This window comes from Apium graveolens, chromosome 11 (genome assembly GCF_009905375.1).
Source record: "Apium graveolens cultivar Ventura chromosome 11, ASM990537v1, whole genome shotgun sequence".
Taxonomy (NCBI): Eukaryota; Viridiplantae; Streptophyta; class Magnoliopsida; order Apiales; family Apiaceae; genus Apium; species Apium graveolens.
In genome coordinates, this window is record NC_133657.1 from 148,326,897 (window position 1) to 148,398,985 (window position 72,089).

Sequence of the window (72,089 nt, forward strand, 5' to 3'; positions counted from 1 at the left end):
GTAATCGCCTAAACATAGTCGTCGTAATGCCCAATTTCATACAACTCCTTGTTCTTAGTGTTCGGGACAGAGAGCTAACTATTGAATCTGTTACTTTACCATGCTTAGTTAGATTATGTCGTAAGCTTCGTTTTGATATGTGGTCCGCTTGAATCCGATGTACGGTTTAGGAGAAACGACCGTTTTAAGTAACGGCATTTCGCGAACGAACCATTACCCCTCGCCTTAATTTGAAACCTTGGTTAAGGCCCTTAAATGACTAATTAGAGTATGACACAATTATGTAAAGTGGATTAGGCAGTTGGTAGAGTACTCGCGAAAGAATCGCCTTAAAATTCTTAATGGTTAATTTATTAAAAATGGTGGAGCCAAGGGTACTCGAACGACTTATGTGATTCATTAAGCGTAGAAGTGATCATAAGCGAACGTTAGGGTTCAATTGGTTAAAGTCTAGTTTCTTAAGCGACCGGGGTTTAATTCCGACTTATGTTGTTGTTCATAGGTTATCGGACTCACTCTAAGCTTAAGTCTATCCTGGAGCACTCAGGATAGTTTATTACCCGTTATACTGTTGTTGTGATGTAAATATATGTATATGCATTATCTTGTGATAAGTGCATGATTGTTATTAGCAAATTTTGCGATATATTGGAGCATGCTTATATGGTATATATGCATGTCTGTTTCGTAATCTTGATATCTAATTATTTATTCAAATGCTTATAAGTTGCATAATACCTATGCTAGAGATAAGCAGTAGTTGCGTATACCCTTAGTATAGGGGACCCAAAGGTGAACATATTCTCTAAACCGGGAGACGATGTTCCCGAGTATATTATATATCTATATATATATATATTTAAATAGTTTTCAAAACTATTATTCGAATAAGGTTTATTCGATAACTTTATTTTACTTAATGAATATTATTTTGAATATTCATTCGAGGACATATGACTCCGCTTATTTTACTTAAGGAATATTATTTTGAATATTCATTCGAGGACTTATGACTCCGCTTATTTTATTTAATGAATATTTTTTTGAATATTCATTCGAGGACTTATGACTCCGCTTATTTTATTAAATAATATTCTTTATTTTATTAAAGAATAATGTTTCGATAATCAAACTTATTTTTGATTATTCAAATAAAGATCGTACTTTCGAATAAGTATATCTTTGGTTATTTATTATTCATTTCAAGTATGAGTTTTAAAAATTCTACTTCAATTATTTTTATAAAGATTATTATTTATGGGAATATTATTTAAATAATAATATTCAGATATTTTCTAATATATTGGGACTGATTTATTTTATTAAATCAGCATTACTCCAAATATTCTTAAAAATGTTTTCGAGTCTTCAAAATGATTTTTATAGGTTAGGGCGGATCTCAAAACTCATTTTTTTATATTTAAGATCTTCCTTTCGAAGGGGATTTAAATACTCGCTCAAAACCTGAGGGATCCGGCTCTGTGGTGTATTTTATATTCGCAACAAGGTTGCTGTTTTGATAAAAGAGTTTTTGATTACTTACCCAACACTCGGGAAGTAAATTCTTGGAACAAGTTAATCCATTAACAGGCACCACCTGGGAAATATCGGTGAGTTTTCCTTTCCAACTAGATACGACTTATTGGTGGAGCCGTATCAACAAGTTTCTACATGGGGAAAGGGGGGACGAGCTTTACGTTTCAGAGTCATGGATTTCATCTGAACTAGGAGTGGCGTAAGTGGTCGAGTAGCGCCGGCCCAGCCTTATTATTTTGGCCCAAATGGCCTGGAAGTTCCGCTAAGACGGTCCATTCCTTAGGAGTCCAGGGTTCGGTTGACAAGTAAATCCGACTGTTCTCCTCTACATGTAGAAAATGGAGGGGTTGCACTACTGCGACTGATTGTTTCGACCGGCATTTTATGTAATATTATCTGTGGATTTTGATTGATATTAAAGCCGTAAGTGAATATATTTAATGGTTGTACCTTGTGTGAATGAAAATTTTCTGCATTTTAAATTTGCTTTATGTAGTATATGATTTTTCAAAGCAAGAGTTTATTTATTTCCTTTATTTTTGATTTATAAGGAATATTCTAAACCTTGGAGAAATTTTCTTTTAAAAGTTATTTTGTTCACAAATTTCAAAAGTGATTTTATAAAATTTCTAAAAATCCAAGTTATTTTATGGTATAAATTTTATAATTTTTGAACTTGTATTTTATTTTATAAAAATAAATCTTTACAAATTTTATTTGTTATAATTATCAAATTACATAAGAGACCTTGCATGCAAATCACCCTTCTATTCTCTCAAAGAGCAAATAAGACTTTTCCAACCCCACTAACTCATTGATTATTACCAAATTACTACATTAGCCTTGCATGCAAAATGGCCTAACTTTAGCTAAAGGACATTTTTGTAAGTTCTCACTTCCACTCATTATTTATCAACCAAAAAGCATAAAACAAAAATCAAAGTGGGAGAAGTCATTCCACTCATTCCACACTCCAACACACCACAAATTTTCTCTCCTCCCCTCCCACCATTGCTCTCGGCCGAAGGCCTATTTCCCCACCCCCCCTTCCATTTTTCAATTCATTCTTCATCTTCCCAAGTGTAAATCTTCTACCTACATTCATCTTATATACTTTCCAAGAGTTTTGTGACTTGGAAGTTGAAGTTCCATGGATGCATGTGTAGTTCTTATGTGATCTCCAAAGAAAAACTCTTGATTCTTGTGAATTCAAGAGCTCTCTATGAGATATATTATATATATGTGCTAACTAAGTGTTTTATGGAGATATCATGCCCTAAAAATCCTTTGCATGCTACTGAAATTTCATTATATATTTATGTTTAGCCATGCATGCTAGTTTTAAGACATTAAAATGATGATCAACCATGTTTTGCATGCTACTCTTTTCGAAATCATGTTGTTATGTTTAAAAATCTATAAATTCGAAATATGTGTGCTTAAAATAGATTGTTTCCATGATAAATTTCTTATTAATAGTTAAAAGAAGTTATATTTCATGATTATTAAGGATGAGTAATTGGTACAAGTCGATTTTGCAAGCATTTAAAACTTTTGCCTAGCCGAAATCTTGTTATGTGTTTTCCATGAGTTGCATGTCATATTTTTTTAGTTGCATGTTGTTAATTTTTGGGCATGGATAATCTCCCCTTCTGTTGAGGCACTATTTTAGGACATTAAGACACTAGGTTTACTTTGGAAAGAGTTGGGTGCTAGGTTATTAAGTGGGAGTTAAGGTGGAAAGGGATTAGTTGGTGTTTTCATTTTTCCAGATTTGATGCACTAGTTTATGGGGAAGTTTTGAATGAGCATTTGTTGTGCACTTTGAGACCCAAACCACCAGAAGCTAGCACTAGGAGTATATAAAAGGTTTTAGGTATTTGTTTGAGGTTTTTAAGTCGTTTGGTTAGGTGCACAAGTGAAATCACAAAATCTGTCCAGCAGGGGATAGTTTTGTTGTAACTTAGAAATAGGAAGTTTTGACCATGTCATGGGTAGGCCCTCATTAGGTCCTGTTGGGCCTTAGTTAGAGGGAGTCCAGAGGAGTTTTTCCAGCCATAGTTCATAGGGTTTTAGTTAGGATATATGAGATCACCTTGCAACCATATTTTTATACAGTTATCAACTGGAACTCCATGTATATTATGCATGGAAGAGGACTTCCAAGATTTTGAAAAGTATATATACATATATACTGAATATTTTGCGACTTGGTCGCGATAAGATATCAAACTTGGTTCATTTTTTTACTTGACCAAGACTTTCATGAGTACTATGAGAATGCTCATATATTGTTAATCATTATACATATTATTTCGGTGAGCTTGTTGTTCACCCTTGCTTTCTTCTTTCATCACACAACATCAGGTAGACAAGATGAACAGGACCAAGCTCCCAATTCGTGAGCGGATAGGAAACGTTCCGCAGTTTCCTATAGGCGTTGATGTCGCTGTAGCTGAGGTAGGAACTACCAATAGACTAGGCTTTCAACTTTTGATGTACCAGACTTATGTATCTTTATCAATTGTAATAATGGCAAAGAAATGTAAATTTATTCAGAAACCCTTTTAAGGTGTAATGGCATATAATTGTGGAATAAAATGACTCATGTTATTTTTGGATATTCATCTCTGGGACTATAACTTGTGGTGTGTGTGTTTATTGTGGGGTCACAGTACAGAGTAGTTGATTGTTTATTTAGATTGGGTGTTATTAAGGGAAATGGAACTCGTGACAACCCGAATCCCCGACCCCGGATTTGGGGGTGTTACAGTGCATGGAATTAAACATATTGATTATATCAGTGTCAAAGTGTGGTGAAGTCACATTGTTATCAGGAATTTTGAAACATGTTTTTATCACATTACTATTGATACAGAATTCTTTACCTTTAATGGTTAGAGTAATGGTCTTATCTGTAGAGTTGTAGGTAGCAGTGGTCCACATCTCTTCAACAACTTCACAGAAGATTGTGGGTGATTCCAGCATGGCATAGTTGAGCTTGCAACTCTTCACAAAGTCCATCATCTTGTGATAGTCTCCAGATTGCTGAATACCCTTGTTCACTAGTGCGGTGAAATTGTTCTTCTCATAAATGAACCCAGTTTGAGACATAATCTTTACAACAGGCGTTATTTTTAGAGAATAAAAGCTTGAAGAGAAAGAGAGTAAGTGCTTTGAGAGAGAATGAAATAAGAGCAGTTGAATTGAGAATGATAAAAGAAAAACAATTGCAATGAAATAAGCTTTTATGCTATCTCAAAAATAACTAATAAAAATAATAAAGTAAAATAAAGTAACCAATAGAAATTGCCTAAAATAGCCATTTAAAAATAATCTGTAAAAATTCCACCCATTATCCGTCGTGTTATGCTTACAAACTGTAAGTATACTCGATGGATAATGTACAGGGAATTAACGGCTGAGATTAAGACAATTCGACGGATGAGGATACACTGTTATCCGTTGAGACATAAAATAATCCAGAAACATAATTGATTTTTATTAGCAAATAGTATATCAACGGATGATCAAACTCGATGGATAAAGATCATCCGTCGAGATGTAAATTTTGACTTAGCCAAAATTTCATTCAAGACTGAAAAATCAATTAAGTTTCTGGCTATATTTCAACTTGAAAATTAACTCAGATAGATTTAAGAGTAATTAATCATACCTAACTCACTTACCAACCTTGAAAAGGTGGATTCATCTAGTGGCTTGGTAAAGATATATGCAAGCTGCTTCTCACTTGGAACAAAATGAAGTTCCACAGTACCATTCATTACATGTTCCCTTATAAAATGGTACTTGATATCTATGTGCTTTGTCCTTGAATGTTGTACTGGATTTTCAGTGATGGCAATTGCACTTGTGTTATCACTATAAAATAGGAATCCTATCAACTTGCAAACCATAGTCTAGCAATTGATTTTTCATCCACAATATCTGTGCACAGCAATTGCCAGCAGCAATATATTCAGCTTCAGCTGTAGAAGTAGAAACTGAATTTTGCTATTTACTGAACCAGGACACAAGCTTGTTTCCTAGAAATTGACAGGTTCCTGTTGTACTTTTTATATCAATTCTACAACCTGCATAATCTGCATCTGAATAACCAGTTAGATCAAAACCAGAATCTCTAGGGTACCAAATGCCAAGATTTGGTGTACCCTTAAGATATCTGAAAATTCTCTTAATAGCTATTAAGTGAGATTCTCTAGGATCAGCCTGAAATCTAGCACATAAACATGTAGCAAATATTATATCTGGCCTACTAGCTGTTAAGTACAGAAGTGAGCCAACCATGCCTCTATAACTTGAAATATCCACAGACATTTCAGTAGTGTTTAATTCAAGCTTAGTTGCAGTGGCCATGGGAGTTTTTACAGATGTGCAATCCATTAGATCAAACTTCTTTAGAAGATTAAAAATATATTTAGTTTAACTAATGAATATTCCACCACTAACTTGCTTAACTTGTAAGCCAAGAAAGTAAGTTATTTCTCCCATCATCCTCATTTCATACTTACTTTGCATCAATTTGGCAAACTTTTTGCAAAGTTTCTCATCTGTAGAGCCAAAAATAATATCATCTACATAAATTTGAACAAGTATACTAGAGTCATTAACATTTCTGAAAAATAAAGTTTTATCTACAGTACCTCTTGTGAAGTGATTTTCCAAAAGGAAGTTTGATAAAGTGTCATACCAGGCTCTAGGTGCTTGCTTCAGTCCATAAAGTGCTTTCAAAAGATAATAGACATGTTCTGAAAAATTTGGATCTTCAAAGCCAGGAGGTTGACTGACATAGACTTCTTCCTCCAAATCTCCATTTAGAAAGGCACTTTTGACATCCATTTGATAGACCTTGAAATTGGCATGGGCTGCATAGGCTAAGAAGACTCTGATGGCTTCAAGTCTTGCAACAGAAGTAAATGTTTCATCAAAATCTATTCCTTTTGGCTGACAATAGCCCTTAGCAACCAATCTAGCTTTGTTCCTGACTACTATACCATTTTCATCCATCTTGTTTCTGAATACCCATTTAGTATCTATTGGATTCTTTCCTTTAGGCTTGGGCACCAGCTTCCATACATTATTCCTTTCAAATTGGTTTAGCTCCTCCTGCATAGCCAAAATCCAATCAGGATCCAACAAAGCTTCTTCTACCTTCTTTGGTTCTTCCTTGGAAAGAAAGCTGTTGTATAGACATTCTTCCTGAGTTGCTCTTCTTGTTTGAACTCTAGAAGACACATCACCAATGATAAGCTCAAAGGAGTGATCTTTTGTCCATTTCCTTTGTTGAGGTAGATTAGCTCTAGATGAAGAAACCTCATTGTTGTCTTCATGTGTGATTGAGTTTTGATTGTTAGAAACTCCCCCTGAGTTTGTGGATCTTTGATTTGAGAAAGGGGAACTTTCTATAGGTGATCTATCTTGACTTCCTGCTCCTTTTGATAATCCGACAGATGGTGAATTTTGAGTATCAACGGATGAAGCTGGTTGTCTCCCGACGGATAACGCAGATTGCCTTCCGACGGATGAAGCATTATGCAACTCGACAGATGTTGAGTTTTGTGCTTCATTGGTAGTAGATTTATCCGTATTATCCTAAGATACTATTTCTTGATCACTCTCATCATCACTGTCATCACTAACCATCTCCACATTGTCGAATTTGAGGCTCTCATGGTAATCTCCATCTTTCAATCCTTCAATATTTTTATCATCAAACACAACATGTATTGATTCCACAACAATGTTGGTTCTTAGATTGTAGACTCTATATGCTTTACCAACAGCATATCCAACAAAAATTCATTCATCTACTTTAGCATCAAACTTTCCATTTTGATCAGTTTGATTTCTCATAATATAGCACTTGCAGCCAAAGACATGAAGAAAATTTAAAGTTGGCTTCTTGTTCTTGAACAATTGATAGGGAGTCATGCATCTTGCTTGATTGACTAGAGAAATATTCTGAGTGTAGCATGCAGTATTTACAGCTTCAGCCCAGAAATATGTTGGCAGTTTAGATTCTTCAAGCATTGTCCTTGCAGCTTCAATAAGTGATTTGTTCTTCCTTTCCACTACTCCATTCTATTGTGGAGTCCTTGCTGCTGAAAACTCATGCAGAATCCCATTTTCCTCACAAAATGCTCTCATGACAGAATTCTTGAACTCAGTTCCATTGTCACTCCTGATTCTTCTAACCTTGAAATCAGGATGATTATTGACTTGCCTTATGTGATTGATGATGATTTCACTAGCCTCATCTTTAGACTTTAGGAAATATGTCCAAGAGAACTTTGAGAAATCATCTACAATTACTAGGCAAAATCTTTTCCTTGAGATGGACAATACATTGACTGGTCCAAACAAATCCATGTGAAGCAGTTGCAAAGGCTCTTCAATTGTTGAATCAAGTTTCTTCCTGAATGATGCTTTAATCTGCTTCCCTTTTTGGCAGGCATCACACAGTCCATCCTTAGAAAACTCCACTAGAGGAATGCCTCTAACCAGTTCTTTCTTCACTAGCTCATTCATGGTCTTGAAGTTTAAATGGGATAGCTTCTTGTGCCATAGCCAACTTTCATCCTGACTTGCTTTACTGAGAAGACAAGTTACAGATTCTGCATTAGATGAGTTGAAATCAGCTAGGTACACGTTTCCTTTTCTCACACCAGTGAGAACCACTTTGTTGCTTCTTTTATTAGTCACAACACAGGCTTCTGAATTAAAGGTTACTGAGTTGCCTTTATCACAAAGCTGGTTAATACTCAACAAGTTGTGTTTGAGACCATCCACTAAGGCAACCTCCTCAATGATGATATTGTCCTTTGAAATTAAGCCATATCCTACAGTATAACCCTTGCTGTCATCTCCAAAAGTAATACTTGGGCCAGCTCTCTCCTTAAATTCTGTGAGCGGGGTAGAATCACCAGTCATGTGTCTTGAACAACCACTATCCAAGTACCAAAGATTCTTTCTGTTTCCCTGCACACATCAAAATCAAATCAAGTTGATTTTGGTACCCAAGTTTCCTTGGGTCCTGCCTTGTTAGCTTTCTTTTTCTGTTTCTTAGGCTTTATCTCATTTGACTTAGGAATTTCAGATTCATCCTTAGTCATTTGAGTTGTGCCTTTGAAACCATTCATTGCAACAGAATTGTCATGCATATTATGACTAACAGGAAATGGCATGCTATGTGTAAACATATTGTTCCAGTAAGGCATGCTAAATAGAATTTGTGGCATAATGTATGCAGCATAATAAGGATTAGGTACAAATGGCATATTAGCAAACTGTGCATTCATGTTCTGTGTAGACATAGCATTAACAGGCATGAGAGGCATGGCATTCATGTTAGGAAATTTAGGTTGCACAAACATGGAAGTAGGCATGGCAGATTTGCAATTAACAGACAAATGATTTACACTACCACACTTAATACAGATTTTTCTAGGAGCATATTTATCAGGTGTGTAGTTATTGTGTTTGTTAATCCCTACTTTACCAATCCTATTATTTTTCTTTTTAGTCTCTGTTTTTACCTCAATCTTTTCAAGTCTGTCACTTAACTGTTTGACAGTCATGTGACCAACATTATCCTTTTTCCCTTTCTTAACTTGACTTGATTCTCCTGAAACAAAGTTCTTGGAAACAGACCCATACTTCTCATTTAGCTTAACAAGTTTGGCTTTACTGATAGGCTTTCTCACAGCCGACGGATGAGGATTTTCATCATTCGATGGATAACACTTTTTGTTATCCGACGGATGATCCTCATCATCCGACGAGTCTACATCTGTAAGCACTCCATCTACCAAATTAGGTTCTAGTTTCTCTTTTTTTTTTCCAGGCTTCATCACAGAAAGACTCAATTCCTTGAACTTTGGTGATTTGAGCATGGACATCCCTGGACGTTTTCCAAGCTTTAATCACCTCTTGTTCACGCTCGAGCTGCTTCTTTAAAATTTCCTCTTTCTTCAAGGACTCAGTTAATTCCTCCTTGGCAATTTTACACTCAATTCTTAATTTTTCAAAATCAATAAACTGAGACTCAAGCACATTATTTCTCTCACTCAAAACAAATTGTTTTCTTTGATTTTAGCATTTTCTATAGTGAGAGACTTAAGTGTAACACGCAAATGATATAACCCTGTAGACATGTCATTTATGGCATCATTACACTCAGCTTTAGATAAATGTGCAAGGTTTGTAGTAATTACTTGATTACTTGAAGAGCTTGTTTCTGTCTCATCAGACTTGGCCATTAGGGCTAGATTGACATAGCTGACATCTTCATCTTCATCCAGACCATCTGATGCCCAGTCATTTTCTTGTGTTATGAAAGCCCTTTCCTTTTGTTTGAGCAGCTCAAAGTATTTTTGCTTATAATCCACTGGCTCAAACTTTTTCTTACTGGAATCTGACTTCCTACACTCACTGGCAAAGTGCCCTGCCAAGCCACATTTGAAACATTTGAATTTTGATTTATCCACCATGTTTCTATTTGGCTTGGCTGCTCCAAAGTTCTTCTTGAACTTGAGCTTGGAAAATCTCCTGGAAAGAAATGCTAGGTGTTCATCAAAGTCTTCCATGTCATCTTGACTCAAAGAATCTTCACTTTCTACTGCAAGCCCCTTGCCCTTGTTCTCACAGACCCTTGAAGTTGATTCAACAGCTTCCATCTTCACTTTCTTCTCCTTTTCCAACTCAGCAACTAGTGCAATGGATCCTCCTTTCCTCTTTCCTCTCTCCATCCTTTCATCCTGCTCTATTTCAAGCTCATAGGTTTTCAGGATGCCATACAGTCTATCCAAAGTAAACTCCTTATAATCCTGTGAGTTTCTTAATGAGACTGTCATTGGTTTCCATTCCTTTGGAAGAGATCTAAGGAATTTCAGATTGGAGTCTTTTGTCTGATAAACCCTTCCATGCAACTTTAGAGCATTTAGTAGTTTTTGAAACCTAGTAAAGATGTCAGTGTGAGACTCACGTTCTTCATTATGAAAATGCTCATATTGCTGAATCAAGAGCTGCATCTTGTTTTCTCTAACTTGCTCAGTGCCATCACAGATTATCTGTATTGTATCCCAAACATCCTTGACAGTTTTGCAGTTGATAATGTTCTCAAACATATCTCCATCAACTCCATTAAACAGGATGTTCATGGCCTTTTTATCCTTCCTAACTTGTTCAATGTCAGCATTAGACCATTCATGCCTTGGCTTGGGGACTGATGGCTCGTTTCCTGTTGCTGCTCTCATTGGAACATGAGGGCCTCTTTCTATACATTCAACATAGGCCTCATCTTGAGAAAGCAAATGAAGATGCATCTTTACCTTCCAATGATGGTAATTATCTTTATCCAGAAAAGGGATCTTGACTCCAACATCCTTCTTGTTCATCTTGCTGTATTGTTTTGATCTTTAAACTCTTTGTAAGTTAAAAGCTTGCTCTGATACCAATTGTTAGTCCCTTAACAATATGACAAGAATTACAGAAGGGAGGTTAAATGGAATTCTTGAAACTTTTTCTTGAAATAAAATGTTCTAACTCAAATATAAATGTAAGTGTATTGATTAGCGCAATGCGAAATAAAAACTTAAGTGAATCAAAACACAAGTAATTAAAAAACAAGAGTCTTTAAAAATTTTCTGGTGGATTTGAATGATTCCACCAGAGATATATATTATATATCGAGAGAACCTTGTGTGCAGAAATGCTCACAGCTGCTTACAACAATTGAACTTCTAAGACTACAGAAAAATGCTAAGAATCCTGCTTACAAATGTTTCTCTATTTTCTTGCTTAGATCGATAGTGTCTTAGTTGCTACTTCTTGGTTTATATATCACCAAGATTACAAAGTAATAAGACAAGATAATAAAACAAAAACTATCTAGTCTATTACAATGCTACTTCATTACTCTATTCCAGCACCTTTGAATATCTTCATAATAGCATGGAAATGGCAATGCTTCTTTGTTCTCGAAAACCCAGTTGAATAGGCTACCACATTCCATTTGCATCCACTCGACGCATGTGACTGTGTTGTCACTGTCAACAGATATTTGAATTCTTTATCCGTCGGGTTCATGATCATTCGTCGAGTTATTGATCATCAGTCTGGTTGTCAATTGGATCATCCGTCAACTACATTATAGGTTATCTGTCGGGTAGCAAACTGGCACTTGACTTCATTTCATTTATGCAAAATTACAAGACATCGTCTATGTACAATTAATCAACCTATTCTGCATATCTAGTTAAAGTCAACATGACTTGAATACTACTTACAGACTCTAAACAATGGTGAATGCAGAAATGTGCTACAGACTTATTGTTACATAAGCTACTCACTCAATGGATTATAAGTCATCATCCGTCGGGACTATAATGAGTCATCCGTCGGGACTATAAATCTTATTCGTCGAGTGCTACATTATTTCACTAAGTAAAATCTACTAAGGTGTTTTGTTCAAGAAATCATCAAGTACACAACATATACACACCATATTGCTTTCCTTTTCCTCCTTGAATATCTGTTGAAGTGACAAATCCTGATGACATCATCAAGTACTGATATAAGTACTGATGACTTCACTCTTTAGTAAATATTGATATAAGTCATGATAAGAACTTCTGATAGTTTTTGTCCAAATAATTTGATGCACAATTTTATATAACCGGGAATGATATACATTATTTTAAAATGAAGTAAAATTATGACATAAATATAAATAATTTAATCTTAAATTTAATTAAATTACTTAACTCGACGTTTTTTGTTAAACTTTTTAACTCTTCATTTTTTAAAAGTGAATTATAATTATTTCTAGACAAAGAAAATAATTTATTTAGAAATAAAGATATAAATTATTAACTTTTCTTTAAGACCGAAAACAAAGATTTAAAAATTAAAAATAGGATATTATTTATAAAGGGCAACTAATTATAATATAATCATGGTGGCCTTTACACATTTTGAGTTATATGTAAAATATGAGACCGTAACTATGAAAAAATATCTCATTTTAATTTTATTCCAATTTCAAAATTATATAGAAATAAATATAAGTAAAAAAATAATCTGATCTGATTTTCATAATATGTAATAAACAGAATGATGTACCATTAATTTAACATCTTTTTTCTATTCATACTTTGTATCAAAAATACATATTCTTTTACTTTAAATAAACATATTGATAAATAAATATATTTTTTATTTATCAATCTGTTAAAATAATTTTAAAGTTTTCTATAAGTAGAATAATTAATTTTATTATAATGCTCTATTTTTATTTATCAATATTTTAAAATAATTTTAAAGTTTTCTGTTAGCAGTTGAATTAACTTTTAATAGGGTATATATTTATATATATTTTATATGATTTTATTCCTCATATTTGTTATATTTTACATTGATTTGGTTTTTTTATTAATTATATTCTAATGTTTTGTTGTAGGAAGTAATGAAATCCTAAACTTGTATGGATTGGAGAATAAGAGTTTAATTTGGAGATTTATTAGAAGGAACTTCGGATTTGTTGGATCAATTCACTGTTTGGACCATATCTTGAGTTCTTGAAGTCAAAATTGGACGATTTAACAACCCACACGAAACTAACAGAATTATCTTTCATTGTACAAAGGTCTAAGTATCAAATTACAACTGGAGCGGCCCAGAGTTATTGAAGAAAAGTCGGCTACAAATTTTTCTTTAGAAACCCAATCAGTTTAGGAAACGTACTCGTATTCTCCTATAAGCATTAAAAAACTTTTATTATATATACATATATAAATATACAGAAGGGGATCATTCCTGTTCTTCTTGTAAAAGATTGAAGGTTTTTTTTATATATTCTCATTAATATCAATTATGTGTTCTTATTATATTATGTGTTTTGTTAATCTAATTATAAGTGAGTAGATTTTTGATCTAGAGTCAAGTTGAACCCTAGTTATGGTTGATGTATGATTTTTCCAATTCCCCCAATTTAGTTATATTAAATGCTCTTACTTATTGAGTTTTGTTTAATTAACAATTATAGTTCAGCCATGATTATGTGTATTGTTTGAACCCAAAATCTATTTATCAGCGAAAGTTGAATTTAGGTGGTTGTGATTTATCCAATAAGGACATAAATTTCACCATGAAAATAGGTAGAATGGATTGTTAGGAAGTTAGGATGCTATATTTAATGTCTCTAAATTGCATGATACCATTAAAATAGGCTTGATTGTATTTTAGAGAAGCCATTAATACTCGAGAGAGGTTATTGGTATTTTATAGGAAGCGTCTTTCCTCTTAAGTAGTATATGATTAATTTGGCTGGGAAATCATAATTGAATTGATTTATGCTAGTGTGGATACTTAACTCTGGATGTTTTTAGTTAGTTGATTAAGAGAACGCAATTGCTTTAATATAATTTTAGTTAAACAATCTCTCAATATTTATTGTGTAACTTACTTGGTTAAATCGAGTCAAGAATTGATAGTGATTGGTATCTTTATCTCCGTGGGATCGACTCTGATTTACCTTACTACATAGTTAGAAGGATTTGTTGGAAATTATTATTTGATAGGCACGCGACAGCCTTGTCAACTTTTATTTTAATGCTCTAATTTTGTATGTTGTGTTGATTGTATGTATTAAGGAATAATATTGTAATATCCTGTTTAACATATTTCAAAATAAGTTATGTTGAGTTTTTTTTTGTTTTTTTAATTTTCCAAAATTTAAACTGCGAGGTGTCGCCGTAAGGTGATGCTGAGTATTATTGAAGTAATTTTTTTTATTAAATTTATATATATTAATATCGTTAGAGGAATAATTGACAAAAATTGAATTCGAATTCATATGTTTAATGTATTAAATATATTTTTGCAATATATGTAAAAAATATAATCGTTTAAAACATATTTGTCAAATGAAAAAATGCGTAAACAATATTTATAAACTGAAAAAATCTCGAAAATAATATTTATCGACTGAGAAAATAAACGACACAAGATGAAAAAAAATAAAATATCAACGTCTCCCTTAATTGAATTAATTATATATTATTAACAAACAATTTAAGCATAATTGCATAATATAAAATATTTATAAAAAAATAAAATTTATTACGCGCAAAAATCTCTAATTTAGCTAAAATATGGTTTTGCACAAAGATACTCCCTCCGTCCCGGCCAATTGTTTACATTTGGTTTGGGCACGGAGGTTAAGAAATATATATAAAGTAGTGAAACAGAGAAAGAAAAGTGAGTGGAGTAGTGGGACCTATTGATTTTTAATGTATAAAATGGATACAGTGGAGTAAAAGTAAGTGGTGGAACCCATTTACTATTTTTGGTAAGTTTTGAAATGTAAAGAATTGGATGGGACATTCCGAAAAAAAAAGTGTAAAGAAATGGTTGTGACAGAGGGAGCAGGAATTAAACGAAAAGAGTATATAAATGGAAACGTACTTAACCATATATGTTCGTAATGAGCGAAGATATTTGTTTAGATTTCTGGACAAAATAAAATTACCCTAAAAAGAAAAAAATAAAATAAAAATTGTAAAAAATAAGTTACCTGACCCCACTAGGCGGTCTATTTAGTTTGTGAATTGCGTTTATATAAGCAAGTAAAATAGTGTAATGAAAAATATTAGAAATATAAAATTAAATTTTAAAATATTTACAAAATATCTCGTGCAAGACTTTAATTTAATAAAAATGTTTTAATAATAATAATTATATTATTGTATTAATTTACTAAATAAAGATAAATTCCTGCATTTATTTCAATAATATCAGTTAAATTATTTTATATTGCTAAATCGGTTACGTCACCTGATTTGATAATAATGTTTTTATAATTATTTTTTCTTCTAGCATTACTCTTAAATAAAAATAGAAGTGACCCGACCCGATTTGGTTAATTGAAGGGGGGGAAAATCAGAGGAAAAAGAAAGGGCCACGAGGGCAGATTCCCATGACAGTCTGTGTGTCTCTGTGTCTATCATACTCATCCCCTGGATATTAATAATACAAACACATATCACACAAACAAAACTCTCTCTCTCTCTCTCTCTCTCTCTCTCGCTCTCTCTGTGACATTGCTGAGTGCTAAATCTGCCGGCCGGAGATCTCGTCGGACGTTATGGATTCCGTAATCGAATCAGCCTGGAAGGTACTTCTATTTACACTAATTACTATCCTCCTTCGCATCCATTAGATTTATTTAATCAATGTGTATGTATGTATTGTATGTATCGACGATTGTAATCTTATGGAGAGAGAGAGAGAAAGAGAGAGAGAGAAGGTGTTTATAGATGCTGAATTCTACATTGTTTTCTCCGTTTACATTTATTTGCTAGATGTTGTATATCAATGTTACTGAGTTTTTTATAATTTTTTATTATTGATTTTTATTCTGATTCACTCATTTACTGTACATATGTTGGTTATCGGAGATTAATTCTTCTTTTCGTTATTTCGATTTGGTGATGTTTTGGACCTTACCTTATGTTATAATTTGTTGGATTAGGATTTGTCGGATTATGGGAATTGTTATTAGGTTTATGATTACATTATTTAGATTTAACTCTGAGTTTTTTCGAGGAAACTAATGCACCAATTCTAGTAACATGTACTAGTTGTATTTTCTTTTATTTATTGTGTGAAACAATTAGCTCTAAGATTTTATATGTATGTATAGTTAAATGTTTACAAGCCACTAGGAAATTATCACGACTGATTGCATCTGTTGATATTTTCGTATTTAAGGCCGAGTCTATGTTTTATGTTGACATTAGAATTATGCTTGTCAAAGAGAAAGATAACATTCTCTTTCTGTGTTGTATATGCACTAGAATGTTATGCAAGGACAATCTTGCACGTTATTGTTAGAATTTTTGTATCGTAGTATCGTGAGATTTATCATGAGATTTGTCGTGAGCTATATCAGTGGACTTGACTAAAAGTGTCCATTTGTTGGACTGGGCAGTAATTTGAAAGTGATTTGTTTGTTTTTGGCTTTAAATGAAGTGTCTATTGACAATATGTTTATTTGTCTAGTATAGTGTTGACATCTTTGCTGTTCTGACATGGAAGAGTAATTGCTACTTTTACTTATTTATTGCAGTACGACTCACAATCATTTTGTTTTTTACATATCGTTAATCTACTCGTTTCCTCCCTTTGTGATGCAGTATTTGATCACTCACTTCAGTGACTTTCAGCTGGCATGTATTGGAAGTTTCCTCCTCCATGAAAGTGTCTTTTTCTTGTCAGGGCTTCCTTTTATTTATCTCGAAAGGGCTGGTTGGCTAAGCAAGTACAAAATTCAGGTTTCCCTCTTCTTGAATTGTATTCTTTAATTAATATGTATAGAGACACTGAAACTAAAGATATTTATTATTAAATATTCCCCTGATGTATTAAATTTTTACTCGGCAATGGCCATTACATTAAGACCATCGACGTAATGAAAGTCAATTGATTTGTAGTTTTTTAAATATTTTAAACATGTCGGCCTTTTTTACATAAAATTTATTGTATTGAATTTCTTTCTGGTCATTGCAGGCGAAAAACAATACTTCTGAAGCTCAGGAAAAATGCATTAGTCGTCTCTTGCTATATCATTTCTGTGTCAACCTTCCAGTTATGCTTGTATCATATCCTGTGTTCAGTTTCATGGGAATGAGAAGCAGTCTCCCATTGCCGTCCTGGTATATTCAGGTTCTTTATATGCTATAGCTATATCTGAAATTATGTGCTATATGCAATCTCTGGCATATAAGGATAACTTGTGTTTTCCAAATCTGCTTTATAGTTTTAAACTTGTAGTGATTTGTAATATATTTGTGTATATATATTACTAATATTTTCAGCCTGTGTTTGTAGGAAAGTAGTGTCTACACAGATATTCTTTTACTTCATCATAGAGGACTTCATATTCTACTGGGGTCACAGGGTTCTGCATACAAAATGGTTGTACAAACATGTCCACAGTGTTCATCATGAGTAAGTGGAGAATACGAAGATGCTCAATAATTAAAAATGTTCTGTAATGTTTTCGGCATGTTTAACAAACTACACTTGATATTTAGGTACGCGACACCCTTTGGACTGACTTCAGAATATGCTCACCCTGCTGAAATACTGTTTCTTGGTTTTGCCACTATTGTTGGTCCTGCCATTACTGGACCCCATCTAATAACTCTATGGTTATGGATGGTTGTAAGAGTCCTGGAGACGGTGGAAGCACATTGTGGTTACCACTTTCCGTGGAGCATTTCAAATTTCTTGCCTCTATATGGCGGGTGAGCATTTAAGCTCTCTTTTTGCTTAATAGTATCTCCTCCCAAATGTTAAATTATCTATGTTGTGTATTGTGCCTGATAGATATGTTTTACAAATTTTCAGAGCTGATTTCCATGACTATCATCACCGGCTTCTCTATACCAAGTCTGGAAATTACTCATCCACTTTCGTTTACATGGACTGGTATGCATCATTCATGCATTTAGCTACATGAAAAGTTTTCTGCTTGATCTGATATGAATTTACTCAAGTTTCGGCCCTTTCTTGTATGCTCAATAATCTTAAAAGATGTCTTATTATAAAGATATATGTCCTAATTGTATTAGTAACACTTGCAGACTAACTTTAAATAATTAAGAAGGTAACTTTCCAACTTCAACAAAGTGATTGCAATCATTTGTGTCACCATGTACATGTTATGAATGTTCTAAAATTGTATAAACTGTTGTTTCTTAATTACTTTGGGTTCTTCTATACAGTGGTTGTAGATTAACTAGTTAAGCACGCATGCAGTACCCCAAATTTAAATCCAATCCTGATGATACGATTTTATTTTTTTAGTGAACTTTCATTGATCTTTGCGATTATTGTATGTGCCTAGTGGTTATATTATGGGACTATATATGATATATCTTAGTTTTAAGGAAATTTAGAAGTTTTAGATGCCTTAGTAACTAAAAGGTTGATGTAACAAATGGTACCAAAGTCGTAGGCTGGGGATAACTATTGTCAACACTGGCAGACCTACTTTCTTCAGCATGATGTCTGTTGACTTTAAGATCCTCACTAATGTGTTTCTCCAGAGCAGCATCTTTTAAGAATAATTAAGATGAATAAAGTGTTCTTGTCTTCTTTACAATGGGTGTTACCACTTCATAGATCGTTGTGTGAGAACAGAACAAAACTCCGTTCTCTTTTAAAACAAAGCATGTTTACAGTGGTTCACTAGGTATCTTTACATGGATGTCTAGTGATTTATAAGTACTTGTTTCCCTGTCTGTTTTATTATTCATATCTTTTTCTTTTCCTTCTCAGGATATTTGGTACTGATAAGGGTTACAGAAAGCTGAAGGCTGTTAAGAGCATTGAAGATGAGATCAATGCCAAGCAAATGTAGTTTGGTATATGGCTATCATCGATTAGAAACTAGAGCATCCTTGTAATGAGCATTGGTTCGTCCTCACATTGTTCGTTACTGCTTAACATATATGTTCTAGTTTCATTGTGTTTCCTTTGGAGTCGGATCAAAGCTTGTTTTAGATGATGTTCATCTTTGTATCCAATTTCCAGCGTGAATCAGTTCTCTTTAATCACCTTTTTCTGTGGTGTTCATGGAACTTTTAATACCAAATCCCAGTGCGAGCATTTACTACCTTTTGCTATGATTATGCTTTGTGTTATTTGTAGTGAAGAGTGCAGTTGCATTGTTGCTGTGGGGTAAATTTTATGCACTTACAGATTTAGTGATTACCTTTCGAGTGCTTCTGCTGCTGATATGTGTTCCTTCTTTAAGAGTTCAAGGTTCGTTTTAGGTCTTGTGCTACGAGTACTATATTGAACTACAATATAGTTGTCCCTTTTCTTTGTGAAGTGAAATGATCATAGTTTTAGTCCTCTCCAAGAATGTTACCTTCTATTACAGTTAGAGTACAAGTCTCATCCATCTCTTCCAACATACTTTAATATATCTAATGTTCTAGTCCCATCAATCTCTTCCAACATTCTTTAATATATTTTGTGTTCCACATACTCCGGCTTACTCCTGGGTGGTATAACTGTTAACTTTTAGCTTGAATCATTTCAAATGATGTATATTTCTTAGCCTAGCTAATTTCTTAGCCTAGCTAGCAGTTTAAATCTCTCTTCAAGTCAAAACACTAGACATGGTCTAGTCTCATCCATCTTTTCTGACAGTTTAAATTAAGTAGTGGTCTCATCCGTGGCTAGCAGTTTGAATCTCTCTTCAGAACTATATATACTGTTTAGTCTCATCCATCTCGGTTTAGTCTCATCCATCTCTTCTGGCGTACTTTGAAGTGTGTCGTGGTCTCATTGACATCTTTCGGCATACTTTAAGATGTACAGTGTTCTACTTATTGGACTTTACACTGACCAGGGAGGTATTATTGTAATTATTAGTTTGAAACCCTTCAAGTGAGAACTCTAAGTCTCGTCCATCATCTGACATGCTTTGTAATAACTAGCATTCTAAATACTCCACGAGTCTCTACTTTTGGACGCCGTATATTGTGTATATATGGTATATTGTGTATATATGGATTGTTTTATATGCCATGGTGTATTTGTTTGAGTAAATATTGGATAAAGGTTATTACATTATATAAATACTAGATTATATTTGTAAGTCACATGTTTTTACGTTTTCTCAAAAAATCATATATTGTGTGTGTTTTTTTATTGTATTTTTATGTTATTTTGGTTGAAAGTCATTTTTAAAGTAGCTCTTATCTTTTGCTTATCTTATTTGTACATATCGCATAAATTCAAGTATAATATTTTTGAAATTTTGATTTAATTAGGTAGAAACTTTTGGTGATAGTTAAATATAAAAACATGTTCTCATAATTTAAATATTATATTTTTAGTCTTAATATTAGTTCATTACAAATTTTATGATGGTAAATATGTTACATGTAATTACTATTGGGTTTCATTGGATTGAATATTTCAAGTTTATTAATTGCATCAATCCATGTAAGGGTTATTAGTTTTTAGGAGTGTACAAATAAGATTACCTATATATGAATTTTCTTTTGATAACATTTGTAGCTAATTAATATAGATGTAAGGTATCTAGTGGCCAAATGAGTGTGTTATCTCTTTTGTTGTTAGCAATTAAATTCAGTTGCTCGTATCATGTAATAAATGGTTTTTGGTATTGTTTATTATATGGTTTATTTTCAAATTTTATTTTTTGATTTTGGCGGTTCTCATTTTGAGTTATTGTTTAATATTTCGGGAGCGCTCAATTTTTTTTAAGATTTTTCACAAAAGATAGCTTATCACTTTTTACTAGGTACTTTCTCGTAAATATGACTGGCCTCACATGTATTAAAAATGAATTTAACTAGTAAGAACACGATGGTGTGATCTTTTTTTCTTTTATATTTGGAAATTATTTTAACACCCCTTACATTACTTTTTTTTGTTTAGTCGAGTTATACCTAGCACGTTAATAGGAAAGTATGCGTTTTTAATTGACCTCCCACGGTTTATAATTGTGTAAAACTAAGAATATTTATCATATTAAACATATTTATACAAAAATTCATACAATAATTTAGTAATTTAACCCTACTAAAATAATTACACTAATTTTCAATTTATTATTCTTCTTTGACTTTTAACTTGGATTTTGGCTACGCTTCTGCCTAATCACAAATAGAGGTGAGGATCTCTACGTAAAAAGGCTGTGTTCTCACGAAGGTAAATTTATTTTACTCTGACTATTTGAAGGAATTATACCAATACAATCGAAGAAAAAATACTACCCAAATGAAATCACAGAAAAATGACCCACATCGAATATAACAGTCGTGTGATAAGCATATGGTGAACTATTTTCTCGCATTTTATCGAAGAATGATGTTTCCTTATTTTTGGAGGGATGTTTCCTCTTGTAATGTTGCTTACAATTTAAAGTCAATTTTTTTGTTTGCTATTAATATGCTGCGAATTGACTGCAATTTCTCAGTTTAGAAGTGGATGTTAGGAGGTGGGTCAATATCATGTGGCATGACATGACCCGACTCTCTTATTAATATTTTATTACAATTGTTGGGATGAAATAAGATGCCAAATAAGTTGGGATGAGATGTAATTTAGGGTGTCAAAAGTTGACACCCCAACTTCATTTATAGTCCAATGATAAATAAATTATTCTGACAATTTTATTTATGATCTCGATAATGAATAAATTATTAAATTTTTAATTTATTTATATTACACATATTTTTTGTCATTTTATAGACGTTGCCTTATACAAGTGCAGTGATTAGAGTGTTGTGTGAAAATAAAATTACAAAATTAATGTGGAAGAGAGAGATAATTACAAAATATATTTTTGAACAAAATTGACCTCTATTCAAGGATGCCAACCATCGGACATTCTGTAAGGTGCAAGCTGCAAGGCTCATCTCTGTTGTCTGTACTTTAAAGGTTGAATATCCGGATTGAATTAGAGTTCACACAGCCCCACCTGAACAAATAGGAGGGATGGGGTCGCACGGAGAAGAACACCCAACATATTACAGATGCACACTTGTTCATATGAAATATTCATCTTCACTCTAGCACATGATTTTCTTCGCATAAAACTTGCCTACCTTTAAAGCTGTAATTTTGATTACACAAATGCAAGATGCACAGGCAGTATCGCAGGGGTATGGCCTTGACAATACACTTACCCACATGTTGCTTCACACACATACATAGACAAACGACATCAATTTTCAATTTAATGGGATTTAAAGACAACTGATTTGCAAATGTTATATCCGAAATTTGGCATTGAGTTGATTCGGGTTAAATACGGATTACATACGGTCAAACCCGATGCTGTGTTGTGGAAGGATAGGACGCGTCCTGACACATAGGACGCGCATATATTTAAGTTGGTGCTTTATATTCTGGTAATAGCGAAGCTTGGATATGGACGCGCCCACTTTTGGTTGACGCGTCAACATTAGGAAAATTACCTGGTAAACGTGATCTTGTGGCAATGAAAGAGGTAGGACGCGCTTGTCTCCACTAGGATGCGTCCTGTGATTTTGCATGCTATAAGGAACGATTGATGAGAAAACAGGGTTGGATTTATGAAGGTGAGGACGCGCCCAAAGGGTTAGGATGCGTCCTGTTTTTGGTCTATATACTTTTGATGAGTTTAGGACAGAGCTTGCATGGGGAGGAGCAATGGAAGTTATTTTTACTAATGTATTTGTTGCAGGTACTCTTTGAAGAATTCCCTCCTTGAGACGGTCAAGGAGGGGGATGTCCGTGAAAAGCTAGAAGACCTCCAGGGGTATGCCTAATGATTGAAGGCCTCCTCCTGTATTCAACGGGTGTCCTCGTTGGGGATGCGGGGTTAACTTTGGTGTGTGCTTTGGGAGCTCTGTTCTTGTATTCAACGGGTGTCCTCGTTGGAGAACTTTGGAGTCATCCTCTACTTTGCACCCAAGAGCTTGGGATCACCTGTCCTGCTATCTGGTGGGTTATCCTCATTCGGGGGACAGGGACGGGTCTGGCACTTGAGGTGAACCGTGGTTATACCTGCGTTCGTAAATCAAGGAAGATAGTTGTAGCGGAGTGTTATCCTTGCGCAGGGAGATGCACTATCCGTGAAGTCCTACGATTACGGACGAGCCTTGGGCCTTCGCGGTTGGGCCTCATAGTTGGACATTCCTAAAGCTAGCGGAAGACGGATATTGGATAGGCTTCTACTGGGCTTAGGAGTAAGGAGTCTAAACTCATCAGACTTCTTGTTCTACGAGAACTACGTCAGGCTTGATCCCTATATAAAGGGTACGTAGGCACATTGAGAGGGTAAGAAGTTGAGAGCTGATAAGAGAGCCACCACTTACTCTGATCAATCTCAGCCTAAAACAACCACAATCAACCACACACCGCTTAAGTTTCCGGGAAAGAACCACCGTCACAGATCTTAGTTCCAGGGAGAAACCTCAATTTTTGTTGTTACCAGATTCCTCCGTCAACAAATTGGCGCTAGAAGGAAGGGCTAATTAAGGTCGCAATCTTAGGAGGAAAAGATGTCTTACAATCGTGATGGAAGTTCTTATGATGGAAGTGACAGCAAGTCTGAAGGAGAAGGCGGGGGGCGCTATACTCGCCACGAACCTTACGTTCCCAGAAACATGGCGGATCCACCAAGAGCTCCGGATGTGGGGGGGACACCTCCAGTTCTCATCAGCAACGCTGATATCTTGGAGCAATTGTATCGCATGGGGGATACTCTTAACAGTTTTAACTCAAGACTGAACACGGTGGAGCGTCGAAGGACGATGAGAGGTCGTCGTTTCCCCCGTCACGGTCATGCCTTGGGAAAAGCCCCTGTAGTTGAAGGAGATACCCAGGGGAGCGGGAAAAACCCGCGAATCACTCCACGGCGCTTGGAGTACTCTGATGATGTAGAGCCTATTGTGGAGCTCGCGAATGAGGACACTGATGGCAGAGAAAGGCCGTCTCCTGGCAGCCACTTTTAGAGAAGGCGCTCAGCAGTGGTTCCAAAAACTTGGTCCAGGTGTGATTTCATCCTGGGAACAGATGAAAACTTTGTTTTTGACACAATTCCAAGCCGCGGTGAAGTATACACCACCTGTTACTACGCTGGCTAATGTGAAACAAAAGGAAGGAGAAAGTTTGACTTCGTACTTCAAGAGGTTTAATGCAGAATCTACTTTGGTGAGGGGTGCAACTGATGAAACATTGAAAATACTACTTATAGTTGGGTTGCGTGTGGGGACGGATTTCTGGAAGCACCTGCAAGGGAAGGACCCAGTGTCACTAGCTGATGTGCTTGCGCAGGCGGAGTCGTTCAAAGCAATCGAGCAGTCGCTGGCAGAAACAAAAAAGAATGACAATACCCATAACTCCAAGGGGCGATCCAAGAGGAGGGACAGATCCTTGAGCCCAGATTATCGGCAAAACGCCAGAAGCCCTAACAGGGTAAATGCTATGAGCTCGCGGAGAGAATGGAGCCCACCGTCGAACTACGAGAGAAGAGTCAGCAATTATACACCGATGGCAGCGTCCATTGATCATATCTTCGAGGTAAATAAGGATAGAGGAATCTTCAAGAAGCCCGACCGTCTAACTTCATGGCAGAGCAGAGACAAAAAGAAGTATTGTGACTACCATGAGTCTACTGGCCATGACACCCATGAGTGTCGTCACCTGCGGGATGAGATTGAGGAATTGATCAAGGCTGGATACCTGGGAGAATGTATTGACAAGGTGAAGCGACGCAGGGGACTTGATGACAAGGGTAAGGATGAAAGACAGGCCCCGCGGGCGGAGGATGTTGAGAAAACAGCAGAGGTCAAGTTTCAGAGGGCTGGCAGTATCAGGGCAATTTTTGGAGGACACCCTTTCGTTGGTGATAGTAATCGAGCACTGGAGAGAAACGCGAGAGAAGCTCGACATCCACCGCTCACCAACATCCACAGCTTGGAAGATAGCCCCCTGAAGGTCTTTAAGGGAGAGTCCGCTGATATTACGTTCAAGGAAAAAGAATCTAGGTGGGTGCATCATCCTCACAACGATGCGCTGGTGATTACCATGCTTATTGGGGCAATGAACGTACATCGAGTCTTCTTGGATAATGGGAGTTCTACAAACATCTTGTACTACAGCACCTACAAAAAGCTGGTTTCCCAGATAGCGACATGTATTTCGAAGATGCGCACGTCTATGGCTTTACTGGGGAAGCAGTGAGAGTTATGGGTTCGGTCAGGCTTCCCGTCACGCTCGGGGAAGGAGCTTTGTCGGTTATTCAAATGATAGATTTCAAGGTGCTAGATCAGGATTCCGCGCATAATGTGCTGGTCGGCAGACCTTGGTTGCGAGCGTTCAGGGTGATAACCTCGATACACCACTTGATGATAAAGTTTCCAACGCCAAACGGAGTTGGCAGTCTGAGAGGGTCACAGTATGAGTCACGCGACTGCTATCACAAGGCTGTTAAGGAATTCCGTAGAAGAAGGTATGAAGGGAAAGGTCTCCCATTTGAGGATGTAGAAGATATTCATACGAAACCAAGTGAAGAGGTCCATGCCCACTATTTCATTGAAGGCCCCGAAAAGGAAGAAACCTACGTCTCTGGGAACTCTTTTTTGATGCGGGGACGTGTTTCGAGGATCCGTAGCATGGAAGAAGTAGTGGTGAACCATACAGAGGCGATCATACAGAAAGAGGTTAACGGGGAAAAGTTGGAAGGAAGAAGTGAGATTTTGCAAGGTCTCGGGAATAACTTCAAGGTGGATGCTCCTCGAAAGAAGGACGCGCCCTTGAATGAAATTGAGGTTGATGCTCCTCCGAACGAGGACGCGCCCTCAGATGCAAAAGTGGAAGTCGAAGACCCCCGAGACTTTGATTTCGATTTGGATCCCAGGATCCATATGCCCGCCGAAAAGACCCGAAGACACAATATCTATTCCAGTTGATAAAAATGACCCGAGCAAGGTTTTGAAAGTGGGATCCCAGTTGGATGACGAGATGAGAGGAAGTCTTACCCGCTTTCTAATTGCAAATCTTGATGTCTTCGCATGGAGTCATTCAGATATGATAGGAATCAACCCGAAAGTAGTGTGTCACCGTTTGAATATCCTCCCGAATTGCAAGGGCATACGTCAGAAACGCCGTCCAGTAAGTGAAGGAAGGGCGATAGCATTAAAAGAAGAAGTAGAGTGGTTGTTGGAGGTGGGATTGATCAAAGAATCGTTCTACCCCAAATGGCTTGCAAATCCAGTACTGGTGAAGAAACCGAATGGGAAGTGGAGGACATGTGTGGATTTCACAGATCTCAATAAGGCCTGTCCAAAGGACAGCTTCCCGCTGCCAAGAATCGATCAGTTGGTTGACGCGACGGCGGGGCATGCGTTATTGAGTTTTATGGATGCATACTCCGGTTACAATCAAATTCCGATGTATGGCCCCGATCAAGAACATACATCTTTCATTACGGACAGGGGGTTATACTGTTACATAGGAATGCCATTTGGTTTGATTAATGCTGGCGCAACCTACCAGCGGTTGGTAAACATGATGTTCAAGGATCAAATCGGGAGAACTATGGAAGTGTATGTGGATGATATGTTGGTAAAGTCTGAGGTGGCGAGTGACCACATCAAGCACCTGGTGGAGATGTTTAACATTCTAAGGAGGTTTCGTATGAAATTAAATCCGCAAAAGTATGTGTTCGGCGTGGAGTCGGGCAAGTTTCTCGGGTTCATTGTCAACCACAGGGGAATTGAGGCCAACCCTGCAAAGATCAAGGCATTGATGGATATGAAGTCACCCACCAATGTGAAACAGGTGCAGAGTTTGACTGGGAGAATCGCCGCGTTAAATCGATTTGTTTCCAAGTCATCCGATAGATGTAAGGAATTTTTTAAAGCGATTAAATTAGCGGGGAAAGACTTTGTATGGACGTCAGGATGCGAAGAGGCTTTCAAAAGAATCAAGGAGCAACTGGGAAACCCTCCCATGTTGTCAAAACCGTTGGATGGGGAATCTCTAATACTGTACCTCACAGTGTCTGAATATTCGATCAGTGCGGTTTTGGTAAGAGAGGAAGATGGGCAGCAATCACCAGTGTACTACGTGAGCAAGCGGTTACACGACGCTGAAACTCGCTACACAAGCATGGAGAAACTGGTTTACGCCCTGATTCTGGCATCAAGAAAATTGCGGCCGTATTTTCAGGCCCATAGAGTTGAAGTTCGTACAGCGTACCCGCTGCGACAGGTCCTGCATAAACCAGAGTCATCAGGCAGAATGCTGAAATGGGTTGTGGAGTTGGGACAGTTTAATTTGGAATATGTGCCCCGAACAGCGATAAAAGGGCAAGCCTTAGCCGATTTCTTGTTGGAGTTTGATTCTGAAATTGATGATAAAGCTTTGGTAATGTTACATCCACCTCATGTCGAGGAGTCTTTGGAGGAGTATCCACATCCTTGGTGGATCTTACATGTGGATGGGGCGGTTAACAATGGAGGAGCAGGTGCGGGTATAGTGCTTGTGTCTCCAGAAGGCCACCATCCGATGAGCGCAATTCATTTCAAGTTTTATGCAACCAATAATGATGCGGAGTATGAAGCGCTGATTAATGGCCTAAAAATCGCTTTGGAAATGGGGGTGCGAAACTTAATTGCAAGAAGTGACTCAGAGTTGGTAGTGAATCAGGTGAACGGGGGATTTCAAGCGCGAGGCCCGCGAACAGAATTATACTTGAGATGTACATAGCGCCTGATTGGAATATTCAAAAAAGTTAGATTGGAATATGTTTCGCGGGAGAAAAACAGTAATGCGGATGCTCTGGCAAAAATGGGGTCGCAACAAGAGGCTGTGTTGTTAGGATCCATCCCTCTTGAAATCCAGAAGATTCCTAGTATCCCAGAGATAGAAATTATGCAAGTGGATGAGGCTCCCAAGGAAACATGGATGACGCCCATTCTAGCTTACATTCGCAAAGGAATACTCCCCGAGAATAAGTTTAGGGCTCGCCGACTCCGCTATCAGGCTGCAAGATATGTGATATACGACGAAGTCCTATACAAGAGGGGGTTCAACCAACCTCTGCTTAGATGTGTTGAAGAAGAAGAAGGAAATTACATCCTAAGAGAGGTACATGAAGGAATCTGTGGCAACCACTCTGGGGGTAGCTCGTTGGCAATGAAAGTTTTGCGCCAAGGATATTATTGGCCCACAATGAAAGAAGATGCTACAAATTTCGTCAAGGCATGTGATCGCTGCCAGTGCTTTGTAAACTACTCGTCTATGTCGGCGACACTATTGACGCCTATGGCAAGCCCGTGGTCGTTCGCCATGTGGGGAATTGATCTTATCGGAGAATTGCCGAAAGCTAAAGGAGACGTCAAGTATGCAGTGGTTGCGGTCAATTACTTTACTAAATGGGTGGAAGTTATGCCACTGGCTACTATCACCGCAAAAAAAATCAGGGATTTTGTTTTCAACTCAATCGTATGTAGGTTTGGAATCCCTTACAAGCTTGTCTCCGATAATGGAAAGCAGTTTGATAGCAAGGAGTTGCGACAACTATGTGAGGAGTTGAAAATCAAGAAGGAGTTTGCAGCGGTCTATCATCCTCAAAGTAATGGACAAATAGAAGTTGTTAACAAAATAATAAAGCATACCCTCAAAACCAAGCTGGAGGAACGCAAAGGGAATTGGCCTGAAGAACTCCCGAAGGTGATATGGTCATACAACACTACGCCACGATCTACTACGGGAGAAATGCCGTTTATGCTAACTTACGGCTACGAAGCTATGGTCCCCGTGGAAGTTGGATCGGGATCACTTCGCAGAGATTGTTACAGGAAAGAAGATGCTGAGGTTAATCAAAGGCTTCATTTAGATCTCTTAGAGGAGACGAGGAAAATTCTCAGCTAAGGCTAACGGCGTATTAGCAACGCGCCGCAAGGTATTATAACAAGAAGGTAAAAGGACAATTGCTGAAGGTGGGAGATTTGGTACTTAGGAAAGTGATGCCCAATACAAAGAACCCCCAACATGGAGTGTTTGGGGCTAATTGGGAAGGACCGTACAGAATAAAGTCCATCTTGTGGAAGGGGACTTATCACCTTGAAGATATGGAAGGGAAGCTGGTTCCGCGAGCTTGGAATGCGGAACATCTCCGAAAGTATTACCAGTAAGGCGCGGCTTTGGCCCCTTACGTATTTCTTTTATTATTTTGGGTTATGCCCGGATTATAGGCTAGAATTAAATAAATTCCTCCTAGCCTAGGGGGTAGTGCATGTACTACTTACCTTGGAACTAGTTGAAGGGTCATTTTTTAGAAATAATTTCCCCACAGAGCATAGTAGCCGTGGGACTGGTGCACTTTAGACACCAGAGCGCATTATAAATAAAATTTTGAAATTTTCCAAAAAGATATTTGCTTGGTTTGCTTGGTTGCATGACGCGTCCTAAACATGGGGCGCGCCCTAAGTGAGAGCTTTATACGAATGATAACTGAAGTAGTGGTTGTCAAAAGGAACAATGAAACTCAAGTAAAATGGAACTAGGAAATGTACTATTTTCAAGGACGCGCCCAAGTTATCTTGGTTGATGCTCCTTTAGACTGAATGTTACTGTAATTTTGACAAAACATAATTGAAAAAGAAAAGGTCCTTGCTAAGGACGCGTCCTGCTTGAAGGATGATGTATTTTTGGATCGAAGGTGAGGCGCGTCAAAACATTAAGACGTGCCCAATTGTGCTTTGTGCCTTGATTAAATACGCAGGTACAACATGGGGCCATGCTCGTATATTTTTTAAAACAAAAAAAATTAAAAGACGCGTTCAACTGAGAGGACGCGCCCATAACGGATATTTGCTTGACTTGTGATGGTCAAAATTGACGCGTCCTAAACATAAGACGCGCCCATATGAATGGCAAAATAGAATACTGAAGTAAAAATATGCATGGGTAAGGCAAAGAGGCTTCATAAAGAAGTACAAGCGAATGAAGTTCAAAAATAGACACTACAATTTGCAAGGCTTCAAGGGGCCCGCACCCTTAAAATAGTTCAAGTAAAGTACATGAAAAACATAGGACGTGTCATAGGCAGGAGGCGCGTCCTGAGGCTTTTCTTGGTCGTCCGCAGGGGGAGGCTGAGTCTGAAGCGGAGCAGGATCAGGGGACGCGTCCTCTTCCTCTAAGCCCAGAAAAATCTTTTTGTTCTTGATGGAGTCTGTGGCCCTGACCCTGAAATCATTTACCCATATCTGGGTATCTACATCAAACTTTGAAAATGTATACTCTGGGTCGTTGGCAATGAACCCAGAGCACCATTCTTAAAACCCAACCTGGAAGCCGTGTTGGTAAACTAGCTTCTTTTCCTCTGTCCATCCATGCAGCCTATCATCATTTAGGGTGTCAAGCTCCAGCTGCATAGTGGAATTCAGCGCAATGACACTGTCCATTTGCTTCTCTATTGAGGAGATATTGCCTTCCAACACAGCTTTTTTCGTCTCTAGACGCGTCCTCTCCCCCTCCAGACGTTTGATCTCAGCATCTTTTTCTTGGACAAGCAGGGTAATGTATCTCTCCAGGGATTTGACCTTGTCTTCGGCCTGGCTCTTTGCAGTGTCTGCAGCAGCAAGACGCGCCCTAAGCCTTGCAGACATATTAGCGCTTTGCCTAGCGTGCAAGTGGAGCTCAGCTGCAGCCCTCACCATGGCCTCCTCTGTTTGTTGCTCTGTTCTGAAGGTCAAACCTCTGACTTCATCCTCTGTGAAATCCCCAACAGAGGACGCGCCCAGGTATTTGAGAACGAAAGACTGGTCATCAGGAACTACCTTTTGACGCTTCGAGGGCGCGTCCTCCACCTTCTCGGGAATGTCAAACACGGTAGTGTCGATTATCTTTGGTGGAGGAGAAGGAGTTACAACAGGAGGTGGGAATTTTGATTTTGGATCAACCTTTGTAGGGGGCAGTTTTTTGGCCCTTAGCTTTTTGGTGGCCCTAATTGCAAATCCTTTGGGAAGAAAGGCCATATCTGCGATATAAACATGAAAAGGGATTAGTTATGTACAAGAAGACGCGTCCTGGAAACAAGACGCGCCCATATCATGATATAAAATTCTACATGCGTGACGGATATAAACGAATGCAAGGATGTATGAATGAGTGTGAGAATGACGCATCCCAAAGAAGTGACGCGTCTTACCTAAGACGCTTTTTGCAATAAAGAGACGCGCCCGGGGGGTAGGGCGCGCCCAAGGTGATAGCGCATATGTATAGTAACGTTTATAAATCAGACACAAATTAAAGCAAAAAGGTGAGCATAAGTATGATGCGTCCTAAAGCAGTGACGCGTCTTACGTATAATAATTTCTTACCTTTCTCTAAATCCATTTTTTTGTTAACGTCTGGCTGAATAATTTCTGTGGCTTGGAGCCCTTTAGATTTTTCAGAAGCGGTGAGGATGGGTTTCCGGTTATGGAAATCTCGAAATTTGCAGAGAGAACCCACCCGTGGGGACAAAGCTCCTATTTTCTTCAAATTCTCTTTGGTAATCATGTCCTTGAGGTTGAAATGTTTCTCAGCATACTGTAATACCTTCTCTGCCCTCTTCTTCTTCCTTCCTGCTAGCTCTTTCTGGGTCCTTTTGTCTAAGAGAAGGGAGAATAGGTTACAATAAGGAAAAAAGAAAAGGTTATAAAAGAAAAGGCACGCCCTGATAGAGAGGACGCGTCCAAAACATTGAACTCACTTGGTTTCAAGTTGAAGCGAACGCGCGTCCTTTTGACGTCATAAATGTAGAAAAATGGCTCCTTCCAGTCTCTCTCATGGCTGATTTTACCTTCATTAAATCCCTTGTTGTTCAACCATTTGTTGACAACCAGAAAATGGTACCCGGGAATTGATTTACTGATGCTGTAAAAGAAGCTGAATTCTTTCATTGAGGGCGCGCCCAGCCTCAAGTTATGGTACATAATGTATAAAGCCCAGGCTAGCTTGTATGAATTTGGTGATAGTTGGACTGGAGCCACTCGTACCATTTCAAAATTCTCTTAATGTATGGATGCAAGGGCGCGCCCACACCCAGGGAAATTAACTTTGGTGTAAGTACCATTCTTGGGATCCTTTGATTCCCAATGTTGAATATGTGTGGCCACATGGTTCGAAGAGGGCGCGCTCAGATGCCCTCTATGTCATAGTACTTCATGTGCCATTGGATTTCCCCGTCGGTTGCAGTCGAGTCAAGGGCTACGCAGGCTAGCTTACCTTCTTTCTTCCTTCTGGCATTTTTCTCTGCTTCTGTTAGGGTACAAAGCCTGGTCCAGTCACAATCTATTTCAACGTCTGAAGGTTCCCAATGTTCCAGGGGAGAATCAGATTTTTGGGGGGACACAGGATATGTCTCGGGGTCGGGTGCCCTCTTTTCAAATTCGCTTACACTAAGAGGGGACGCGTCCTGAGAAGGAGCCGCGCCTTGGGAATCTGACGCGTCCGGGGAATGGGACGCGTCCTCGTCTGAAACAGCTGTTCCTCGGGGCTTTTGGCCTGTGGTAAGAACAATTTCATCGTCCGTCCAATCTTCGATGGCGGCCCTAGTGTGGAGAACTGGAGTTCTTTGCCTTTTGACTCCCTTCTTTTCCATTCTTGAGCTTATGGGAACATGGTCCATGGAATCGGAGCTGGAATTAGACATTATAGAGCTTTTTGATTTAAGGGAACCAACGACGCGTCTTTCTGCTTTAAGGAAGGAATTCGTCCTATGGATTTCGGGAAAGTCGGGTTTAAAAGAGATCAGGTGTGGGGAATAGATTCCTATACGTTTGTTGAGAGCCTTAAACGGGTGAAATGGTGAGGAAGAAGACGTGTCCTCCAGCTGCAAAATAAGGAATAAACATTTGAGGACGCGTCCAAAAAAAAAAGAGGAAGAAAAAAGAAGATGGTGAATGAATGAACCATAAGGAAGATGCTAGAGATATTTGAGGACGCGTCCTAAGAATCTATCGTATGAAATTCACTATCAATACGCGTCCTAGTAAGGTGTTGCCCTTATATGACCTTTAGTTAAAACGGTTTAAACGTATGCCTTTAACAAAGGAAAATAAGACGCGCCTTGACGGGAAGACGCGTCCTACGTGGTTATGATGCGGAGGAATATTAATCGACTATTAGCAATTTGGGGGAAATATGATAAAATCCTAGAAACATGTAGTTGGGAGATCAGGGAAGCTAAACATGTTATATTTGCCTATACATACACATATACATACAAACGAACATGAAGAGCAGTTGATATGAACATGAAGCATACGAACGGTTTCTTGCTCATTAAAACCAATGTATTTGGCCAAATAAAGAAATAAGAGGAGATTTGTGTACCTTTTGAGTTGAGGAGTGGATTGAGCTAAAGAAATCAGGAAATGGCCGGCTAAATCGTCGGGGTTTTGAGCTCAAAGTTTAGAGGCGACAGTGATGGTAGTTTTCTGAGAAGGTGAAGGATGAAAATGACGGTTACGCCTCTGGGTATTTATAGGGGAAGATATAGCTGACGTGGAGGACAGCTGTATATTACGAGTACAGAGTAAAGGCAAGACGCGTCCTGTGCTTTGGACGCGTCCTGTGAACCAAATTTCATTGCTTGGATTGTAGGATAAAAATTCCAATTTTGTTTTTAACTGCAAGTGGAATTTGGGGGGTAGTTGTTATATCTAAAATTTGGCATTGAGTTGATTCGGGTCAAATGCGGATTACATACGGTCAAACCCGATGCTGCATTGTGGAAGGATAGGACGCGTCCTGACATATAGGACGCGCGTATATTTAATTTGGTGCTTTATATTCTGGTAATGGCGAAGCTTGGATATGGACGCGCCCACTTTTGGTTGACGCGTCAACATTAGGAAAATTACCTGGTAAACGTGATCTTGTGGCAATGAAAGAGGTAGGACGCGCTTGTCTCCACTAGGACGCGTCTTGTGGTTTTGCATGCAATAAGGAACGATTGATGAGGAAACAAGGTTGGATTTATGAAGGTGAGGACGGGCCCAAAGGGTTAGGACGCGTCCTATTTTTGGTCTATATACTTTTGATGAGTTTAGGACAGGGCTTGCATGGGGAGGAGCAATGGAAGTTATTTTTACTAATGTATTTTTTGCAGGTACTCTTTGAAGAATTCCCTCCTTGAGACGGTCAAGGAGGGGGATGTCCGTGAAAAGCTAGAAGGCCTCCAGGGGTATGCCTGATGATTGAAGGCCTCCTCCTGTATTCAACGGGTGTCCTCGTTGGGGATGCGGGGTTAACTTTGGTGTGTGCTTTGGGAGCTCTGTTCTTGTATTCAACGGGTATCCTCGTTGGAGAACTTTGGAGTCATCCTGCACTTTGCACCCAGGAGCTTGGGATCACCTGTCCTGCTATCTGGTGGGTTATCCTCATTCGGGGGACAGGGACGCGTCTGGCACTTGAGGTGAACCGTGGCTATACCTGCGTTCGTAAATCAAGGGAGATAGCTGTAGTGGAGTGTTATCCTTGCGCAGGGAGATGCACTATCCGTGAAGTCCTACGATTACGGAGGAGCCTTGGGCCTTCGCGGTTGGGCCTCATAGTTGGACATTCCTAAAGCTAGCGGAAGACGGATATTGGATGGGCTTCTACTGGGCTTAGGAGTAAGAAGTCTAAACTCATCAGACTTCTTGTTCTACGAGAACTACGTCAGGCTTGATCCCTATATAAAGGGTACGTAGGCACATTGAGAGGGTAAGAAGTTGAGAGCTGATAAGAGAGCCACCACTTACTCTGATCAATCTCAGCCTAAAACAACCACAATCAACCACACACCGCTTAAGTTTCCGGCAAAGAACCACCGTCACAGATCTTAGTTCCAGGGAGAAATCTCAATCTTTGTTGTTACTAGATTCCTCCGTCAACAGCAAACTTTATAGAACCCAATTAATGAAGTTTGGATATGATGTTCTCCAACAAACCCGATGAATACCACAAGTTATAGATTCCGAATTAAATGTGTAAGACCGAAGAAATCGAAGGGAGAAGTTATGACCAAAACAAAAACATTTTCAAGTATGTAGTAGTACTTTATGAGAGGATCGAGGATAGTATGTTTAGTTTTAAAAAATGTTGAAAGAAGGTGAAGAAGTTGGTTTTTCTGTTATGGGAATGGACGGGTTGACGAGAGAATACTTCCAGATGTTACTCCAGTTCTGTGGCATACACCAGCTTGAGGCCTCTTTGAAACCTGCAGTTTGAGCAATATGAGGTGATAGACTCCTCGTACAGGGAAGCCCTTCTTAGCAAGGAGCCATGGTGGTTGCAGACAATGCATCCAAAAATTAAACGTCTCTTCTCCCTCAAAAATCGCCGCGTCCATTAAACTTGATTGTTCCTGCCGGTGGTTTTTTCTAATGCACTTCACCATCTTGCAAGTCACTCAACCCTGATAATGATGCCGGTTAATGAGTTTAAGCATTCTCCCGACGTACAAGGTTGACTTATATAATTTCCTCCACAGAAAATTGTTCACTTGACCAAATTAGATCATAACGATCTTAGAAGACACCGTCAAGGATTGTGGTGACCATATTTACCATGTCCTGATATTAGAAGACACTATCAAGTATTATGGTATTCATGGGTTCCCTGAAAGTTCTAAGGTAGCTGATTTGGGTTGCAATTTACAATGTTAATGCCTTGAGCAAGCAGAAAACTCTGGAATAAGCACCTGATGAATCTCAAGTGTTTTTTTAAAGAGTTAAATACATAGTGTGTACCTCAAGTTTCCACTTCATGCACTTTGTGTACCTTTGTTTTAGTATCTAGCATTTTGTATACCTTTACTTACAAGATTCTAGCAAATTGTGTACTTCCGTTAGATTGTGTTTAACACCGACAAAGCATAGGGGTAGTCTTGTAGTTTCACCATTTCCAACCACTTCATTTAAATACTAACTTATTCTTCTTCTCGGACAACCATTACAGTTGAAGATACTTTTGCCGCTGTAGCATACATGGCGAATAAAGCTGTAACGAGACGAACTTGCACATACCGTCGGGTAGCCACTTCAGTTGAAGATATCGCTGCTACCAAAATTCAATATGTGTTTAGGTTGTTTTTGGTATATGCTGGAAATTACTCAGTTACAAAGTATATAAGTATACACGAATAGTAGAATTAAGTCTTACTAAAATAATGTCAATTGATTTACAAATATACTTATTTACTTGCGCATAAGAATTTGTAGCAACCAACAAATAAAATCCCTTAAAATCATCTAGACGAGTCCAATAAAATTCTTACATATGAATTTTGACCGGCACTTTTCTCACTTAAATAGGCAAGAAAAGCGTTGATTGCATTGAAAGGACTGGTGAAGTTGCAATCATAGGTGAGTGGTCATCTAGTGAGGAAACAAGCTACTGCAACATTTCGGTGCTTGCAGGCCTTGTTGATCGCTAACAATTGAGCTCGTGCTAGAAGAATTAAAATGATTAACCAACTAAATCCATATAACCCGAAGGTAATCAATTTAGACAAAATGTACAGATAACAAGTTCACGTATGCGATTCAATTAAGCTTCAACATTTTTGGTCGATCACCTATATCAGAATTGACATGAACAATTAACATACTTGAAAAAATGTTGATTTACAAGTTTTCTATTTGTTATATCAATTATTTGCTTGATGTTTATCTGAGTACAGGATGACCGCGTCAAGACTGTGGAAGTAGATATTGATGTTACAAGAGAAAATGCAAAGAGCATAATAAGCTATTTCAACAATAAACAGACAAAGAATAGATACTGCATTTATCATCACCAATGATACTCGAAACAAAATTATCAATACATGTCACCAGCACGATCATCTATTACCAACATGAGCTCGAAATTAAACAAGGGGCATTTCAATGATTTTTTCCACAATACTCTACACAGAAGTCCTCAAAATATTCCATCTATGGATAAACCTCACCAATCAAAGGTTCAAATCTTGTATAAAGCAGAGAATGACCGGTGTTATGAGTAACAGTTTCTCCCAAATTACATGGCCAATACAAAGTCTTCAAAGGCTAAATTTCGTTCACATAGTGCACCAAAACAGCGTCCTGGAGAAACATTTTAATGCCAAGCAAGCGGAGAGTACCGAATGGAGGGGAAGAATTTTCCAAGAGCTGTACGGATGGAAAGATCGTCTTCACTCATTTGCTCAACTCCATCAGAATTACTACCCCTGGCCAGAACTAGATGAACCAGCAATTTCAGTGAAAGATAGTGAATGTGGATCAAACAGTACATTGTTGACAAATTCCCATGACCACATAATTTACAATGACAACTTTAGATACTAGTAATCAGTAACTGATTTCAAAGCATGTTTATTCATCATGTTGTTTTTTTTTCTAATTTACTCATCCTGTTGTTTCTGTCAAAGCAGGTTCAGGACATTTAGTCATCGTATTGTTTCTATAAATGGACGCTAGTTTCGTATGGTCATGTTCAGGAAAAAGACAGCATAGCCCCTACTTTACCCTCCCTTCCAGCTGTCCACTGACGGTGTTAAAAAAAGCCTAACCGAAGTATACAAATTGCTAAAATCTTAGAATCTTGTAAGTTAAGATACACCAAATGCTAGATAATACAAAGTGAAAACTTGAGGTATACAATATGCATTTAACTCTTTTTTAAATGATCGTCCCTGCAATGACTACAATGCCATTTTGAAAATAATCTATGGACTTGCTGTTTCCTTGTATGAATAATAGAATTGTTCTTGAAAAGACAGTTTACATACAGCTACTTTATATTGATCTTTTTCCTACGGAGTTACATGTATAGTTTTCACTCGTTACATTTTCGTTGTTAGAAAATTGCACATGAAAATATCTTGTCAATAATCAACATACTCCGTCTGTCCCCCTAGGAAGTATACATTGGGGGACGGGGAGCCGGCACGCATTTTAACCTCCTTTATAACATATTTGCATAAATTATTTTAAATTTTTTTTTCTTCTAAATTAAAATTTGATATTTGAAGTTTAATACAAAAAAAGAAAATTTTAAAAATAAATTAGGGAAGTATGTTTTTTATTCATTTTAAAATACGTGTCGAACATTGAAAAAAAACTGTATATAATCTGATGGGACAGAGGGAGTAATTGTTAGAACATAAAATAAACAAAACCCCAACAGAAACATTAAAGTTCCGGAGTCGTTATGGAATTATAAAATAATAATATTATATTATAAAGAGTAAGGAACACATTGTTAAAAACATGAGTATCTGTGTCTTCTACGTGTCTTTCTTTAGATTGATGACAACGACACTCACGTTATCACTGCTCCGCCTAACAAACGCCAGCTTTGTTAACAAGACGGACGCGTCCGTGCACGCCTCACCGTTGCCGGAGAGATTTGGCGGTATAGGGACCTTTCCGGCAAGACACATACGAGCCACGCCGCATGCAGTCTGGTTGGATACCATGTCCCATAATCCATCACTTGCTAGTATTAAACATTCGTCATCCGGTGTTCGATTTATTATTGTCACTTCTGGTTCACAACTCACGTACGGCTTTAGATACTTATCACCTGAAAATTTCACACACAAATATGTTAGAAGAAGTTTATCTTGGCGGAATGTCTCTCTGCTCTTGGGATGCACCGGGTATAAGCTAGTGGCTAGATTTGGTTTTGTTATAACCTAGCTATCTGGCGAAAACACAAAGAAAAAACTATCATTCATACTGCTATGTACCTATAGCTCTTGACATGGCTAGAACGCCGAGAACTCGTGGTCCATCCCAGTAAATAACCCGTCCACCTGCAGCTTCGATCCTGCTAAGCTCATCCGGACGATCAGGCTGTACAAAAGTTTTAATTTTAATTAACCAAGGTATAGAAGTTGCAATACAGTACAACTAAGCTCATATAGATCTTTCGGTGGAAACTCATACATAAATCATGTTGTTCAAATAAAATCTGTAACTACCTTGTGATCTCTGGACAGAGGAATAGCTTTGCCTTTCCTACACAAAACAGCTCTAGAATCGCCACAGTTAGCCACTACAATCTTTTCCGGGGTTACAATAGCAACAACAGCTGTGGAACCAACAGCGTCGGACTCGGGTGAAGGCAGTAGGCATTTACAACCACTGGCTAACACAACAGCTTCTTTGCCCGTAATTACCTCGCTGTCCATGCGACTAAAGCTTCTCTGCATCGCTTCCTTCCACTCTATAGGTTCGAGTTCCACTTTACCATTTAACTCCTCTTTTACCAGCTCATGTAACCTCTCTTTACACCTCTTCGACACCTATTCCAAAGTAGAAATAAATAAATAAATCCATCTCCAAAACCATCAACATGTAAGCTGTCGCAACAACTGGTAATAAGTTTACAAATCATGGTCACAAAACATATGATATCTACTCTACATATACAGGGTAAACATTACCAACAATTTTATCCAACTAAATATCGACTCATTTACAAACTACCCGAATAGTGGTACTTGAACGAATAATTACATAAATGACTAGTCATACATGTAGTTATGTCATGACTGTGTGTGCATGACACGCTCTAACACGCCAAAATTATGGCTCGTTCTAGATTTCTTATAAGCAATTTATATACACGTTTAAGAGCTAAATTAAATTAGTTTGTTTTTAAACGAACAATTAGTTAATATTTAAACAACCGTAACATAAAATAAATAAACGTACATACATGAGAACATCCGTGTCCATCGTAAACACCAAAGTAATGAAACTCCGAAGAATCATTATCGTCCTTGCCACAAAACGAAGGATGAACAGCAACAAAATCTTCCATATCTCTCCTCCTTCCGCAAATCGACGAGTGTCCAAACTTGGGACACTCGTCGAAACCCACACTCTCTTTCTCCTCCACCAAATTTCTTTCCATTTTTTCGCTCACCACCTTCTCAACTTCCTCTTCATGTTCACCACCCGAAAACATCTGCACCCTCCGTCGCTTCTCTTCACCTCCCGCAACATATTTAGCTCTATACAACTCCAACTTCCTTCTCCGAGAAGCTCGCGCATCCTTCGTATAAAACGAGGATGACACTTTCGAACTCGAGCCCGAACTTTTATTCATCAAGTCTCCAGACCAAGTCTTCTCCATTCGAGTACTACCATTGGATTTAATTTCTGTCATAAGTACTAGGGTTGGAAGAAATGATGGAGGTGTTGACAGTGATGGAGGTTTTTAAGGTAAAGAAACGGAGAGACCGACTTTAGAGACAGAAAGAGGGGTGGTTTGAATCTGGACCGTTGATTGAATCTGGTAAAAAGGAACACGTAGCATGAGTAAAGATGCGTGGCCCAATAAAAATTAAACACGGCCGGAGATAGTTACTTGCTTAGGTGACACGCATGTGGTTAGTACAGTTCAGAAAAGGAGGGGGCGTTAATATGTATTTTCATTTCGGCGAGAGGGACGCGTGGCGAGTGTAAGTTCAAGTGCGAGATTTCTAGCTGGCTTCTCAAATCTCTCACGATCTTTTCTGGCCTCCAAGTACTTCTCAACTTGTTCTCCTTTAGTTTATCCATGAAAAGTAAGAATAATAATGTTCAACAATATATGATCATAATCAAAAAAAATTCTCATATCTTAAAATTTTACAACAATCGATTATTTAATAAATAGGATTTTCAAGAAAAATTCAAATACATAATTATCTTTACAATAATATAGAAAATCAATTTTTTTGAGAATTTCTTCTTATTCATAACTCTTAAGTTGATGAGAGTGTTTGGATGGGATTAATTCAGTGTTCAAAGAAAAATCAACGAATCGTCGAATCTATACAAGCCTACAAGCTACAATGGTACAGATATATACTTATACAATACATTATAAGCATTGGTGAAGAAAACTAAAAGTGAGGATGTAATTAACCATATCAATTTGTGAAATAGAGACGAGAACTTGAAGAACTTACCTATCGTCGCGAAGAGAATTAGGGAAACAGGAGCTTAATTTGGGTATCGTGACTCTGTAACTACTCTCCCAAATATCTACCTATTTTTAAAATAAATACTTATTTGTTTTGTTTTGTGAATTACCTATAATGCCCTCATTTTCTTTTACCATCTGAAAGATTTTTTTTGACCGATTTGGACCGCCTAGAAGAATTTTGACCCGCCTTAATCCGAGGTTGACTAACTTTTCGAAAAAACGCATAAATTCCCGCCTATCCACTTCTCCAGGCGTTTTCCATTCTCGTAGCGCCTAGGCGGCCGCCTAGACCGATTTTTAGAACACTGGATTAATTTGGTTAATAAAAATCGGAATCTCAGTCTCATATATGTAATGATGTTTGAAAAGTAATTTTGGTACATGAAATGAAAATCTCATTTTCTTAAATTAGGTAAATCATATCACCCCAATCCTTTTAAATTTCTTATCATTCTCATTTTTATTCATCCTTATTTTCATATCCTTCAACTACATCCCAAATCTGATTTTAATTCACCATCTAAATCTCATTTTTCAAGGACAGGTAAATCATATCCTTTCCACTTCTTAGAATTTCATATCATTCTCATTTCTTTTCACCCTCATTTTCAAACCCTTAATTTACATCGCGGATATGATTTTCATCCACTATCTAAATGCCTACCGGCTCCCAAATAATTGATATTTAAGGTTTAAAAAATATGAAATATTTAAAAATTCAAAAATATTATAATTTAATTCATATCTCATTAGAGTCATTATCTGTCAAATTCCCATTATCCCTTCTCCCTCAAATGATCAAATCATAATATCCTAATGCCAAAATTATTTAATTAATGATAATGACTTTCTCCGGTCACCGCTAAAATTACAGTTATTGTATTTCTTCTTTTCTCTCTTTCGATTTTCACTCAAATTAACTCCCTCTTTACTTCATCTCTCACTTTGACTAATGGTTACAAACCATCGTCATTTCAGTTACGAAATTGTATTTGATTTTGAGCCCTTTTTTGGATTCATTTGCAGGTTCTCGGCACTTCAATGTTTCACAAGACCTATGAAAAGAAACCACTTTCTTTATTTCTCGGAATCAGAAGAAAATCGAGAACCGGGCAGAAGAAAATAAAAAAGAATTACTTCGTCTCTACCTCTCAAATCAATCAATCAATCATACCCAGTTATACCGCCTAGGACAGTGTCTGGGGAGGGTATAGTGTACGCAACTTTACCCTCATTCCAAATAATGAAGATGTTGTTTCCTCAAAAGACCCCCGGCTTGTGTGTGTGCACAAATATGTGTGTCCTAGGTAAATAATGATCCATAAAAGTAAGTATCAGTAAGCGAAGCAACGATAAACAATAATACAATACATCAGCCTATGGTTTTCTTTACATGGGACTTACCAATACCGTAAAAAACTTCGTTCATTGGTTCATTGTCGTAAGCCCCTCTTCACGTGTGTGTGCACAAATATGTGTGTCCTATTTCGTAAAAAATCATCAACCAAAAGTAGTTATCGCAAGTTCTCAATCTTTCCCTTAGAGATCCCGCTCCAAACTAAATGTTTTGAATTTACCACCCACATGAACACATAAAAAAACCCAATTTTCACAAACCCCAATTTCTTCCCTCTTTCACTCCCCTCTCTCTATCACCGCCGATCACTCTCTCTCTCCTCTACTGATTCAATTTTCCATCGTTACATCACTAATTCCGCCAGATCTGTGATATAGACTCCAAGCGCCGTCGTAAAGTGCTCGTATATGTAAAATAATTGACCAGAAATTCATCAAAAGCGCATTCCACAAATCGACGGCTTACGCACCCTACTCTTGTTGTGTCTCCGTACCTTTCAAATGTTTACTTTATATTTGGGTTGGACACAGAATTTAAGAAAAATGATAAAATAGTAAAAAAAGTTAAAAAATGAGTAAAGTTGTGAGACCAATTAATATTATATATAATAGGTATAGTGGAGAAAAGTAGTGGATGTAGTTATTTTAAAAATTAGAAATTTTTTACTAGTTTTGGAAAATTTTGAATTGTTTATAATTGAAAGGGACATCTCAAACAAAAAGTATAAACAAATGAGAAGGATGGAGGATATAGTATTTAAATAGCCTGGTTGTGTATCAATTTTATCAGTCAAACCACTTTAGATCGGAAAGCAAGGAACCTCACTCTAGTTGATAGTATAAATAAAAATCATGCATATGATCGGAAACTAAGAATCATATACTCCCTCTGAATTATATAATATATGTCGTTTGACTTTTTATATATATCTCACTTTTGTTGAATGTATAGTTAAAATAATTATTTTCCTTTTCTTCTTTTTCTGAATTAAAAAATATATATTAAATTTTAATTCAAAAAAAAAAGAGTTAAATGTATATTGCGTACCTCTAATTTTCACTTCGTGCACTTTGTGTACCTCTGTTTAGATATCTTAGAGTTGGTGTATCTTGACTTACAAAATTCTTGCAACATGTGTACTTCCGTTACATAACAATTAACACCATCAAGATAATAGTGCAGGGAGGGGTATTCTTGTATTTTCAGCTATTCTATTACAGACATATATGGAGGCAAAAAACAGACAAGACAAGACACACACGATCATAAATAACTCTCTTATATTAGTCTCTTAAATACACCTATAATTTTTATCCTAATGACGTTAACTTTGAGAGATGCCAGTAAAGAAGATGATGATGGTCCGATTTACCGTTTGAAGTGATTTTGTTTCAGGGATCTGATTTTATTTAGGGGGCGCACACACTACGAGTGGAAAGATCATTATCCTTCAGGAACAGGAACAAGTTGGAAAACTTTGACAGCACACATAATGTAGATCCAGGCATTGATACACGATTTACCAATACATTGATTAGAATATGCAAAGCTGGAGACAATGCATAGCAACCGTTTAATATGTCTCAAAACACATTTGATAATAACTATTTTATTGGTTTGCAAAACAAAACTGGAGTACTTTGTTCAGATCAGGCCTTATTTTCAAGTCAGCAAACTAATGGCATTATAAATAATTATGCCATGAATACATCCATATTTTCCTTGATTTCCAGCAGGCTATGGTGGAGATGGGTTTATTGGATGTTTTTGAGTATACAACAACGAAAGCAAAACACAAAGCGAATAAACAATAACAAGAAAATAAACGACAATCACACAAGACAAAGATTTACGTGGTTCGGAAATTCCTACTCCATAAGCCGCACTAATTTTTGTATTGATCTCTCACAATTTGTTGTGTTATGATTTTACAATTACATGAATATTTATAAGAGAAGAAACTAGGCCTAAATCAAAATTACAGTCCAAATCTGAAAAGTAGACTAATCCATAAACTAATCTGAATCTGAATCTGAATAGTCTATTTTCGAAGGTCCTCTATTTATGAGATACGCAGCTGTGCTAAATGCATCAGCCCAAAACATCTTGGGCAACCCTGCATGTAATCTCATACTTTTGGCCCTCTCATTCAGGTTCTATCCATGCGCTCTGCAACACCATTCGGTTGTGGTGTCTCTGGAATAGTTTTAATCATTCTAATCCCAAATTCCGCGCAATAACTTTTAAACTCATCACTACTGTATTCACCTCCATTATCTGACATCAAACTCTTCACTTTTAAACCAGTCTGATTTTTAACTTCAGTCTTCCACTTCTTGAAAGTAGCAAACACATCTGATTTATTCTTCAAAAAATAAACCCATACCTTTCTAGTGGAATCATCAGTAAAAGTGACATAGTAGCGAGATCCACTCAACGACGCAACTGTTGTTGGACCATATACATCTGTATGAACTAGCTCTAACTTCTTAGCTTTGGGGGTCCTCCCTGATTTTGCAAAAGTAACACGTTTCTGCTTTCCAAGAACACATAGATCACGGAATCCAACTTCCACATTCTTCAACTCTGGAATCTTCCCCTTCGAAGTTAACAGTTTCATACCTTTTTCACTCATATGACCAAGCCTTTGGTGCCAAAAAGTTGAAGACTCAATCTCATCAGCAATTGCATTTGCTTCATAGCTAGATTGTTCAACAATGTACAAAGTCCCCTTTTTCTCTCCACGAGCAATGACCAAATTCCCCTTTATAACCTTCCATTGTCCATCTCCGAAAGTAACTCGATACCCTTCCTTATCTAACTGACCCACAGATAACAACATCTTCTTCAGTCCAGGAATGTACCTTATATCTTTCAACGTCCAGCTAGTTCCCAAAGAGGTTCTGAGATTAATATCTCTCATGCCCGTAATATCCAAAGCCTCATCATCAGCAAGACGAACTTTACCAAAATTTCCAACTTTGAATTTTAACATTAAATCCTTGCAAGGGGTAGCATAGAATGATGCACCAGAATCCATAACCCATGATTCAACCGAACATTCAACACAACAAATCAAAGCATCGTCATCCTCCACTTCTTCAACTACGTTAGCTGAATTATCCTCTTTACTATTTCCTTTAGGAGCCGCGTGAGCCGTGCACTGATTTCTGAAGTGACCCTTCTTCTAACAATTCCAATAAACAATATCCTTGCGATCTTTGGATTGTCCTCTCTTCTGTGACTTCGATCTGCTACGCCCCTTATTCTGCCCCTTTTCGAATTTTCTGCCTCTACTCTCAACACTCAACATGGAACCTGACGACTCTCCAGAGTTTATTCTACGAATATCTTCTCCAAGAATCGAATCTTGAACTCCATCAAAAGTCATCTTACTGCTCCCAGATGAATTACTTATAGCAGTGACAAATCCCGACCAACTGTCTGGTAATGAGGATGCCAACAACAAGGCTTGTACTTCATCATCGAATTTAATATCTACCGATTGGGCTTACTGAGCAGGCCTAACTCCATATTAGTATGATATTGTCCGCTTTGGGCCGAGCCCGCACGGGTTTGTTTTTGGGTCACTCCCAAAAGGTCTCATACTAATTGGAGTTGTCTAGCTGCTTATATTCTAGCAAACTGCCCCTCCCACAAATGATGTGGGACAACTCCTAACAATCCCCCCTTCACACATCGGGCCCGACACCTGTCGATTCTGCCTCCTTCAGTGTGACCAGGCTCCCCCTCGACCCATACTGAAAGTCCATCTGGCTATCTGCTCCCCCTAGGCCCATACTGGAAGGCTCGTCTGCCTTTTTCCTTGAGCCCATTCTGGGGTAAGCCCATCTGCCTTTTTCCTTGAGCCCATTCTGGGGTAAGCCCATCTGCCTTTTCCTAGGTCACTTCTGGAGCCCATCTGAGATTGTTATGGACCGTTATAACCATAGCTCTAATACCACTTATCGAGTATACAACAATGAAAGTAAAACCCAAAGTGAATAAACAAGAACAAGAAAATAAACGACAATCACACAAGACAAAGATTTACGTGGTTCGGAAATTCCTACTCCACAAGTCGCACTAATTTTGTATTGATCTCTCACAATTTGTTGTGTTATGATTTTACAATTACATGAGTATTTATAAGAGAAGAAACTAGGCCTAAATCACAATTACAGTCCAAATCTGAAAAGTAGACTAATCCATAAACTAATCTGAATCTAAATCTGAATAGTCTATTTTTATGGGCTTAATTAATAGACTCCACAAAACCCAACAGATGTCAAAGAGGGTTCGAAAGGAGAAGTACGCCAAAACCGCTCAGAATCAATGAATAAATATATATAGTTACTTATACAAGAAGATCAAAAATCATCTAGCTGTTTCTAAACAAAGATTTTAAATTATCCATCTGACTCCGAATACTCAGGATTAGTTTGACTTATATATAAAATATAATATTGTTAGGTTTAACTTTTTGTGATGAATAAATTATTTTAGATACCTGTAATCGCCAAATCATCGTGTATTGTATATGTACTATAAGGACTTAATGCTAATCTTGTTTGTAAATGTTAATAATAAGGTGGAAGCCTTTTTTCAATACATTTTCTTTTCGTGAATAGATTGACTGGCCAAGTATCATGAAATATTTCTTATTTCTGTTGAGCTAATTAATTCCTATATGAGGCTATTAATATACACCAATGAAAGGAGAGATCAAACCTTTGACGATATTAAATATATTCTAACGGAAGTACACAACTTGCTAGAATCTTGTTAATATAGATATATCAAATGCAAGACACCAAATCAGATGTACATAAAGTGCACGAAGTAGAAACAACAGGGACACAATGTGCATCTAACTCGAAAGAAAATTTAAAAAATGTTAACTCTAAGATTGTGTTCACTTAGAGCAAGTCCAATAGACTAATTATCTAAGTTCTTAAGTTGAAATTTAAGGAATAAGGACAAAACATATGCTCCAACAGTCTCTTATTGATTTCTTAAATCACTAAAATCATCCATTCACTCTTTATTTTTAAGAACTAACACCATCTTTTTCAGGATACTCTGGCCATTATTTTATAATATATTATGGGGATCACTATCTCTTTCTCTCTCTTTTACACTATATTTTAATTGATTCAATGTAATTTTAATAGTAAAATCTACACTATACTATAATAGCCGGAATAGAGATAATTTGGTTCAACGGTTTGGTTCAACGATAATTCACTATTTTTTAAATTAAAAAAATTAAAAAAATTAAAAAACAATAAAGACTAAAAAACAGTAACAGCAGCATCACATTTCTAGTTGTACACTAACACTGAACAAAACCTTCACAACTACAATCACTTCCACGGTTCTCAACCTCTTTCTTCTCAAACAACCAGACCAGAGCCATCATGGAATTGAATTGAGCTGCCCCCACAGAGTCATCGCAGGTAATTTCACGTTAGTCCATGTTCTTCCAGTTTATCATAGTTCTTCCGGTTTGTGTTTCTTGTGGTTTCCTGTGCTTTTTCTTTGTTTTATGGTCTCTTTTACCATATTTGCTTTGGTTTTGCTAATTGATTTCACATCTATTGCTAAAACCTGTTATATTTTAGATGTATTTGTACTGTTTGATAGAATGCCAGACCAAAAAAAAACTTCAAAGGCTAGATATTCTATAACGAAAAAGTCTCATAAATAAATGTTATAATAGCCGAAATAGAGATAACTTGGTTCAACGGTTCATCAAGAACATATTGAAAATATGTCTCAAACTTTCCCTTTTCTAACAATGAGTTGAATATTATTTAGCAAAATCTTTTGAAGAATTTCCTGAAAAATATAGTTTTATTAACAAAATTGAAGAGTTAAGAAGCATTGATTTCATAGATGAGCCGAATGAATTGGAGAAATACTTTTTGTATTTATCTAAAGATAATTAATGCAAAAAATATTAGGAAAAATAGATTGATAAAAAGTGGCAGCAAATGTTAAGAATTGCAGCTTCGGAAAGGCTTCTTAATTCTCACTGGTTAATAAGTTTAAAATATGCAGAATTGAAGAATCTCAGCAACAAAGTCCTAATGGTGCATGTTAGGTGTTATGATTATATATCTGAATGCTACAGTTCTGCTACAGTGTTGGGGTTGTTGTATGCTGCTGTTTAAAGCTTCCTTTTGCAGAATTATCTTTAAAAAATATTAGGTGATACAATTGGTACAAATTCATAAACGAAAACCAAGTTTTAGGATGAGTTATTAAGTACACATCTATATAAAGTGCCAAATTGGCACTGCCTATCTACAAACTGTGCTAACATAAAGATCCTAATTTGGGGTATACAAACTGATTGATAATACTCTTAATTTGAATAAATGCTCTCGGGTTTGTGGGAACAGGTTATCCACCAAAATAAAATTAATTTAAATCTTAATTCAAACTTAAAATAATATTTATGGCATATAAATAATAAATAAGACTACAATAAGACAATTATAAAAATAGGGACTCTATTAGAAAATACGATCTTTAAAATATTATTGTAAAAATATATTTTTTAATCAAGTATTCAAATTAAGAGTATTATCAATCAAGCATTTAATCAAGTATTCCAAATTGGCACTGCCTATCTACAAACTGTGCTAACCTCTTGTGAACATTGAACCTCTTGTGTTAACTATAAATGCATTTAATCCCTTGGAATAATTGTCACTTGACTTAAGAAATATTGTCAAAGTGAAATTAGATTCTCAAGTGTAATGTTTTATTACAATATTAATAATAGTATCAGTATCAGGTGTCAATTTTACATATAGGGTTTAACACAAAATGCAAATCTATGTATGCTAACACACAAGTACATCAGACTAGCTAGAGACTTAATAGGTGTTCTAATTGCTAATCTACTCTTAAACCCAAATTGAACAAGATTGAGAAATGCATAGAATTAAGTAATATATGAAGAAATCAAAAACAAGAGCAAGCTTAGTAATAACACAGTCATGAATTCATTCTACATGCATGTCGGCAATTTTATTCTTCCACATTATTTGTATCTGTTTTCCAGTCCACTTAAAAAAGGTTTATTTATCAAAATCATAACATTTCTTTATCCTGAACTATAAATAAATGATATAAGAGATAATTAATTATGCTTTCGAGCATCTCGAAATAGTACTCGATATAAAGGCCAAAATTTTAAATGACCTGTAATTTTTAATTTAGTATAAATTTAACTTATAATATTTTATAAGTGATATGTAAGATAATTAATTATTATTTTCTATTAAATAATAAATGATAGTGTTATATATCCGTTAAACTACTAAAAAATAAAATTGTTGTATATTATAACATTTTCTAGGAACTTTGGTTTAGTATTATATTGATACAACTAATATTTGATTTAATATATGATTGACAGTGTTACATTATTATGAGGATTCCAAATAATGATGGACCAGATGTCGATGAGGTTGAAAGTTTTGTTAATGAAAAGCATTTGAGAAGTTACCTGGAACGTAATAGTAAATTATGGGAAATATATGAAAATGAGGTATTGCATGATGGCACTTTCATTATAGATAATTTAAATACCCACGCATCTTCAATAATAGTTTTACAATATTTTGCAAATTGTTGGAGATTGTTTCGGAGAAAACTTTGTCGGAAATTATAGCGGACAAGCGTAGAATAAGAAATACGTATTTGTTGATGCACAAATACGTGAAGACTACAGAAAAAGAAACTACCTTTTGGTTTGTATTTGTTGATATTTGTTTTAGTTACACAGCTCAATTGCCTAATAATGCCATAATGCTTTGCAATTTTTTAGTTTAGCAAACATTAATGCATTATATTTGTAAAACAGTTGACCTTTGTCTCCGGAACATAGCTTCAAGGAAGACCCAGTTGCAAAAACACCTTTAAATGAGCCTGGACCGTGGACTGGTAATTTTATCTTTACTTTTTTGTAATATGTTAATCATTAAATCTCTAAAAGTGTTGGGCTATGTACGTAGGACATGGCTTCGACTCAGACCCGTGGATTGGTAGTTCAAACAAGCAATTTTAACGATATCTTGAATACCTAAAAGACTGAGACTAACATTATAAATGCATTATGTTTATATAAGTGTTGACTTGTGTTTACAGTTGATGGCTTTTTAAAGATCAAGATCAATAACTCGAATTACTTTTCAAGAGTGAAGGAAAATTAAAACAGACCTGCTTAGGCTGCACTTTATTATTTATGGAATTTATTGAAATTTACAAAAGCATTTAATTTTCACATTTTATATTAAGTGTTCACTTGAAACAAAAAGAAAAAACCGACAAATAGAGTGTAAATATATAAAAATAGTTAAGGTATAGGGTAAATTTGAAAAATTCTTAGAATTATTGTTTATTTCACCTCAAATTTAAATGCTAACACAATTGCTCCACACAAATTATAGTGATGGTTTAGCAAAATTATATATACATTATGGTTTTAATGAATTTTGCTCTTATCATATAGCTACGACTATAAGCTCTGACGGTCCAAAAAACTGTGCGCAAGAAAAAGATGGCAGGAAAGAGGAGTCGGAAAGCAAAGAGGAACGAGGTCAACGCAACAAGAGACAACGAGAAAAAACCAAAGAACGGGTATTAAATGCCAAGTTTTTGTTTTGAAATATTGTCAATTTTATTTATGTACTACTAATCTTTTTCTTTTTTTTTGAAATAGAAAATGAATGTAGAAACAAATCGTTTAACTCATTCTACAGGTATATCAATTAGCATTTTCATAAGTTTATTTGACATATTTTCTTTCATTTTTTGGGTATTTTATTAATAAAATATTCGTATTTGGAATTTATGACACAATTTTTAATTTTTTTTACGTGATTTACCTTCCATTTTTTTACATTATTCCACTTATAGTTACCGATTTAGAAGCTGAAATGCATAGAGCAATTGCGAGAACAAACTAACATAAAAGAAAGGAATTAGAGACTCAAGAATATCGAGATCAATGTAATAAGAAACGTCGGGAACGATACATGGCACAAGTAGGTCATCCTTGTTTACTTTACTATTATACAATTTTATCTGTATTAGGTTGTAACATTTTTTGTGTTACGTTTTTAGAAGAAAGCCCGTGCTGAAAAGAAGCTTTCAAACAATGATAAAGGTACTTATTAAAATGTTGCTAACTAAATTTTTTTTCAAAATCTTTAACTATTAATGTGTACTATATTCTGTTCATATTGTTAGTTTTTTACAATGAATTTACCTTGCAATATGCCTAATGGTACAATGATATAAATGCACTTTTAAAGTTTTCAATTATGCTTCTATTTATTAGTTGATATGCTTGCTTTATTTTCTTCAGCAATCTGCAAAAGATTGGTCGTAGTCACTAAATTCGAACTTCAATCTGTTAACACTTCACTAGAAGCATAGGTTTAAGAAACTTTTAAGAAAATTCAAAATATATGTTATAAGATGGCTAAGCTTAAAGGCTCCAAGTATACAATATGAACAGTTCTGCAATGTTGCATTTAAAGGTGTTGCCATTGTTAGATCCAAAAGTTACGGCTTTGATAAAAATCCGGTAATGGATCAGTTTTTGAATTTTTTTATACTTGATCAACCTCACAAGATCCAATGTTTTGCTTCATGTATTTACATAGCTTACATACTTTTTACATTTCCAGATTAATTATAATAATGAGCTAGCTAACTATACTTAATAGTAGATTACTTTCCAAGAGTAAAGGGAAAACTAAAACAGACCTACTTAGGCTGCACTTTATTATTTATGGAATTTATTAAAATTTACAAAAGCATTTAATTTTCACATTTTATGTTAAATGTTAACTAGAAACAAAAAGAGCAAACTGAGAAATTGAGTATAAATATATAAAAATATTTAAGTTATATGGTAATTGTAAAGAATTTTTAGAATTATTTTTTATTTTACCTGAAAATTTAAATGTCAGCACAATTACTCCAAACGAATTATAGTGATGGTTTAGAAAAATTATATGTGCATTATGGTTTTAATAAATTTTACTCTTATCATTTACCTACGACTATAAGATCTGATGCTCAAAAAAACTGTGCGCCAGAAAAATATTGTAGGGAAAAGGAGTCGGAAAGTAAAGAGGAACGAGATCAACGCAACAAGAGACGTCGAGAAAAAACCAAAGAACGGGTATGGCATGCCATTTTTTTTAAATATGGTCAATGCTTATTTATGTATTACTAACCTTTTACTTTTCATTGAAATAGAAAATGAATGCAGAAAAAAATCCTTTAACTAATTCTAAAGGTTTGCAATTAGCATTTCTATAAGTATATTTGACACATTTTCCTTTACTTTTTTGTGTTTTTTATTATTAAGTATTCGTATTTGGAATCTATGATACAATTTTTTTAAAATTTTATGTGGTTTACCTTCTCTTTTTTTAACATTATCCCACTTATAGTTATCGATTTAGAAGCTAAAATGTATAGAGCAGCTACGAGAACAAACTATCGTAAAAGAAAGGAATCAGAGAATCAAGAATATCGAGCTCAATGTAATAAGAAACGTCGTGAAAGATACATGGCACAAGTAGGTCATCCTTATTTACTTTACTATTTTACAATTTTATGTGTATTAGGTTCTAACATTTTTGTGTTTACGTTTTTAGAAGGAAGTCAATGCTGAAAAGAAGCTTTCAAACAATGATAAAGGTATTTATTACAATGTTGCTAACCTGTTAATGTGTAATACACTAAAGTTTTTTTAAAACTAAAGTTTATCTAAAAATATTACTATTAAACTTATTTTTTTTTAATCTTTTAACTATTAATGCGTACTATATTATGTTCATATTGTTAGTTTTTTTATAATGAATATATCTTGCAATATACCTAATGGTACAATGCTTGCAATGCCAAATTTCCCCTATATATTATTTAGTTACGATGTCAAATTTCCCCTTTTATTTATTATTTAATAAAAAAACATGTTTAAATAATATATTTAAATCAACTAATGTGTTGATCCAGGTTTTTAGATAATATATTTTTTTAAAAATAATAAAAACTGTTGCATGCCACTTAATTGATAAGAAAAAAGAGAAATAAAAACAGACTAAATAAATAATAATTTAAAAAAAAAGAAGATGTCAACATGCTCCAAAAATTAATAGAAACACTTTTCTTAAGAATAACCTTTTAATTATGTAATGTATATGCTTTGTTCTTTATTCATTTGATCTTTATTCTTTCTTTTTTTAGTTCATGCATTAGTTATAAACGTAGGAACAAATACTTCATTATATATTCACAAGCCTTCATTATAGCATACTTGCTTTTTTTAATCCGACCTTTCATATATGCGTAAATTCTTTTTATGCAAAAAATGAGGGAATAAATTTGGATTATGATGCATCCAAATTAATTGTTAGAATTCCTCAAAAATTTGCAGGTTAGATGAATTATATTGTGGGTTTTGATTTATTTATTTCGCTATTATTATTAACTTATTTATTATGTTGCAGCTTTACCATCGTTAAGTACGCGGATGAGGAATAAAATAAAGTCAAACAAGGAAAAGTTTGGTAATGTTATTGTATATTTATAAAACTGCTCTAAAATTTTAAAAACATCTAATGTTTGTTATGTTTTTATGCTTTTGTGAGGGCAGCGTCGAGCGATACAATACTTGATATAGGTTGTGCTGATAAAATTTGTTCCGATTGTGGGGCTCTGATGTGGAAGTTTGAGCAGACAAGTTAAGATCAAACAAGTTTTCTTTGTGTTGTAGCAATGGAAAAGTTCGTTTTCCATTATTAAGGGAAACTCCACCTGAGTTAAAATCATTGCTAGATGGAACAAGTAAAAAAGCGACCATTTTCGAGAAAAAAAATGATTGTACAACAGTGCATTTGGATTTACTTCGATAGGAGCTCACGTGGATAAGAGCATCAATAATAGATGTGGACCTTTTGTATATCGTGTGCACGACGTGGTCTATCATCAAACGGGGACTTTATTTCCTCAAGAATCTAAAAAGGCAGTTTTTTCGTAGATTTATATGTATGATAGTCAGGAACAACTTCAGGCACATTTGAATTTCCCAAATACCGAGGATACACTTGATAATGAAATCACCGAATCTTTATCTGTAATGTTGCATCGAGAAAATCCTTTGGTGGATATCTATCATCAGGTTCGAGATAGGTTTAGGGCATCCGAAATTGTTCCAGAAAGGTTACGTTTGATTGCAAATAGAGAAACTGATGGTCGAGAAACTAATGTACCAACCAATGTGTATGATTTTACAGCTTTGGTTGCAAACGATAATCTACTTGATGAGAGGGATATAGTTGTGGATCTTAAGATTGGCCCTTTGCACAGGATCTTTGTACTTCATCCATGTTATATGTCACTTCAGTACCCGCTTCTTTTCCCATACGGAGAAAATGGTTACAAAATTGGTATCTTACATGCGGGAGTATGTACTAAATCAGAAAATAAAAGAGATGTAGTAAGTATTCGAGAATATTATTGTTACAGACTCCAGTATAGAGACAAAGAAGGCCATGCTTTAATTGGTGGGGGCATCTGTTCTTGCAATTTGTCGTAGATGCATGGACATGTATTGAGCATGCTAGGCTTACATGGGTAGTGACACATCAGACAATTTTGAGATCTGATCTCTACAATAATGTTGTTGATTCCGTTAATAGAGGAGATACTGATGCTTCCACGGTTGGAAAGCGACTTGTTTTGCCTGCCTCATTTACAGGAAGCCCACGTTACATGCAACAAAATTATCAAAACTGTATGGCTATTTGTAGACGATATGGGAGCCCTGATTTCTTCATCACATTTACATGCAATCCATAATGGCCTGAGATTAAGAACTATTGTGATAAAGTACCAAATAGTATCCCGACTAACAGACCTGATGTATTGGCTAGAGTTTTTAAGATAAAGCTAGACTTGCTCTTAGAAGATTTGACAGATAACCATGTTCTCGGAAAAGTAATTGGAGGTAATCCCATTTTCACGCATACTTTGATTATGTCTTATCATAAAATTTAACATAATTAGCTAATTAAAATTCTAAATGTAATCATGCGTATGTTTAAAAATGTTTTAAGCTATGTATGTGTTTTAAAAATTGGGTTTTTATAAAATAATTCCTTTGGCCCCTTTGCATACATGCTAAATTTAATAACTACTTTTATAGATGAAGTGGTAGATGCTAAATTATTTTAGTTATCACAATACCTAGGCTATCTTTGTTTATTAGGGGTGCAAAGTTTTTAATGTGTTACAATAATGATAAAACTGAAAAAGTTACATTTTTATAAAGAATTGTAAAAAGAAAAGTTTAATGATGTATTAGAATAGATAAAAAATGGAATACTTGAATCCCATATCAAAAACAAATAAGTAGATACCAAGAATTAAAACTACTAAGGATTAAACCATAAATGGCTTCTTAATAGTTTAAGTGTCAATTTATGTTTTCTTTATTTGATGAGTTAATAATACGAGGTCATTTGGTGGTATTGGGTACAAACTAAAAAATCCAGATACATGAATAGTTTTAGTGTCAATTTATGTGTTCTTTATTTGATTAGTTAATAATACAAGATCATTTTGTGGTATTGGGTACGAACTAAAAAATCTAGATACATATGAGCTCATAAAATAGTCTTACTTTATGAGCTGTTTTAGCATCCTACAGTTGCACTTTTGGTTCTTTGACGCAATAGACTAAGCACATTAAGTACATCTTACATTAAGCAAAAAAAACATAAATAAAAACAAAAGACTAAGTCCTGACTAATTTAATTTTAGCTTGAACATTAACATCTGATTACTTATTATTTGTTTATTTCTTCAAATTTTTTATGATCTTAAGTCTTATTTTTGTTGGTGTAAAAACTGTTTTACAGTGCTCTTGGAAAGTATTTATACAGTATGATAAGAATAAATCAGTTACAAGATATAATCTGTACATTTATGAAATACAAGATTAAGTAAATAACAAATAAATTTACTGGGCCCAAGATAATCATTTAGCCAAATTCATAATGAATATTCTATGGTCTATAGTTCACTTTGAGAGACTAACAATAAAATAAGAATTTAAATACAATAATACCTCTAAGATAATGTATGGTCAAAACCTCCAAAGACACCAAAAAATCTCTATAGGAAAAACTCCTGATATGTACATATTAATAAACTTTAAAGCATTAATCATCATCAACAGACCATGTTTTAAAAGAAATAATCATATTTAAGGAAGAAATGAGGAAGAATAAGAATTATTACTTCAGCTACTTGATTTTGACAATTGAAAAGGCTCCAAACTATAAGAAAAAAATAAAAAGAACACAATAATGAGCTTCACTATAATCAAACATCGTCTATTCCTCAACAGATGAGGCGTAATGCCTCTTGCAAGTTTCCTCACGCTATGCAAGGCCCTTTCTGTAATATGTATTAAAAGGAAGCAGAACACATCCATCTGATAGATAAAACTAAAAATACCCTTTACAATCTCTTTAAGTGCTTCTGTCCAATCAAGTCAAATCTGTTAACACTACTATGTACGTAAATAACCTACGTCTCAGCATCCCATGTTTGAGTTTAAGTATCTTAATCTCATAAAAGTCAACTGCCATTGTTAGGTCACACTTTCACTGTAGAGGGGGTGAATACAATGTTTATTACAATCAAATCAAACTTCAAGAACTTATGTAACAGAAAACAAACTTTATTGAAACAATAAACTCTGTTACAATCTGGAACTGTTATCTCTCAGCGATGAACAAAATATCACGAGAGCTGCTAGGGTTACAGTAAATAATATTCTCGATAATGATAACACTTATAGTGTAAACCCTATGTCTGTGTTTATATATTACACAGTTACAAGATAATCGCTAATTGATATGGAATATAATTCTGCTTCCTAATATATATCAATCAGATATCTTTCCTTCCAAGTATTCCATTCTTTACGGAATTCCTTCTTCATGCATATCTCTTCTTATGTTTATCTTGATCTTCTTAACTTTAATCAGCTAATGTCCTTATCTGATCGTCCTTCAGCACCTAAGTTCTGATATCTATCTCCTGATGCTTATCTCCTGATAACATAAGTACTGATATCCCTTAAGTTCTGACGTCCAGTATAAGTACTGATCAGTTAAGTACTGATTTGTTCTGTTCAAATAAGATCTGAAATCTAAACATAAAACATATTAGCCATGACATTATCAAATATATCTAACAATCTCCCCCAACTTGTAAATTAGCAAAATATACAAGTTTAACAGATATTTGATGATGTCAAAAACATTAAGTACAAATGCATAAATGCATGAGAAATAGACAAGATAACTACAACTTACAGTCCTTAAAGCTTTTACCAATTCAACTTCTGATAACAACTTTAGTCTGTATACACATCAGAATTTAAGTAGTTGTAGATCTTTGACTTGGCTTCATCATTTTCTGATCTCTCTGATGTCAGGAGTTGTTCTGAGATAATTCTTCAACAAACATTTCTCAGCATATCTGAGTTCATCAATCATTCTCCGTTTGACATCTTTAAGCTCTGCAGTATCTTCACCAGTTTGAAATATTGCAGCTCTGAGATCATTAATCTTTGCTCTTCTCAACTCCCGATCTAGTCTTATGACATAAGCTTTGTTAGACTCTAGATTGAATTCAAGCCCCTTAATACCAAGATATGTTCTGATCTGTGCAGTATTAGGCTTCATATCAACAATATCACCATTGTGATTTCTGTACTTTGGAACATATATGCTGTCAGACTTAACAGAATAAAGTCTTTTCTGTCTCTGAATCTGTTCTTTCAAATAATTTGCAGCAGTCCCTGTCAATCTGTCATCCACTTGAAGTAAGAATAATACATGCTCCAATTCTTCAAAATACTTCAATGGAATGGCATTTTGTCTTATATGATAAACCCTACCATCTGTCATGAAATACAACAAGATGTGTTCCTTCAAGTAGGTATGGTAAACCATTTGTACAGATTCCAATTGATTCAATCTTTCAGGAGTTGCTCCAATTCCTGGTTCACACAAGGAAGTTGGATCATTGGTAGTGTTGTGTACTCTTCTTTCATCAGCACTTCCCAATCCAGTTTTATCTCTTGCTTCCTTTCCAGTAACTACTCTAGCTTCAAAATGACTTGCAGTAGTCTTCAAAGGTTGAGTTTATTTTGCTTTAGTGAATCCTGGTAGGAGTGTATTTGATCTTCCTTCTAATATCAAGTTAACTTGAGCTGTGTCAGAGGTTACTTGCTTCTTTTGAATATCAGAACTTTTAATTTCTTGACTCTGAACAACTTGAGCTGTGTCAGAGGTTGTTTTAAGAACTTTTCTTGAAGTCAGAGCAAGATTATCTTTGTCATCAGTAATTTCTTCATCTTCAGGAGGTACATAGACTTTAACAGGTTCACCGACCTTTTCTTTACCCTTGGATCTTGGATCTATCTTTGGTTGTGATTTAGCAAATGTTGCTTCAGTTTGTGCCTTTTCTTTAATCACAATACCTTTCAGTTTTGGAAGTGACTTTTTACCAGAAGCTTCGGATTTAGATGTGACTTTCTCTGATTTAAGTCTAGCTTCTTCTTCCTTTAAACTTTCCAAGTCCATTCCTGGATTTTCTTGAAGAAATAACTGTCTTGACATTTCTTCATCAAGATCTAGAAGTTCATCAGAATTTATTCTTTTACCAGTATCAGAACTTAATCTCTTCCCAGTATCAGAACTTATCCTGTGACTTGCAATTTCAGCATTTCTTGATGAGAATCTTTTACTTTGACTATGACCTCCACCCATTCCAGAGTTTCCTTGGTCATCTTTTTCATCATCCTTTCCTTGCAGTGTCTTGTCATCCTTGCATTTGGACTTAATCACTTTCTCCCCCTTTTTGGCATCAGCAGGAAGTAGAAGAGAGATAAGCAATTCCACTGAAGATTGGATTTCTGTCAGTTGTGATTGCTGAGAAGCTTGATTTTGCAGAATTTTATCAATCTGTGCTTGTTGGCGATCTTGAGTCTTCTCAATATAAGTAATCCTGTCCATAGATGGTTGAAAGAATTTTTTCTTATCAAGTTTCCAAACTTGTTCTTGTTTGGTAAAGTTCTCCTGAATCTTGTGTATTTCGGCATGAGTAGTTGAATGAAGACCTTGTAGATTTTTAGTACTCAATGCAGTGACACGAAGCTGAGCTTTGAAATCATCAGAATTTAACATTTCATCAGCTTTAGTAAAGTGCTCAGTAAGATGTAACGCAGATGGAATACATGAGACTGAGTTCCATTCCTTAGTCCACTCCTGTCCTGCAGGAGTTTCACTCCAAGGCACTGGTGGTTCCTCTGTAACATACTTCTTTACTAGTTCAGACTTTGAAAGAGGAATGTGTCCTGAAGAACCTGCTGCATCAGTATTTGCAGTTGGAGCAGAATCACCAGTATCTCCAGCATGTGCAGCATCAGAACTTATAGAATCAGCATCATCTGATATAATAGCAGTGTGAGTAGCAATGGAGGCGTCAGCATCCTCTAATTGTTGATCTGATGCTAAGTTCTGATCAACAGCCAAATCCTGATGCTCACCTAAAGTCTGATCATCAGTGTCTAGATGCAGAGAAGGTGACTTAGATAATTCCGGAGTTTTAATAGCATCAGTAACAGTTGTTGGCAAAAGATTTGTTGCTGTTGGAGCTTCTAAGAAAATTACTCCAGGCACAACTAAGTGTTGATCAGCATTATCAGCACTTGTGCCTTGATGACCAAGAGACACAGATGGGAAATTAGCCTTGTCAGATACAGTTTCCTGAGATGGAGTGGATGGAGAAGAAGTAACTGGAGCAAATTCTTTTTCTTGTGAGATCAGAGATTCCTGATCCCCTTCCTTAGCTGCTTCCTCCTCATCATCTGAAACTGGCCTTTTTGCCCTCTGTTTCTTGTATGTCCTTAGTAATTTAGAGTCCTTGGAAGTGTCAAGAATTGTCATTTTTCTAAGCCTCTTGAGAAGCTTAGATCCTCCAAGTTCAGAATCCTTCTGAGAAATCTTTTTCTCAGCTGCAGTTACCACAGGTTTTGAAGAAAGAATCGGTTCCTCAGAATCTGAGTCATCTCTCAAGGTGATCCTCCTCTTCTTCTGAGGTGTGTGAGAAACAGTCTTTGTTCTCTTTGGCTTGGAAGATGTAGGTTTCACATAGGACTTGAGATATGTTCTGAGAGATGGTTGAGAGGTTTGAGGTGGCTGAGTAGAGATGGTAGGTGTTGATGAACCAGGTTCTGATGTTTGAACATCAGGATAAAGTGCAGTGTACTTAACAGGATCATAGGTGATTAAGGCTTGTTTGACAGATAAAGGTATTAAGAGGGGTCTTAACACAGCCTTTTTATTATCAGAAGATAATAAATCAGTAAAAGCTCTCTTAGCTATTCTGAAAGATGGAATGAGATCACCAAAATTTTGGGGGGAATTACAACAAAAATTATAAATAAGCTGACAAAATCTTGCAAAATATACAGTATTGCGATCTTCTGTCATCCTATCCCTAATAGAACCCAAAACTGCACGTGCATAATCAAAATCAGTGTGATTTAGAAGTGCATACCCGATTTGTTGGCTGAATATGGGAATTGCATCAAAATTTGTACATTTGTTGGTGAAAGCTTTGGTAATGCAATCAAAGAAGAAACTCCATTCCCTCCGTATGAAGGATCTCTTCAACTGTCCAAGCTTGGTCAATGTTCCTTCATATCCCAGACTAACCATCATATTTTGAAGAACTGAGTCATCAACAGTAGAATAAACACAGTCCTCAGGAAGCTGTAATGCCTGTCTAACCGTAGACAGAGTCACAACATACTCATTTTCCCCTGATGAAAATATTAAACTTGGGGACCCGTGAGCACCACCATTGTCATATACTCCACTCCTCCAAAACTCCAGTACTTGAACCCCAGAAATTGATGTAGGCTCAGTTAGAGCAAATCCAATATCAGAACTTGTGAGAAAGTCTTGAATAAAATGAAATTCAGAGGGTGCCTCTATAGTGTGTAGTATCGCAGAGAAGTTATTAGGAACAAACTTTGCTCCATCAAAGAGAATGTCCTTGGGTGCCATTATGTTTTGATAAGAAAACGGTAACCTGTAATGTGTTTGAGAAAATGCCTCTGAAAAGAAAATCGTCAGGAGATGAGAGAGTTTAAAAGTAAAGAGAGAGATAAAATATAATGGTAAATAAAAGATTTGACAATCTTTGCTCTCTTTTACTTATACACAAAAAGTAACCGTTGAGGACACATGGCAGACATGCATTTAAAAGTAGTGGTAAATACCTTGACACCTGTTTTTCATAGAGAAAGCAAAAAGTAATGGGCACGGTAAATAAGGAATAATTACCACCCACTTGCAGTTTTTCAAGGAAAAACAAACCGTTTCACTTACCTAGATTCCATTAATCAAGGTGAATCAGTTTTAATTTAAAATTGAAACTGTTCCCACTAATTCAAATATTTTACTCTGCAATATTAATATTCCGAGAAAAAAAACTGTGTGTGAGAATGAGTAAAATCAATCAGTTAAGTAAGTACTGATAAAACATTTTCAGAACTTAAAATCAGACACAATTTATCAGAATATTTATCAGGATTTATCAATGCGTATCAAAATTTCTCAGAGACAAGATCATAAGACTTAAAACAAATTCCATTAATATATCAAAATAATACATTGATGAAATTGAAATTACATCAGAACTTTTACATTCTTGTCCTAAGCTTCTAAATCTAACATCAACAGCCTTAGTCCTAGCTAAGAAGCCTGACAAAGCTGAGGATGAAGAAGAACAGGAAGAAGACGAGATTAAGTCATCTTCCTCTTCCTATCTTCGACAAACAAGATAGCGAGTCGAATGATTCGCTCTTGCTGACGGATAGCTTCCCGCCGTTCCGCCTCCAATCGATCAAGATGAAGCTGGTAGTCCATCTCGAAGAACAGAAGTTGGTTCAGCACCGCCTGTGGGACAGAGCCCCATATCTCTTCAGGAATGGCAGTTACATGCCACTCCTGCTGCCAGTCGGCGCAGCTAAGCTCCATATGAAAATTTTGGTAATTCAAAAACATGTTGTATCGAACCATGATGCTTTTGAAAAAGAATATGAAGTTAAGATTGTGAGAAAAATTGATGAAAGGGCTAAAGTGAAGTGGCTGATTATATAGGCAAGAGAATGCCAGGAGACGCGAAGATATTTAATGCTGACAGATAGAGTTAAGTCTACCTCGTCTCCCTAGACTTGAAAAAGAATAATAGTCATTGGAAAAGGAATGTGCACATGTAACAAGAGTGAACTGTTCAAGGACGAGTGCCATTATGTTTTAACCATAGACTATTAATCTTCCACTTCAACATTTCGAAATTAATCTGAGACTGTTACCAAATTTTACTCACAGATAAGTCAAGTAAAGGGTTAGACTGAAAAAACAGAACTTAGACCTATACCAGAACTTAACAGTCATCAGAACATAATGTCTTAACTCGAACAAGGAATATCTATCTTAGTAAGTTTTCATACAAGTTCTGAGTTATAGTCTTCAGGACTTAATCATCAGAGCATATAACTAGAACGTGTCCTCAGAATTTGTGCAAAGGGACACAGTGACTGTTTGTCTAAAAGAACATAGACCACCACAAAAATTTCATCATTCATATGGAGTGATTTGTGTGTGCATTAAGCTAAATAACTAATAAAGAGTAAAGTCTGATTTACTTTAGTACATCTTAGAAATAAGTCATAATTAAAATTTTGCTAAAGAGCTGTCATTATCCTGAAACCTACTGATAAATGAGTTCATGCATGAGTCCACCTCAACTGTTTTTGTGCTAATTTTATGCATCTTTGAAATTCTCTTTTACAGTGGCTTCTCAGTGTAAGTGAGTCACGACTGCTTATCAGAATTTATGCTATTATCAGAGTATTTCTCCAGTAATCATAGAGTGTGAACAGTCACCAAGAAAAAATATTTTGCTTTTCTAATGCATATTTACTTAATACCAACTATGCACTTGGGTCGTCCCATTCACATTTTTACTCTAGATCTCAAAGGAGTACCTGATATTATTCTTTGATTCTTGTTCTTCTTCTTTTGATAAGTGAGGTTGATCAGCACTTAGTACATTCAGCAGTTTTACTAGAATCAGAACTTAAACAGATGAGTAGCATTATTCTAATTTGGGACTTAGTAATAAGATGAACAAAGTAAACTAAACTAAGCTCAAGTATCAGAATTTGCTTGTGTCATAAGATTTCCACAGAAATAATTACTTCTTTCATGGGATCATTTGTTTATTGAAGACTAGTAGGTCAGTATCTAGCACAATTATCCTCATAGGATAGAATGATTACTTAAACAGATATATCACTTATTAGAGTTAAGAGATATGTATCAGACAACAGTCAGTACTTAAAAACATTTATCAATTAATGCACAGAATATACAAAGAGATTAATTCTGTAAATACTGATCATAAAGTCTGATAACATAGAACAAGTTTAAGCAGATTTAGAGAAAGAACCTGAAATCATTCCAAGTTCATTTACCAATTTTGTAAAGGTAGCTTCACACAGTGGTTTTATGAAGATATCTGCTACTTGTTGATCTGTGGGAACAAAATGCAATTCCACTGTACCTTCATCCACATGTTCCCTGATGAAATGGTACCTGATGCTGATGTGCTTTGTCATAGAGTGTTGAACTGGATTACCTGTCATAGGAATAGCACTTTGATTATCACAGTAAATAGGGATTTTGAAATATGTTAACCCATAATCCAGTAACTGATTCTTCATCCAAAGAATCTGTGCACAGCAGCTTCCTGCAGCAATATACTCTGCTTCTGCAGTTGATGTGGAAATTGACTTTTGTTTCTTGCTATACCAAGAAACCAACCTGCCTCCAAGAAATTGGCAGCTACCACTTGTGCTTTTCCTGTCAATTTTGCAACCTACAAAATCTGCATCTGAGTAACCTATTAATTTAAAATCTGATTCTCTAGGATACCATAATCCTAGATCAGCTGTTCCTTTAAGATACTTAAAGATTCTTTTTACAGCTGTTAAGTGAGGTTCTCTTGGATCTGCTTGAAACCTTGCACAAAGACAGGTAGCAAACATGATATCTGGTCTACTAGCAGTTAGATAGAGAAGTGAGCCAATCATACCTCTGTAATCAGTAATATCTACTGAATTACCAGTATCCTTATCCAGTTTTGTTGCAGTGGCCATGGGAGTGGATGCACTTGAACAGTCTTGCATTCCAAATTTCGTCAGCAAGTTTCTGGTGTACTTAGATTGACAAATAAAAGTTCCTTCTTCACTCTGCTTGACTTGAAGGCCCAGAAAATAACTAAGTTCTCCCATCATACTCATCTGATATCTTGACTGCATTAGTTTGGCAAACTTTTTGCAAAGTTTGTCATTTGGAGACCCAAAAATAATATCATCAACATAAATCTGAATCAAAAGTAAGTCCTTGCCATGGTTGAGATAGAACAATGTTTTGTCAATAGTTCCTCTGTTGAATCCACTTTCCAGAAGAAACTGAGCTAAAGTCTCATACCATGCTCTAGGAGCTTGCTTAAGTCCATAAAGTGCTTTATCAAGCCTGTAGACATAATCTGGATGTTTGGAATCTACAAAGCCTGGAGGTTGTTCAACATATACTTCCTCTTCCAATTCTCCATTGAGAAAAGCACTTTTCACATCCATTTGAAAGACAGTAAACTTTTTGTGAGCAGCATAAGCCATGAATATCCTTATGGCTTCTAACCTAGCAACTGGCGTAAATGTTTCATCATAGTCAATTCCCTCCTGTTGAGAATATCCTTTTGCAACCAGCCTTGCCTTGTTCCTTACAATTATGCCATCACTGTCAGTTTTGTTTCTGAATACCCACTTTGTACCAACAACCGATCTATTCTTAGGTCTTGGCACTAAGGTCCAGACTTTGTTTCATTCAAATTCATTCAACTCTTCCTGCATTGCTTGCACCCAATCAGCATCTTGAAGAGCTTCTTCCACTTTCTTTGGCTCAGACTGAGAGAGAAAAGAATTGTAAAGACATTCATTCGAAGTACCTGTTCTAGTTCTGACACCTGCCTCAGGATTTCCAATTATCAAATCAGGTGTATGTGATTTTGTCCACTTCCTTGCAGATGGAAGATTTTCTCTAGAACTGGATGCTCCCCCATGATTCATGCTGTCTTCGGTTTCATTTTCTGATGCTCCCCCTGAAACTATGCTCTCTGAGTTGGATCCTTCAGTATTTAGATTTTCAGTACTGTCAGTACTTGGCTTATCAGAACTTGACGAATCAGAATTTGAAGAGCCAGATGTATGTTCTGATGCTTCTTGAGATGTGATAATATCTTGAGTATGCTCCCCCTGCATTGGTGCATCTTCCTTTGACGTAGTCACCACAGTTTCAATAACATCAGAGTTTAATCCATCAGAATTTACAGTATCAGGACTTAGACTGTCAGGACTTGAGGTATCAGAATATGAATCTTCATTTTCAAATCTCAGCTGATCATGATCAATGCAATCTTCAAGTCCAGTGATCTTCTTGTCATCAAAAGAGACATTGATAGATTCCATGACCACTTTTGTTCTCAAATTATAGACTCTGAAGGCTTTTGTAGAAAGTGGATATCCAACAAAGATTCCCTCATCAGCTTTTAGATCAAACTTGGATAGCTGTTCAGGATAAGTCTTGAGAACAAAACACTTACATCCAAATACATGAAAGTATTTGAGATTTGGCTTCTTGTTCTTCACCATCTCATATGGTGTTTTTCCATGCTTGTTAATGAGTGTTGCATTTTGAGTAAAACAGGCAGTCTGCACAGCTTCAGCCCAGAAATAGGTTGGAAGCTTTGCTTCTTCAAGCATTGTTCGTGCAGCTTCAATGAGAGTTTTATTCTTCCTTTCAACAACTCCATTTTGCTGTGGAGTTCCAGGAGCAGAAAATTCCTGCTTTATTCCATGATTTTTGCAGAACTCTTCCATTATCAGATTCTTGAATTCAGTGCCATTATCACTCCTCAAAATTTTCACAGAATCTTTGATCAATTTATCCAGATGTTTGACATGATCAATCAGGATAGATGCAGTTTCACTTTTTGTGTGCAAGAAATACACCCATGTGTATCTGGTGAACTCATCTACTATGACCAACACATATTTCTTCTTTGCAATAGACATGACATTCACTGGACCAAATAGATCAACATGAAGTAGATAATAAGGCTCAAGAATTGATGATTCAGTCTTGCTCTTGAACGAAGATTTTCTTTGTTTAGCCTTCTGACATGAGTCACAAAGACCATCAGGAACAAACACTGATTTTGGCAGTCCTCTCACAAGATCTTTCTTGATCAGTTCATTTATCTTGTTGAAGTTTAAATGAGAGAGTTTCTTGTGCCAATTCCAGCTTTCTTCAGTTGAGGCTCTACTCACTAAACAGATTGCAGAACCATCAGAACTTGTTGAAAGCTTAGCTTCATAAATGTTACCACGCCTGAATCCCTTCAGAACAATTTTTTCTTTAGATTTACTAACTATTTCACAATGTTCTGCAAAGAAATCAACATGATAACCTCTGTCACAGATTTGACTTATACTCAGTAAGTTGTGTTTAAGTCCTGAGACCAGAGCTACATCTTTAATGATGACATTCCCAAGATTGATATTGCCATATCCCAAAGTTTTTCCAATGTTGCCATCTCCATAAGAAACACTTGGGCCAGCTTTCTCCACAAAGTCTGATAGCAGGGCCTTATTTCCAGTCATATGTCCTGAACATCCACTGTCCAGAACTAAAATATTTTTCCTGTTGCCCTGCAATCAAAAAGACCACTAATTATTAGTTTTAAGGACCCAGACTTGCTTGGATCCTTTGGCCTTTTTAGGTTTGTTAACATTTGCAGCGGATTTAGCATCAGATTTTATGTTAACAGTTTTCTTATCAGAACTTATACTACCAGACTTTGAATCAGAACTTACACTAGAAGGAACAACAGAAACTTTCTTTAAAGAAGGTTTTATTTGATAATAATCATAGTACAAACTATGATATTCTTTACAAGTATAAATGGAATGCCATAAACTACCACAATGAAAACAAGGATTTTGTGGTTTGTATCTAACAGACTGACTCTTAACTCCTGATTTTGTAGATAAGGAGTTAATATTCTTATTCTTCCTGCAAAAAGAAGCTATATGGTTAGAACTTCCACAGTTATGACACGCTTTCCTAGGAGCATCAGGAACATATTTATAGTTATTGATTTTATTCACACCTTCCTTTCCATTCCTGTTTTTCCTAGGTGATTTTTCCTTGTTTGCATTCTTAACATCTTTCAGCTAATGCTTAAGCTGCTTCTTTGTCATTAAGCCTATGTTAACTTCAGCTATCTTTTCCTGTTTTAGTTTGTCAGAAGCTAATTCCTTTTTAACTTCTGATTTCTCATTTTCAGATTTTTTAGTTACAAACTTAACAGGTTTTAACTTCGGCTTTTGCTTATCAACAGGCTTAATTTCTACAGTTCCTTTTTCATTTTTATTTTCTCCATAACCTAAGCCCTCTTTCCAGTTTCCACTGCTTAGCAAATTTTGAGTTGTTTTGCCAGAGTTAGTCCAAGTTCTGATAATCTCTCTCTCCTTTTCTAACTCAGTTTTTAGAGATTCATTCATTTTTAGCACTTCATCCCTAACATAAAAAGCATCATCTCTATCCTTCTGAGTTTGATGGAACATGACTAACTCTTTTTCTAAGAAATCATTTCTTTTCCTAAAAGCAAGATTTTCAGAAGTTAATCTTTCACATGTTAAAGTTTGATCTCTATAACTAACAAACATGGTTTTAAGATATCTTTTCAACTCATTAATATCATCAGTATGAAAAGCATAAGTAGTCTGAGGTACCTTTGTTTCAGCAGCTTCAGAACTGCTCTCAGAACTTGATTTATCAGCATTTGCCATCAATGCATAGTTCTCCTCACTTTCAGAGTCTGAGGTGTCTGTCCAGCTTTTCTGCTTTGTGACAAGAGCTTTGCCTTTGTCACTCTTGGTCTTCTTGCAATCAGGAGATATGTGGCCTTTCTCACCACAATTATAACATTTAACATTAGCGTAATCTCCTCTGTCAGACTTTCCTCCTCTTCCTTCAGATCTTCTGAAATTCTTCTTATCAGAACTTATGCCTTTCCTGGAAAACTTCTTTCCCTTCCTGAACTTCCTGTATGCAATCTTTGTGATTCCTTTCACCATAAGAGCACACAGCTTCATCATCTCCTCATCAGCATCAGTTTCAGGCAAGCTTTCAGAATCTGAGTCATCATCACTCTCAGAACTTGATGACTCAGTATCAGACTTTATGATAAGAGCTTTACCCTTGTCTTTCTTTGAGGAAGGTGGTTTGGGGGATTCCTCTTCAGCCTTGAGAGCAACTGTCCTTGACTTTCCTCCTTTCCTCTTGCTTCTTTGTTCCATCTCAAGTTCATGAGTCTTGAGCATTCCATAGATTTCATCAAGAGTTGTTTCATCAAGATTGTAGTTGTCTCTTATTGTTGTTGCCTTCAAATCCCAACATTCAGGAAGAGCTAACAGGAATTTAAGGTTTGTATCTTCAAGATCATACTCCTTATTAACCAATGACAAGTCATTCAAGAGTTTGACAAATCTATCATATACATCAGTCAATGACTCATTAGTCCTAGAGTCAAAGTGTTCATACTCTTGAGTGAGTATTGTCTTCCTGTTCTTCTTAACTGTTTCAGTTCCTTGACACCTTGTCTCCAGTGCATCCCATATCTCCTTAGCAGTCTTGCAGTTGATTACCCTGTTTGACATTACATTATCAATGGCACTATGCAATAAGTGTCGTACCTTGGCATCCTTAGCAATAGATGCTATATCTTCAACAGTGTAATCACTCTTTTCCTTTGGTACGGTCTTTGCTGCTTCACCTGCAACTACAACAGCGAGCTTGGTAGGTTTGTGAGGCCCTTCCTTGATTCTATCAAGGTATTCTGGATCTGTTGCTTCCAGAAACATGGTCATCCTTACCTTCCATATGGGATATTCAGATGGTCTCAATATGGGAACTCTGATAGTCTCATATCGACTCTGAGTTGATGTCTTTGATGATTCCTCAGTTTTGGTAGGCTTAGTTGGAGTTTCTGTGTCAGACATGATTGTGTTTGGATCTTTAACTGTATGTGTGTTAACAGAAGGCTCTGATACCACTTGTTAGGTCACACTTTCACTGTAGAGGGGGTGAATACAGTGTTTATTATAATCAAATCAAACTTCAAGAACTTATGTAACAGAAAACAAACTTTATTAAAACAATAAACTCTGTTACAATCTGGAACTGTTATCTCTCAGTGATGAACAAAATATCACGAGAGCTGCTAGGGTTACAGTAAATAATATTCTCGATAATGATAACACTTATAGTGTAAACCCTATGTCTGTGTTTATATATTACACAGTTACAAGATAATCGCTAATTGATATGGAATATAATTCTGCTTCCTAATATATATCAATCAGATATCTTTCCTTCCAAGTATTCCATTCTTTACGGAATTCCTTCTTCATGCATATCTCTTCTTATGTTTATCTTGATCTTCTTAACTTTAATCAGCTACTGTCCTTATCTGATCGTCCTTCAGCACCTAAGTTCTGATATCTATCTCCTGATGCTTATCTCCTGATAACATAAGTACTGATATCCCTTAAGTTCTGACGTCCAGTATAAGTACTGATCAGTTAAGTACTGATTTGTTCTGTTCAAATAAGATCTGAAATCTAAACATAAAACATATTAGCCATGACATTATCAAATATATCTAACAGCCATAATCTATTATCACTTGCTGCAAAGATCTACAATCTATTTTTAGGATCTATTCCCACAAATTAAATGATTAGCACCGTTATATCAAAATAAGTTTTTTTTATCAGGCGGAATAAGAAATTATAACATCTTTAAGCTTGAGCCTGAACAGAGTGATTTGCACATTTTTGTTTCGTTCATTAACCGTCAACTATAAGTTTGCTTTCCATACAATTCCCCCACCCTCGGATAATGTTTAGTTACATTAGTTAATTTATTATATATCTTGATTATTATTATTACTTTTTATAGTTGCATATACCATTGAATTCCAGAAAAGGGGCTTACCTCACGCGCACATAATCGTGTGGCTGGAAGAATCTGACAAGTGTCACTCTACCGATGAAATTGACCAAATAATATGCGCAGAAATTCCTGATAAGAACAAGGATCCGATTGGGTATGATGCTGTTTCAAAGTACATGATCCATGGACCATGTAACAGGAATAGCCCATGTATGAAGGATGGCAAATGTAAATGTTTTTATCCGAAAGAATTCCAGACCGAAACCACTATAGACTCCAACGGTTATCCAGTTTATAGATGGAAGGATGATAAGCATACTATACAGATAAAAGACATTGAAGTTGATAACAGGTACTTCCTTATTGTTATTATAATCAACTAACTGCCTTTGTTAATCAACTGATTTTTAATGTATTATTGATATTTTTAGGTTTGTAGTTCCGTACAATAGAGGGTTGCTTGTGAAATATCAGGGACATATCAACATAGAATGGTGTAACCAGGGTCGCTTGATTAAGTATATGTTCAAGTATGTAAATAAAGGTCCAGACAGAGCAACCATAGCAGTTGAGCGGGCTGATGATGCTTTAGCTAATGAGAATAGATGTAAAAATATTAATGAAGTTGAAGATGATGTAGCATGCCGCTATCTTTCTTCTATAGAAGCATGTTGGAGAATCTTTGAATTTTCAATTCACTACCACAAGCCTGTTGTTGCAAAATTAGCCTTTCATTTAGAAAATGAACAACCAGTTTATTTTCGAGAGAATGAACCGTTGCCATCAGTTTTAGACAGAATAGACCCAAATGCAACCATGTTCGTGCAATGGTTTCTAACAAATAAGGAAGATGCAGTCGCAAGAGATCTAACATTTGTAGAGTTTCCTGAAAAGTTCTTATGGGATGAAACACAGAAGATTTGGAAACGTCGCAAGAATAAGATTTCTGTTATTGATCGTATGGTTTATGTTCATCCCACAGCATGTTAGTAGACTTATTATATTATTTATAAATTAATAATTTATATTATCATGTATATAATTGTTTTACGAAAGAATATATTTTTCATAAATGTATATATGCATATAGAAAGATCCTAGACATGTGACTTAAGTTAAAAATATTTTATCAAATTATAAATGTTATATGAAAATCATTTTTGCACAAAGGTTTAAAATAATAAAAAGAATTGCCTAATTTGCCCTAAAAATGATTTATGGAGTTTTATTAAGATCTACAATATAAGAAGCGTTACTAGCATTTATGTAAATTTTAGAATAGGGCACACAATTTTTATTAGAATTTTAAGTATCTATAAATTTAAATTTTGTTAAGATAATAACAATGCATACTA

At 36.0% G+C, this 72,089-nt stretch overlaps 2 protein-coding genes, 1 long non-coding RNA gene and 1 pseudogene across 3 annotated transcripts; 3 read left to right on the forward strand and 1 right to left on the reverse strand.

Annotated features, from left to right (window-relative positions):
- Window positions 1-15,502: 15,502 nt before the first annotated feature.
- On the forward strand, window positions 15,503-19,239 carry LOC141698391 (methylsterol monooxygenase 2-2). The gene is made up of 7 exons (XM_074503075.1): window positions 15,503-15,730; window positions 16,752-16,889; window positions 17,125-17,270; window positions 17,446-17,565; window positions 17,652-17,864; window positions 17,968-18,048; window positions 18,901-19,239. The coding sequence occupies exons 1-7, from the start codon at window positions 15,701-15,703 to the stop codon at window positions 18,980-18,982; spliced, it is 810 nt and encodes a 269-aa protein (XP_074359176.1). The 5' UTR covers window positions 15,503-15,700; the 3' UTR covers window positions 18,983-19,239.
- Window positions 19,240-36,122: 16,883 nt separating this feature from the next.
- Window positions 36,123-37,646, forward strand: LOC141695997 (protein IQ-DOMAIN 19-like; annotated as a pseudogene).
- A 683-nt stretch (window positions 37,647-38,329) lies between these two features.
- Window positions 38,330-40,510, reverse strand: LOC141698541 (putative protein phosphatase 2C 24). The gene is made up of 4 exons (XM_074503244.1): window positions 39,847-40,510; window positions 39,107-39,430; window positions 38,873-38,978; window positions 38,330-38,706 (listed from the first exon to the last, which is right to left on the reverse strand). The coding sequence occupies exons 1-4, from the start codon at window positions 40,297-40,299 to the stop codon at window positions 38,408-38,410; spliced, it is 1,182 nt and encodes a 393-aa protein (XP_074359345.1). The 5' UTR covers window positions 40,300-40,510; the 3' UTR covers window positions 38,330-38,407.
- A 10,686-nt stretch (window positions 40,511-51,196) lies between these two features.
- Window positions 51,197-52,670, forward strand: LOC141697394 (uncharacterized). The gene is made up of 3 exons (XR_012564691.1): window positions 51,197-51,237; window positions 51,395-51,522; window positions 52,598-52,670. It is a non-coding gene; the product is annotated as an uncharacterized LOC141697394 (long non-coding RNA).
- The last annotated feature ends 19,419 nt before the right edge of the window (window positions 52,671-72,089 follow it).

Coding starts and splice junctions, on each gene's coding strand:
- LOC141698391 (XM_074503075.1), top strand. CDS start 15,701: ATGGATTCCGTAATCGAATCAGCCTGGAAG. Junction 15,731..16,751: donor TAATCGAATCAGCCTGGAAG/GTACTTCTATTT, acceptor TTTGTGATGCAG/TATTTGATCACTCACTTCAG. Junction 17,566..17,651: donor GTCCACAGTGTTCATCATGA/GTAAGTGGAGAA, acceptor CTTGATATTTAG/GTACGCGACACCCTTTGGAC.
- LOC141698541 (XM_074503244.1), bottom strand. CDS start 40,299: ATGACAGAAATTAAATCCAATGGTAGTACTCGAATGGAGAAGACTTGG. Junction 39,431..39,846: donor ATGGACACGGATGTTCTCAT/GTATGTACGTTT, acceptor ACTTTGGAATAG/GTGTCGAAGAGGTGTAAAGA. Junction 38,707..38,872: donor AGCCATGTCAAGAGCTATAG/GTACATAGCAGT, acceptor TGAAATTTTCAG/GTGATAAGTATCTAAAGCCG.